At 35.6% G+C, this 70,985-nt stretch overlaps 6 protein-coding genes across 11 annotated transcripts; 3 read left to right on the forward strand and 3 right to left on the reverse strand.

Moving 5' to 3' along the window:
• Nucleotides 1-4,551: 4,551 nt before the first annotated feature.
• LOC144564249 (Zincin-like metalloproteases family protein) lies at nt 4,552-12,933 on the reverse strand. Of its 2 annotated transcripts, none has more exons than XM_078313830.1 (20): nt 12,656-12,933; nt 12,450-12,571; nt 12,219-12,382; nt 11,606-11,696; nt 11,084-11,263; nt 10,562-10,639; nt 10,192-10,272; nt 10,005-10,097; nt 9,501-9,581; nt 9,249-9,417; nt 8,446-8,566; nt 8,294-8,366; nt 7,528-7,635; nt 7,003-7,100; nt 6,881-6,926; nt 6,585-6,681; nt 5,971-6,044; nt 5,797-5,901; nt 5,567-5,647; nt 4,552-5,000 (listed from the first exon to the last, which is right to left on the reverse strand). In XM_078313830.1, the coding sequence occupies exons 1-20, from the start codon at nt 12,777-12,779 to the stop codon at nt 4,890-4,892; spliced, it is 2,097 nt and encodes a 698-aa protein (XP_078169956.1). In that variant the 5' UTR covers nt 12,780-12,933; the 3' UTR covers nt 4,552-4,889. The 2 variants fall into 2 exon arrangements, with proteins under 2 accessions (XP_078169956.1, XP_078169957.1); XM_078313831.1 differs by having other exon boundaries at nt 11,606-11,703.
• A 4,210-nt stretch (nt 12,934-17,143) lies between these two features.
• LOC144564471 (uncharacterized) lies at nt 17,144-27,553 on the forward strand. Of its 2 annotated transcripts, XM_078314066.1 has the most exons (15): nt 17,146-17,553; nt 18,111-19,591; nt 20,024-20,539; nt 20,927-20,998; nt 21,285-21,356; nt 21,620-21,654; nt 22,447-22,534; nt 23,052-23,192; nt 23,376-23,564; nt 24,759-24,835; nt 25,347-25,419; nt 25,729-25,833; nt 26,146-26,260; nt 26,619-26,703; nt 27,179-27,553. In XM_078314066.1, the coding sequence occupies exons 1-15, from the start codon at nt 17,226-17,228 to the stop codon at nt 27,357-27,359; spliced, it is 3,558 nt and encodes a 1,185-aa protein (XP_078170192.1). In that variant the 5' UTR covers nt 17,146-17,225; the 3' UTR covers nt 27,360-27,553. The 2 variants fall into 2 exon arrangements, with proteins under 2 accessions (XP_078170193.1, XP_078170192.1); XM_078314067.1 differs by lacking the exon at nt 25,729-25,833 and having other exon boundaries at nt 17,144-17,553.
• Nucleotides 27,554-39,628: 12,075 nt separating this feature from the next.
• Nucleotides 39,629-46,865, forward strand: LOC144564190 (putative ABC transporter C family member 15). The gene is made up of 10 exons (XM_078313737.1): nt 39,629-40,215; nt 40,329-41,758; nt 42,739-42,825; nt 43,032-43,640; nt 43,856-44,020; nt 44,152-44,446; nt 44,554-45,071; nt 45,290-45,353; nt 45,672-45,911; nt 46,484-46,865. Exons 1-10 carry the CDS (start codon nt 39,888-39,890, stop codon nt 46,609-46,611), a joined length of 3,864 nt encoding a protein of 1,287 aa, XP_078169863.1. The 5' UTR covers nt 39,629-39,887; the 3' UTR covers nt 46,612-46,865.
• A 492-nt stretch (nt 46,866-47,357) lies between these two features.
• LOC144564191 (uncharacterized) lies at nt 47,358-49,193 on the reverse strand. 2 transcript variants are annotated; one of them, XM_078313739.1, is made up of 2 exons: nt 48,650-49,193; nt 47,358-47,502 (listed from the first exon to the last, which is right to left on the reverse strand). In XM_078313739.1, exons 1-2 carry the CDS (start codon nt 49,136-49,138, stop codon nt 47,485-47,487), a joined length of 507 nt encoding a protein of 168 aa, XP_078169865.1. In that variant the 5' UTR covers nt 49,139-49,193; the 3' UTR covers nt 47,358-47,484. The 2 variants fall into 2 exon arrangements, with proteins under 2 accessions (XP_078169865.1, XP_078169864.1); XM_078313738.1 differs by lacking the exon at nt 47,358-47,502 and adding an exon at nt 47,759-47,976 and having other exon boundaries at nt 48,650-49,187.
• Nucleotides 49,194-57,357: 8,164 nt separating this feature from the next.
• On the forward strand, nt 57,358-58,932 carry LOC144564088 (thioredoxin F, chloroplastic-like). Its single transcript, XM_078313605.1, has 4 exons — nt 57,358-57,771; nt 57,929-58,028; nt 58,135-58,197; nt 58,670-58,932. Exons 1-4 carry the CDS (start codon nt 57,434-57,436, stop codon nt 58,739-58,741), a joined length of 573 nt encoding a protein of 190 aa, XP_078169731.1. The 5' UTR covers nt 57,358-57,433; the 3' UTR covers nt 58,742-58,932.
• A 1,043-nt stretch (nt 58,933-59,975) lies between these two features.
• On the reverse strand, nt 59,976-66,642 carry LOC144564089 (NADH dehydrogenase ubiquinone complex I, assembly factor-like protein (DUF185)). Of its 3 annotated transcripts, none has more exons than XM_078313606.1 (13): nt 66,379-66,641; nt 66,139-66,250; nt 65,583-65,665; nt 65,423-65,488; nt 65,206-65,306; nt 64,567-64,685; nt 64,237-64,277; nt 63,607-63,695; nt 62,447-62,615; nt 61,765-61,881; nt 61,092-61,136; nt 60,850-60,981; nt 59,976-60,444 (listed from the first exon to the last, which is right to left on the reverse strand). In XM_078313606.1, the coding sequence occupies exons 1-13, from the start codon at nt 66,475-66,477 to the stop codon at nt 60,310-60,312; spliced, it is 1,308 nt and encodes a 435-aa protein (XP_078169732.1). In that variant the 5' UTR covers nt 66,478-66,641; the 3' UTR covers nt 59,976-60,309. The 3 variants fall into 3 exon arrangements, 1 of the variants encoding a protein (XP_078169732.1); XR_013514549.1 differs by having other exon boundaries at nt 60,306-60,444; nt 61,092-61,132; nt 66,379-66,642; XR_013514550.1 differs by lacking the exon at nt 59,976-60,444 and having other exon boundaries at nt 60,877-60,981; nt 61,092-61,294; nt 66,379-66,642.
• Nucleotides 66,643-70,985: the final 4,343 nt, after the last annotated feature.

A 70,985-nucleotide genomic window follows, 5' to 3' on the forward strand; every position in this document is an offset into this window, starting at 1 on the left:
CACGGAAAAAAAAAAAAAAAAAAAAATTTCCCGGACGGGTTTAAGCATCCCGTCCCGAGTCTGTAAAACAAAAACAAAAAATAAAATAAAATAAAATCTGGACGGGTTAAGTAACCCCGTCCAGAATTTGAAAGATTATATTTATATTATATTATATTATTATATTATATTATATTATATTATTATATTATATTATATTATTATATTATATTATATTATGATTTTATATATATTATATTTTTTTTGTTTTTTATATTATATTATTATATTAATATACTTATATATATATATATTATATTATGAATAGAACTAGTTTAGTTGTGCTTAAGTTTACCAAAGTGTTTGGTGAGCTTAACTCCAAAACTTATTAAATCGGTTTCAAATGACGAATCCAAACCGTTAGAACCTGCCTATCTTGCGAGTGATGCATCTACATGTGAAAATTTTAAACGTTCAAATTAATTTAGTATAAAGTCAAGCGGTAAGAAAACGTTCAAAAAATAAATGCACTAAAATTAATTTATTAATCTTTTAATCTTGACCGATTGACTTTATACTAAATTAATTTGAAAGTTTAAAATTTTCACATGTAGATGCATCACTCGCAAGATAGGCAGGTTCTAACTGTTTGGATTCGTCATTTGAAAACGATTTAATAAGTTTTGGAGTTAAGCTCACCAAACACTTTGGTGAACTTAAGCACAACTAAACTAGTTCTATTCATAATATAATATATATATATATAAGTATATTAATATAATAATATAATATAAAAACAAAAAAAATATAATATATATAAAATCATAATATAATATAATATAAGAGTATGGCTAACGCGCTTCCTCTAGCATATGGACCGAAATGCTTCCGGTGGAAATTTGAAATTTCAAAATCCAAAAAGTCGATCTGAACCGTTCATCTCCTTCTCCATATTAATATCTATTTGGAGACCAAATTTTACATTTTTTTGAATTTTTTTACTATTTATTAAGCCACTTTGAAAATCGCTGATCCAACGGTGGCTTACCAAACAGTAAAAATCAGAAGCTACCGTTGGATCAGCGATTTTCAAAATGGCTTAATAAATAGTAAAAAATTTCAGAAAAATGTAAAATTTGGTCTCCAAGCAGATATTAATATGGAGAAGAAGATGAACGGTTCAGATCGACTTTTTGGATTTTGAAATTTCAAATTTCCACCGGAAGCATTTCGGCCCATATGCTAGAGGAAGCGCGTTAGCCATACTCTATAATATAATATAATATAATATAATAATATAATATAATATAATAATATAATATAATATAATAATACAATATAATATAATATAATATAATATAATAATATAATATAATATAAATATAATCTTTCAAATTCTGGACGGGTTACTTAACCCGTCCAGATTTTTTTTTTTTTTTTTTTTTTTTTTTAACAGACTCGGGACGGGATGCTTAAACCCGTCCGGGAATTTTTTTTTTTCTGTGATGTTAGTTAACGGCTAATCCGATTAACCGGGACGGGTCAATTGGACCCGTCCGGTGGGACGGGTTTACAGAACCTGGTCTACTTAGTTTTCGAAAAAACTCAAAAGTAGTGTTCTTTTTAAATATTTAATTTATTTTATTTCTATTAATAAAAAATTCGGGAGTATCAAATCTGACCTAGATCAGTACACAGAGAGACGTGCTACTTCGTGCCCTCCAGGTCAAGATTTTGATGTGCTTGGTTGGTGGAAAACAGAAGGTCAAGAATATCCATTTCTGTCTAAAGTTGCTCAAGATGTGCTGGCTGTACCGGTCTCGACGGTTGCTTCAGAGTCGGCTTTCAGCACCGGTGGTCGTGTCATTAATGCTTATAGAAGCAAGCTAGACTCAGAAGCTGTTGAAGCGTTAGTGTGCGTACAAGACTGGGTCAGAGGTGATAAAAAAGGTATTGTTTTCTTAATTATATCATTTTTCTATTAACTTGATAAAAATGCCTTAAATTCAAAACTAAAATCATATATAGTAATGTTGAGGCTCCACTGTTGTTCTGTCGAGACTTTATTATTTTTCTATTTTTCTAACTTAGTTTATTGTTGTTCTGTTGAGGCTCTAGTAACTAAGTGCAGAAAAACTGATAGCACACTCATGTTTGTGCTATGCATATCCTAACTGATAATACACTTAGATGTGAGCTTGGGTACCACTATAATGTAATTATTTTATTTCTTTAGGTTACTGGTAAACTGATACGTACGTGGGTTGGGACATGCTTATTTCATACATGAAATATGTTGTTTTGTTTTACTTTTATACTTGGATAGATGCTTAGAGCTAAAATAAGTATCTTTGTTCTGTAAAAAATGTACTTCAATTTCTTTGGATTACTTTTACACTTTCTGAATTCAGTTTCTTAATTCATATGTTATAGGTATTAAGTTCATGTTATTTGGATAAGAGACACCAATATGGATTCTTAATTTTAAAAATTATATATTAATTTCAGGTCGTGCAGCATCAGTTTTTGATTTTATTGAGGAAACAGAAGAAGATGGATCTTGCTTTGAAGATGGTGATAGTGATTGATGTGTTAAGAGAATATCTTTTATTTTAGAATTATATATGTTTAGCAAGAATATCTTTTGTGTTGGTATATTTTGATTAAAATTATGGTTATGTTGGTGAATTTTAGTTAACTAGATATATATTTTGTAATAGCGTAACAAGTTAATTAGACATATTTTAAATTAGAAATCCGAATTATATCCGTATCCATATTTGTATCCGAAAATATCCGATCCGTATCCGTATCCAATTAATATCCAATCCGTATCCGTATCCGATTAATATCCGATCCGTATCCGTATCCGAAAAAAAATACGGATACGGATATGGGTTGAGCACTATCCGATCCGTATCCGACCCGTTTGCACCCCTATTGGTGGATCAATTTTTAGGTAGACAAGCTCGGTCCCCTCTCGCTTGCAATTCTTTTTTTCTTTTAGAAACAAAAAAATAACAAATTGTCAGAAAACATATTGATTTTTATTTTCCTCCGAATATAACAAAAACAGAGACAGTGTTCAGTTCAAATCGGATATAAATCGGATAGTGGTAAAACTATATATGTATTTGTTTTTATTTTTCAAATACGGATTATATATTAGACATATACAAATACAGATCGTATATCCGTAGATATATACAATTTTTTTTTTATATTAATATAGATTAGAGTGAGTCTATGGTACTATGCATATTACTATTTGGCACCGTGCTACAGTTCTATATTCGAGTTTTCAAATACTAACGGTCGATCCGAACCGTTCATCTTGTTCTCCATATTAATGTGTTTGGAGACCAAATTTTACATTTTTTGAAAATTTTTTACTATTTTTTTAGATTTATTGAAAATCACTGTTTTTGGATGGTCCAGAATTTTCAGATCAAGTGATTTTCTAAATATCTAAAAAAAATAGTAAAAAAATTTAAAAAAATGTAAAATTTGGTCTCCAAACACATATTAATATGGAGAACAAGATGAACGGTTCGGATCGACCGTTAGAATTTGAAAACTCGAATATAGAGCCGTAGCACAGTAACAACCTGTGATATGCATAGTACCATAGACTCACTCTATAGATTAATCTATATAGTATATATCTACTATTCAGATACGAATAATTAAAATTTAAAATTATATCCATATTTGTATTTGTATCTGCATGTATATTTAGATATAAGATATCTAATCTTTGGATCCAAATCCAGATACGAACGGATAATCCCCACTCCATTTGCCCGATTTTTTTATTTATAGGAAAATAAATAAATTAATATCGAAATAGGAGTAGGATTTTGTAAAATTTTGAAATATAGGAAGAACGTGATAGTTTATCACGTCCAGCGCTGGACGTTATAAACTATCACGTCCAGAATTAACCTTAACTCTCCGCACTTGCACTTAGTAATTAACTAAAAAAAAATACTGAACGTGATTGTTAATCACGTCCAAAAAATGCATTGGTTTTCCTCCAATTTGAATTTCCATGCATAGTGGCTGGACGTGATACTCTATCAGGTCCAATAATTATTTTTTTAATTAATTAATAAGTGCTGTGTTTATGGTTTAGATTAGCTAGATGTGATAAACCATTACGTTGTTCCTATATTTTGAGATTTCACGACATCCTACCTCTATTTTGATATTTATTTATTTTTTCTATTAATAAAAAAATCAGTCCATTTGCACCCCTACATGGAATGATCAAAACTTTGATTCAGTCCCCCTTTCACAACGTCAACCCACCTTGTTCTTCGCAGCAGATTTGAATCAAGGGTGACCAAACCAAAGTTTCGATCAACCATGTTTGGACCGGAGAGGGAGCGCAGTACCTGTGTGGTCTAGTATGGGGCACTATGAAAAGGCAAGGGGAACGGGAACCAAATTTTCAGTCACCTCATATCTGAACAGAAATTTTGATTCGGTCCTTGTTATTTTTTGAGAGAAAAAAAAAACGATCAATCTGTTTACAGATCCATTTTCCTAGTATTATCTGCAATTGTATGCAGTAGTGCAATACTAAATGAATCTAGGTTTATATCTACCAGTTCTCGAGAGACGAGAGGAATCACCTTGACCAAAACCTGCCTGAATCAAAAGATCCAAAAGAGTAGCTTGGTCGATCAAGTATAGTCTGAAAACAAAATGTACGGTCTACAGGTCCCAGATAAATGCACAACTTTGGAGGGAAGGTGAACCACAATCTTGCAATGTCAAACATAAACATCCCATTGTTGTTTAAACAAAGACACCATTAGTTGAAAATTATGGCTTCATTGATTAGGAAGCCAGATCCTGCAATCCTAAACCTAAAATCTCTAACAAATGAAACGAAGGAACCAAAATCAGACGGAACTTCTGCTCTTGCTCTCAATAAAAGGTTTAATAGAGGGCTCCTGTCCAAGGTACTCTGAAATTATTTCTAGGGTATCTTTAGTACTTCCTGGAGCCAATACCTGCAATGCCACTTCTATTATTCCATATGATTTACACATCCTAATGCATGCCTAAACATTGTGTTTAGGTGCGGTGGTCTTTGGTGGTCGGGATGTTTGAGGTGACAAAGTTTGTTGGCCAAGTCTGGACAGTGGCAGCTAATTCTTCTAGTGATTTAGTTTTGTAAAAAAAAGCACATGTTATCCAAACACTAACTTATCATAATAATCCTTTCAGAATAAGATATATCAATGCATAACCATGCCAAACAAAGAAAATATCATAATTTCCTGCAAAAATGAGAAATATCTACTGCACCTGCTTTAGCATTTGCTCCATAGTCCATTTAACATTTATTAGAGTGACAAATCTAATTTGGCTAATTTTGAAAAAGTGGGAAAGATAACTCCCAATTTATCAAATTTTCAGTACACAAGAAATTTCTCATTTTGCAGGGGCATGTAAGCTATCTTGACATTCTTTACGCACAGACTGACGTGCTTACCTTGTCACCTTTTCTTTATTTTTGCTTCTTTAGGTTTTATTAATTAATTGTTATTATTCAATTATTCAATTAATGACATACCTTCTTCCTAAATTGCAATCCAGCATGATGATTTAACAAGTCATCTTCAAATTTTGATGCAAAAATATTGGCTGCTAAGACCTAAACAATGAAGCAAAAGATATTTGCATCATTTTTTGAAACAAGACTTGCTACAAATATATCAATGAAGGATTACGTATCAAAATTGGTGGATCTAGCAAAAAGAAGGTTTGTTTATTCTGGCAATAAGTACTGCAACAAATCCATACCTGACTCCATATGTAACTGTAACAAACTGATTCATAGCCAACAGCTAGTCTTGGGAAGCACGAGGCAGGGTTTGTGTCTTCTAATAAAGGTATCCCCATCATCACCTAAAATAAAAAAATAAACACAGGTCTTTAACTTTGTATTTACCAAAATTAAAACAGGCGAGGCTTTACCTTTGGATGCATATCATTCACCAGCTCTATTATGTCAACATCCTCCCTTGAGTGTACTGTCTGGTCAAGAAGGCCTGTTAACAGAAACAGACAACTGCTAAACTAAGTTGCATTATATATATTTAAAAAAAAAACTTGTCTAAGATATGCAGGGTGATAAAGGTGGATCTGACCCTGATCCAACCAGAGAACCAAGGGCCACCGACTAGAAACCAACACAGCCGAATCTAAATCAACTGGCAACAAGACCACATGCAACAAATCAACTGGCAACAAAACCACATGCAATCAGGTGTGAAGTTGAGCCAACCTGACCTGACCTAAAATTAAGCAACCTTTAGCCAGACTGTCCTGAAATCTTTCCCGAAATCCCAACTTGAACCATACCGATAAAAGTTAGCCAATCTGATCCGTTAAGAAACAATGTATCAGAAATTTCAGGACAATAACCTTAAACCATAACACCCCAGATCATTTGCCATCCCTCTTGATCTGGCGTAAAACTGTATTAAATGCTGTTTCAATAGAGAAAGATGCAAAAAATGTGCAAACAAATCCATTGCCTAACAAGTTACTTTGGAGGAATAGAACATCAAAATCACTCAAAAACTTACAAAGAAGAATTTCTTGTTTAATCTTCAAGCCAGAAAACATATCTCGCCTTATTTTCAGAGATTTGCACATTTCACTTGTGATAGATTTTGTAATGTCCTACAATAATAAGATGAAAAAGAGAAATGCCAATAAAAGAAATATTGAAAGCAAACATGTTACTTTAGGCTCATTGTTTTTTTACATTTCTTACCAAAGCTGCATACATAGTTGTGCAATTTATGATTTAACATTAATAGCTCTTCTGGTTATATGAGATTTTACTTATAATAAGGGTTTCTCAAAATGATAAACTTACCTGATGGAATCCAGACAACATTTTCAAAGAGACACTCTCATAACACCTAGAGAATGTAAATGCATGTTCCAGTAAGAGATTCAATTTTGTGAAATGGAACTAGAAAAACGTAACAGGCATACCAATTTTCAAGAAGAAGACCAGGAACTTCCACAAAATCACCATCTGAGCAAAGCCCCGAAAACTTAGAAAAGGTGGCAATGTTACATATGTGATGTACCTATCAAATTTAACTAGATGCTCATGTGCTTTTCAAGAATAAAATGGAATTCAACAAGAGAGCTCAATTAGAAAAAATAAAAAATGACTAATATAACTTAAAGCAACCAAGCTTGTTGGATACTAAAAATTGTCAGGTTCAAAACCAGCATGTACCAGCCAAAGTTGTACACATACTGAGTAGACTACTGATCTTGAATCCTCCCTAAATGGGTCCTGGACAGGTTCTTTTGGTGTTAATTGCAAGATTCAGGGTAATTAGGATCTTTGATAGTCATATATTCTAATTCTAACTAAAATTCTAATTTGGTAACCCTTTTCCTCATCTTTGATAGTCATATATTGACTGAAGTTTGATAATTCTAAGGGCCTGACGACAGCATAATCCTCAATATAAGGTATTATAAAACAAAGAAAATTTAACTTACCACATGGCTAAACTCATGAAAGAGGGTGACAACCTCGGTGAATCTTAGTAGAGCTGTATTTCCATCCTTTTCATTAGGACACTGTGATAATAATAGTGCAACTGCAACCTAGCCAGGAAATTAGAAAACTAAGTCCTTGACCAGAACCACATGGAAAATTGTTTGAAAATGTATACTGGTTAATAAAAAAAATGATTAATTGGGTTCTCGTTTTTTTATCTTGAAGTTCCAAGATTCCCATTTTGGTCACTTAAGCATGCAAAATTGATACCTTCTTGGACCCTAACTTTTGTCATTAGATAAAAGAAAAATCAAAATCCTTGTCAACACTCACCCAGATCATTAATTTCTCAAAGACAAACAACAAGCCTAAATAATACAAATTGGATTTCAAGTGACAAAAATTGGAACTTCAAACAGAATAGGAGATGATTGATATTTTGGTCACTCGTGTATATTTGGTCCAGTATGCAGTATAAAGTCAATTAAGCTGGCTGTGTGTCATCATCTGATGCAGTACAGATATGCAGAACTGATAAGTCACTAAATAAGTAAGGGACATTTTTTGATGTAGGTCAGATTCATTTCATAAATAAAAGAAGTGCAAAATAATTGTGTCCCATGTGATGTTTTTTGTTAAACAAGTATTAAAAGGATAAAGCAGTGGATCTTGTTACATTAATCTATATATGCATTTGTGAATCACTAACCAGCAACAGAGACACATTTTCCTTTTTAATTTTATAGTTTAAAATGAGAATACTACCTTCCTTGTACCATCTGAAGTTGAACAGCCATTTTGGAGAGGCACAACACAGGTGTGGGCATATTTGCCTTCCCTGTTTATCGAATAAAGTAAAATCAAATAACTAAAATCAGAGGGAAAAAACAGCTAATAAAGAAAAAAAGACTGCTAACCTGGAAAATATATCAAGATAAAAGTAACCCAAGAGTTCACTAGCAGTACCATCATGAACAGAGAACAGCTGAACAGTGTCATGCCAGACCTCAGCATCTGTTATTTGTTCGAATCTAAGGCCTGAACTCATCACATAAGAACACTAGTGATGTTAGATATATCAATTAAATTGAAAATATTACCAGTATATACAAGACATGCTGGTCACAACTGGACCTAACAGAACAGCACCACGACTTCAGGCTTTAGGGTTATCAGGTCATGAAAATAAGGGCATTGGCTCAGGAATGAGTTCTAGGTATTTATTAAGAGTTTTACAAAAGGCCAGCTGGTTGGATTAGATAGTTGAAAATGTTAAATTCAACAACAACTATTGAAGTCAGAAATCAGCTGCTGTTTGAAGAAATCAAATAAACCATGCACCAAAACTAACGTGGCAATGGACAGGTTGAGATTCAGTCATGCCAGCAATGTCTTATGTAAAAAAAGAATCAGAATCAGAGTCAGCTCAGACACCAGATCACCGATAAACTATTGGATTGTGGGGCTAATCCAATGGCATGGCATTTTTAAGTTGTCAAATAGATTAGTTTTAATAAGAAACTGAATATTTAAGCTTTTATTACTTCTGAATGAGAGATATTGGCCTAATCAGGAGTCTACAATTAATCTTACAAGAGGTATTGACAACCTTGATCAGGAAAGGCCAGCAATTGCCATCAATTGCCCAAAACCATAAACTTAAGGAATATAACTTCCCAGCAATTGCTTATATAAAGAATCTTTTAAGAAAAGTTTCTACCAAAAAGATCCTGGTATATCTTCAAGATTCCTGATAAAACAATATTGACAGGGAAATAATGCTTGACTTCTCCAAAATCAAAATCAAAAGCAAGGTGTTCTTCTTCAGCCCTCTTCATGTAATACGGCAAATCTTGCATGCCAAGCGGGACGTCACCCTCTTCCTTTCTCTAGCTTTAGAAAAAGAACATAATAATAAGGGAGGAGAGAGAGAAATTGAAGAATTTAAATATTTCTAGTTCTCGTCTTTAACCTTCAGATCTTTGAGCAGATTGAGCTCTCTCTCTGCGAGCTCAGTAAGATTGGATGAGACCTCTTCCAAAAATTGGAATACCTGATATTGTTCATAAAGCATATATGACCTATAGATACCTGATAGTGTTAACAAACTGGCAATGAACTTGAGTGTTTTCCAAAGTCTTGATTGTACAAAAATCAAGCATGCTAATTTAGATTTGACACCCATGTTGCAAGGACTGCTTTATGGAAAATTTGATAGACAAATATAAACTCAATTTTTATCTATTTAAACTATAACTTTACAGATGGATGGTACATGCAAATAAGCTGAAGAATACAGGGGCAAGTAGCAATTATAGCAAACCACAAACCCTAGTATACTTGGTAATTCTTGGAAAACAAAAAACAAAGGAAATGCGCCCTTGACTAGAAACTCCAAGAAAACATTTACATTTGCCAGTGACCTTGCAATTCTTAATTAGGAGTGGCATAAGCCAAACAAGAAATAAGCATGAACCTTTGCCGATGACCTTGCCATTCTCAACTCTGTGGCAAAATCTGCATAGTTTGGGTACCCAAGTAACTGTGCAAACTTAATGCGCAACTGTACCTGCAATGAGATTATTACAAAGTATGGTTGATAAGTGATAAGATTAGATAGTTATGAAGTGAACCGGGCAGCATCAAGTTCATTAAACAATTACCATTTTTTTTAAGATGTGAAGGTTTTCTTTCCCACCTCTCTGTCCATAAGCAGTAGCGATCAACTTCCTAGTAGACCCAACCTTGAAGAACAAACCAAAATCATGATAGTTGGTAAAAAAAAAAACTGCATCCTGGTACCCAGATCCTAATTTCTGAAAAACTAAATTAATATATAAGACATTAACAAGGACAAAAAGGCTTGATTCCCATTATAACCATCTCCAATAAATCTATTAGATACTCAAGTGACTAGCACCTACTGATCAATGAAAGGTCACCAAGGTACAAATTACAATAAGTTGACTATTTGCATTTGAGAAAAAGCAGCATTCATTTTCAGGCATAAATGTACAAGTATCATCCTTGCACCTTGCAATGCTCGAGTATTGGTGTAACATGATAATTTGTCAAGAGAATCTTCCTTTTGCCATCTATGTTTTCCAAGTCCTGAAAAATATACGAATTGAGAATCTCAAAGACCCATAATAGCAATAAATGGGATTCCCATAGTAGCATTACATAAAAGTAACATGTTCCTTGTTGAAACCCTTTACTAATTATGTACAACCATTCTTTGTTTTTCTCCTTGCCTTCGTTCTTTTTGTGTGCATGTGTGATCTCTTCAAATATTTTTTTTGAAGTACACTTGAAATAATTATTACAAGGATTAAGGAAATTTTTAACTATCCCCAAACACACCCTCTTGGGAATAAACCCTTATTAAGGCATCCAAAAATAATGTTTTCCTAGAAAAAAAATGAGAACAGGGTAATATAATTTTCTTCAAAAAGTTCAACCCTCTACATTTTTAGGTACCCAAGGCAAGGGGAAATGCAAAGCTCAGAAATTATCTCGGCTTGGATAGAGATGTGGATGTGTTTTAAAGCCAACCTTGATGAATTCATGGGGCATGCCTGCCAACTCTTGCTCACTTAAGAGCAGGTATTTAGGACCACTGCTGAGATTTTCAATGTATCTGAGACTTAGCTCATCAAGTTGAGATTTTATCCTCTCCATTTCAATTCTCTTGCTCGGTGAAAGTCTTGTACCATGCCGCTCCATTTCTTTAACCTGTCACTGAACATTGATGAATTTATCGGGAAGAAAATTTTCAAGAAAAAATTAAAGCCAAAAGTAAATCATTAGTGCTCCTTTGTTAATCACTTTTAAGAATACTAGCACTGATAGTAGCCTAATATACACAATAATAATTGTAAAATAAAGATCAAATTCAGCATATAAAATTTGATTCCTCGGCTCAGGATAATCAGTATCATGCTACAAAGCTTTCAATGCTGATTAGATTATATGTGTTGAATCATTACATCTTCTACAAATAATCAATGTCTATCATCTACTTGCTTTTGCCCAATAACAGTGAGAAGCCAGTGAAAGTAAAGAGATATTCCATACCATATTCTGGATGTATCGTTTTGCTGCTAGTTTTATCCTTCCCCCCTTATCTAGTAATGTCTTAATGACTCGATAAACATCCTCGCGCTTTCTGATACCTTGCAAGATACATTAAGCACTTATAACACAAATGCATCACAATTTATGTGAAGGAACTGAAGGTATAACCTGATAAGCTTTCCTGTTTGAGTTAAGTCACACCTAAACAGCTAAACCCGATCCAATGCAATTTTAGATTGGACTAAAGAAAGTAAATAAGGTTTTGTGCAATCGAGTAGTCAAAGGAAGAGAAGTATACATATTGTCCTAATTGTCAATGACAGATAATAACAATTCAGTTTGTTTAATTGCTTCATGGCATAAACCCTTGATTGTATTTCGCAATACCCATTTTTCCCATTTTCATTTTAATTAAGATATCAGAATAAAGAAAAATTCTTAGACCCTCTATTTTCCATATTTGCCAAATTAATTGAAATCAAGATTTCTATGAATTATGGAACAATTTGAAATAGATTTCTCTAATTGCAACCCCAAAACACACTGATATTTTTAATTGTGCCACTTCATGTCTACAATAGAGAAACTTGATAGGAAGAAATGAAGAATGCACCTGGACAGCAGAAAGTGGGCATCTAACCGCTTCTCAGCTTCCAAACTGGCATTTCTAGCTTCAACTGATGCAGATACCATCCATTGAAAAACACATGATTGAATTAAAGGAAACTGTTGCGCTTCCAAGTCAGCCAAAGGAGACACCACATTATCGTAGCAAACCTACACAACACAACCTTCCAAAATAAGACCCTTCTCAAAGTAATTTCCCTTAAACTCATGACTGTACCTTTTCAAGGGGAATTGAGGCCACGCGATCATAAGTTTCCTTTGATTTTGCAATGATACAATCAGCCAATTTGGAGATCTCTGACGCAGAAAGGTCGACTAGCACACTTGAGCCAGGTAGGCCTGCCACCGAATTCGGATTAAGAAATGCTAATTAAAGTATATGTACCGAAAGTAAGAACTAACTTTACGTGATAGTTGAAGTACCTTTCTTCTTAGTGTTCTTCCGGTGGGTATTAATGGCGGAGAGGAGAAGATTTAGTCCAACGGCTACAAGCGCCGCTGCTCCAGTAAAAGCAAGGATTCTCCTCTCTTTCTTCTCCTTGGGCATTTCTTCCTACTGTTCTTTTTCCTTGTTTTTTTTTTTGGTCGGGAGAAGAGAAAGAGACGGGAAGAGGGAGGGGTGGGTGGCGATGGCGGATTTGTAAAGGAAATCCGAGAGGGACGCTGCGCAACGGCTGTGATTGGCTGGGGAACTTTTCGACGGTCACTGTCGCATTTGTAGGATTTTATTTGGGATTAGGAATTGACGGAGCGGGAGAAATTTCATCAGCGCGCCCAAACATTTGGAATTCGTATCACCTAAGGTAACAGACTATTTATATTTAGATCCACACCGTTAAATTGGAATGAACGCGAATATTAAACGGTGTGGATCTAAATATAAATAGTCTGTTAAATTTCACCTCGGCCCGGAATCGGATAGGGGACCGTACAAATCTAAACAGAAGTATTCTGTTACCTTAGAGGAAATGGATTCAAACATTTGTCCACTGTGATCCTGGCCTCTTTTGGTCGTGCAGGTAATCACGTGACTGGACTTGGAGAGTTAAGACCCTACAACTCGGGTCAGTGTTCTCTGTTCCAGATTTTTTTTTTTTTTTTTTTTGAGGGGTTTCCAGATTATCTAACACCGTATATATAATCCGATTTTTTATTAATAAAATATCGAAAAAGGATATAGGTTTTGGTTTTTGTCGAAAAATAAGTAGAACGGGTCCGCTTATCCCGTCCCAACGGACGGTACTATTTTCCCGTCCGGATTACATCCCCTAATTACCGACTCTTAACCTCAGTGCTAAAAAAAAAAAAAAAAAACAGCCGGACGGTACAAGCAGACCCATCCGGGGTAAGTAAAAAAAAAAAAAAAGCCGGACGATGTACTCAAACTCGTCCGGGGTAAGTAAAAGAAAAAAGAAAAAAAGAAAAATCTGGACGGGTGTACTCAAACCCGTCCGGAGTTTAAAAAAAATGCGGACGAGACGGGTTTATGTATACCGTCCAGATGCCCTACTTACACAACAAGCGAAGAAGCAGCTTCAGACAGACAGAAGGCAAAGAAAGCTCATCCGAAAGCAGAGACAGAAGGCTCAGACAGACAGAGATAGAGGTGACTGTTGTCGATAGCGAAGTCAGATTTCAAACAGGTAACTCCTTAATTATATTTTTTGTTGTGTCATTTAGTAACTATTGTAGAATAATTTAATTAATACCAATCGTATTCATTAGTTACAAATATATTTCAATAGATAAATTTTGTAGGATATCACTAAAATGTTATCAAATTTAATTTGTTTTTACGTAGTTATTGAACTTTATATTTGTTCAATTAAATGATTTTGTTATTTTCTGCTGTATCATTTAGTAACTATTGTAAAATAATTTAATTAATGTTAGTTTTTAGTATTGTAATAATAATAATAATAATAATATGTGATTTATTCATTATTGTGTAGGTTAATTTATAAAAATAATTAATCATGTTGATGCTGAGGATTTATTTTGGTGGTGAAATACGACACGTCATAAAGGAGTAGAGTATAGTATTAGTCATCGATTCTCATTGAGTATGACTGATAAATACGGTCGGTATGATGTGAAAGGTGAAATTTATTGCCAACTTGGATATTCTGAGAATGAGTATAACCTAAAAGCACATGCACGGGTTAATGTTGGTACAACAGTCCAACGTTATTATGAGAAAATAGAAATCGTGTGCAATCAGAGTTGGAGAGGTTTTATACCCAAAGCATGTGCGCCCAAACCCAGTATACTTTTCTCGATTTATACATCGAGTTGGTTCCAATCACCGGTGAAATGTAATCGCAGTTATTCGTTGATAGTATGGTACGGGAAACATATCCATAACCTCAACAGACCCAATACAGTAATAACTATGCGAGTCCCAGTTTCTTTGAACCCTATCAGACACAGCAAACACCGAGGCAAGACCCTCGACAAATCCAACACAGTGATAACTATGTGGGTCCCAATTTGTTCTAACCCTATCAGACACAACAAACACCGAGACAAGACCTTTATCTGCATTCTTATCCCAATGTGAACGAGTTGTCACCGACCAGATATAATGCTGGGGGACGGGATTCCTTAACTCGTCCAAATTTTTTTTTACGCTGGACGGGTTAGATTATATTGTCCGGGTTTTTTTTTTCCTTTCCTCTCTGCTGAGTTTGGTTAGCGTTGTTGTTAACTAAAATTAACCCGGAGGGGATAATTAGACCCGTCCCGCTGGACGGGATAACTAAACCCGTTTTACTTATTTCTCGACAAAACTCAAAAGCTATCCCCTATTTCAATATTTTATTTATTTATTTTCTATTAATAAAAAATTCGGTATATATAACAGAGACTGACAGGTTGACCGATTATTTTATTCGTAGCATTAAAAAAGATAAAATTCTAGAGGTAGCATATCCGGGGAGGCTCGTACCGGCCCATACGAAAATTAACGATTGTTAGTATCGTATCTATACATTGCAATGAAAATATTATTAAATTGAATAGAATATAATTTTTTATTGATATTTCACTCATAATTAAGAAAAAATATATAAATATAAATAAAAAACACAAATGAAAAAAAAGAAAGAGATAAAAGAAGTATTGATTGTCTTCTTTTTCTATCAACAGACAAGGAATGTGGAAATTTTTTTTTTGCTTGCGGTGTAGTAGCATTTTTTCTATAAAGTTTGAGTCAGATTCAAATTATATTTTGAATTTTTTATGAATATATATAAAGTTATAGATAATTAATGACATGCTACAGTATAAAAGTACTAATTAAGAACACAACTATATGCAACTGAGTTGTATGAAGCGGCGAGATAGAATTTATAATAAATTACAACAATTATTTGCTATTTAAAAGTAGAGAATATTTTTTTGTAAATATTATTTATCGGATCAATAGGGAATTTGAAATCGGATCCAATAAAATATTAATGCGAATATAATAAATTAAGTGGACCCTCCTTCGTGACTTACCTAATTTGATCTAATAAAATACCAAAATTATTTTTTGCAGATTCATTAATAAATTCGGATTGAACAATCAGACTATGGATATACAATTCATTTTTAACGTTCAAACAAAATTGATAACATTTAATTATTTATAGATTTCTCACAGCAAAGCTATAGAAATATACAAGATAAATAAGGAATGAAAGAAATAAAGAAACATAATTATATCGTTAAATTGGAGAGAGAGAAATAAGAAATAAATGAAATAAGAAAAAATATTATATTACTAAATTTCATACTTAATTTGATTTTAATTGTAATGCATCGTGCGGCGAGTATGTTTTTAATTAAATTTAGACTTCTACACATTATTCAGGTGTATTCAATTAAAAGAAGACAAATTATGTAATTGAAGAGCTGAGATTAAAATTTCATGTTTCAATCGTAGCTGCTGACGGATCGAACACTCAATGTTCTTAATAATGAAATAGAGAAATGAAGATTATTGTTCTGGAGAAACGCATCGGCTCACACGTCCATTATAAATCATTCCGTTCATAACATTTTTTTTTTTTTTTTTCAGTTTTTACACTATTATAAACACGTCGGCCACATGTTTTTTTTCCACTCATTTTTTCCAGCGCTTTAAAAATATTATTCGTTACGGATAGAAGTAATCAATAAAGTTAGTTAACTAGCAAAAAAGGTTAATAAATATCTAACATTTTCACAACACCTTCTACTGTCTACCATTATTTTTTCGAAGAAAGCCATTTATTTTGGTAAGCTTCAGCTCAACTAGCAATCTGCAGTTCCATACTCAATTCTCCTCCCTACGTTCAAACCTTATGCCCGGTTTGATCGTCCACAGTGGACAGGTTGAATCATCCCGTCCAAAGTGGAAACCATGCATCTCATCCGTTGTTAGTCGTTGAGAAGTGCACTGTTCATTCTATTTGTCGACACTTTTTGCAAATGGTGCAAGTGATGTTTTTCAAATACCGTTAATAGACAAATCAAACAAAGACATGCTGGCGGGTTCAAAACTCGAATAAAAATATCTCTTATAAATATTAAATAATTAGGTGGCTTGATATCCAATTTTTACTTAAAAAAATTGAACATATTGATCCACATAATTATCATGTGATCAATCATTATAGTTCTAGAGTTAAAACATAACGAGACCCATATGTCAGCAACACGAAACAAGAACCATTGTAGATTGTGCAGCAGAGGATTTGGACATGTTCATACGGTCATACCTATGAATTGATCTCAGAATAATCAGATCATGTTAGGCCGATGAGATTTCGGTTTCGGCCCAAATACACTTTTTTCAGGCCTACATGAGTAATAATGGCTTGACTTGACCAAACAAGACCAACTCTGAGAGCTCGAAAATCGAAAACCAAGTACTCTCGCCTTCCCTCCAAAAAGGAAAGAGACGAGGAAAACCCTAACCCTCACCCTCACATTGACTGTTCTGCCAGGCGGTCCGATCCGATCCGAAATGGATTTCAACACAATCGACGGGGAGACATTGGGTCGGAGGAGAGACCGCCGCGTGAGCTTCGCCGAGACGACTGCCGTCCGTTTTTTCGATCGGGATGATTCGTCGGGCACGCCTCCCAAGAGCGACAGTAGCTCAAGGCTGTCGCCTCACTCCGACTCCGGCTGTGATGATTCGTCCAGGGACTCCAGGGAGGATGGCGACGACCTCGACGATGACGACCAGGAATATGAAGACGGATTGGCTGTGCCTCCTGTCAGGTTTATAAGGGGCATGATTGATTCCTCCCCCGGCAGTGCTTCTGCTGCCTCTGTTGCGTCTAATGATGGTTCATCTCTTCTTAATAACCTTTTTATCTTCTCCCCAATCTCCATCCCCAATTTTCTCCCTACTCAACACAACACACGCACACACAATTATTCTCTTCTAAAAGTTGTTGTTCTTAATTCAGCTACCGTTGCTATTTCAATTTTGGAAAGAAAGTCTTGCCATTCAGCACAATGCTGCCTGTGTGCGCCAGTTCATTATATTGGTCACACTGCTGTTTCCCATATTTCATAAATTAAGTATATTATGTTCTTTTTTTTTTACTAAGAAAGTACATTACAATTTTGTTTAATTTTGGAATGAGAAATCAAAGTATGGAAAGAGTTTAAGAATGATGGAGTTAGAAGTCGAGGGTAATGTAATATTTTTTGTCATTGCTTAAATAATGGGGAGCAGTGACGTGTTCCATGTAAGAACTGTTCTGCACGAGTACTCAATAACTAGCCAACAAAAGAGAAAGGGACTATGGAATTGTGGAGATAACAATTAGATTCTCAGATAAAAATAAGAGAAATTATGCTTATTTTGTTCTCGGTACCTTTTTTGTGTTTTGGCCAGATGACAACTTCTTTGGACCTGTCTCCAGGAGCTTCATGGACTCAGGGGGGGCATCAGACTCAGGAATGTCAGAAGATATTAACAATGTGACCAATGATATAACTCTCGATTCAACTGCTTTTTCGCTTCACTTCCGTAACATTGGTGGGGATGACCGCTCTGCAAACTCGGCCGGTAGCCTCCTCATGACACCAAGTGGGGACAACAAAACTCCCTTTGTCAGAGGCAGCATCAATGAACTGTCTGGAGCAAATGACCATTCTGCAAACTTGGCCGATAGCCTCCTCATTACACCTAGCGTGGACAACAAACCTCCCTTTGTCAGAGGCAGCATCGATGAATTGTCTGGAGCAAATGACACGGCTGGCAAGTTGAGGTTCTCTGCTGGTATGTCTAGTGCCGGCCTCGGTGATTTCAGCTCGGTAGCCAATTACTCAAGCGAGTATGACTATGGGGGGCTATCAGCTACTCTGAATGACATTTTACGTAAGGTTGATGACTCCATGAACCCCATTTCTCCGGTTTCTTGTCCAATTGATGTTCAGATGGATCCAAAAGGTGATGGTGCTAGGCTTCTAGCAGCAGAGGTCTGTCATCCAACTGATGCTTCAGTTGAACAGAATGCTGATGGTGCTAAGCCTCCAACAGGGAAAGATCCTCATTCAATTGATTTCTCAATTTATAAGGATGGTGATGCAGGAAAACCTCTATCAGAGGAGGTTGCCCGTCCAATTGATGTTTCAATTGATAAGAACGGTGATGGTGCTAGGTCTCTAATGGGGGAGGTTTCACATCCAATTGATGTTTCAATTGACGAGAACGGTGATAGTGCCAAGCCTCCAGCAGGGGATGTTTCTCATCCAGTTGATGTCTCAATGGATCAAAATGGTGATGGTGCTAAACCTCTAACAGGGGAGGATTCTCATCCAGTTCATTTTTCAATTGATGAGAATTATAATGGTGCTAAGTCTCTAATAGAGGGGATTTCTGGTCCAGTTGATGTTTTAATGAATCAAAATGGTGATGGTGTGAAGATTTTAAAAGGGATGGATCCTCATCCAATTGATGGATCTATTGACGAGAACAGTGATCGTGCCAAGCTTGTAACAGGAGAGGTTTCTCTTCCAGTTGATGTGTCCATGGTTGAAACTGGTGCTAAGCTTGTACAAAGGGAGGAGTTTCATCCAATTGATGTATTTATTGATAAGAATAGTGATGTTTCCAAGCTTGTAATGGGAGAGGTTTCTTTTCCAGTTGATGTGCCCAAGGTTCAAAATGTTTATGGTGCTAAGCTTCCTCAAATGGAGGATTCTCATCCAACTGATGTTTCAATTGATAGAAACGATAATGATGCTAAGCTTGTAACAGGGGAGGTTTCGCATGCAATTGATGCTTCAATGGAAAAGAATGTTAATTCTAATGAATTCCAGATGTTCGGTACATGTGCATTTGATGACAAACCAGCTAATGAGAAAGATGAGGTAAGGGGTCTCAGGGTTCTCTTCTCCCATTTATTCATTGCAATTCTTAATTATAACCAATAGAGTAAGCCCACTAATAGTGTTTTAGTATGTGGTTTTAATTAGATAAGTGACACATTTGGGTTTGTTGTCATGCCATACGAGTTGGTAGAAATATTATTAGTGGTTTAGAGAAGCTTCTACAGACCTCCCTTACTGATTACAGAGGCTAAGAAATGCAGCCTTGGACCTCAGCGTATAGTGTATACAGTTAGGTCGCTCAGGTTGAGTGCTGCATGTACTGATTGGTACCAGATCCACACCAGTCTGTTCCCCTCTCAGCTGTCACCATTTCAACATGAAACACAACCCTGAGCTTACCAAACAATTTCATGATTTTGAAAATCTGATTGTTGGTGGTTGGATTTGAAATCTTTCAAACTGTCTTTGCAGGACCATTCGGAGGACATGCACGTGGATTTTTGTTCCAATACCATTCCACAAGTAGAATCTGCCATTGCTTTGTCATCTCCACTTACGACTGTTCAACATCCTGAACGTAAACTCCCCATGGTCACCCCAAAAGTGGCATTAGTTAATGAAGAAACTTCACCTCATACCAAAATGGCTCCGCTTGGTGAAACACGTCAGTCGCCTTATATTATGTCAGAGCTCTTTAAACAAAGCGAAAGAATTTCTGCTATCGAGGAATCCATTCTTAGAGAGTTCCCGAAGGGGAGCATAGCCTCAACCCGTTTGGATTTTGAGAATGAGAATCTGCCACCTTCTCACCCCCCTGTTGAAAAAGTCATCTCTAACCAACAGTTTGATTTGGAGGAGAGAAAGAGGAAATTGCAACAATTTCTTGGGAGTATAGAAGATCACCCAGCAAAGCGTGCCAAGCCATTAGCTTATGAGAGCCAGGAGCATGATGGACACCCTCAAAATTGCAGTCTTGATTGGAGCAAGGTAAACTAGTGGTGGTAGTGCCAACTGATTCAGTTAGATGTTATTGTAAAATAATAAAAGTTGACCTACTCTGTGGGTTTAACTGGTGGCATGCTAAAGTTTGTTGAACTCTGATGATTTTGAATTCTATTAAAGTAAATTGAAGGTATGTTTGGGAAAATTGGGTCTTCGTTTTATTTTTTCAAAAACAAGCCAAGAATTAAGTGTAGACGGGCCAAGCGTGGTGGCCAGCTCCAACATAAATAAACCTGTATAATTTCCTTTTTATAATCTAGACTTATTTTGCTGTGGTCAAACATTTAAATATCCCACAAAATGAACTGCATGTAGAGAAGATCCATGACTCTTGTAAAGTTGAAGTGACTTTAGTTGTCCTTTGCTTTGCAGTTGGCTGAGGACATGTCAGAGATCACAAGGTTGTCACTTTCACCATCTATTCAGAAGCTTACTGTACAGGAGGTATGTTAATTTTCATTATGCTTTCCTCCAAGAATGAGATTTCTATATTCTTCAGGTTGTCTTTTGTGATTTTTGTCATGTAACTTCATTATCAAAGGTTTTAAATTGTCCTTGTTGTTTTTTCTCATTAAGTTTGCATTTAGTTGGGTTTTCTAATTTGGTAAATGTTTATATTTTTCTTCTCTTGTATTTCTGTCACTTATATTCTTTCTCTGAACTCTGAAATACATTAAATCCACTGCTGGCTGTATATAATGCATTTTCCCCTCTCATTTTTCAATTAAAGCTTGATTTGTTGAGTGGTATGATGGAGAAGCTTCAGTTGTCTAGAAAGTACGAGAGGCTTTCTGCTTTCCTGGTATGTTTGTGTTAATTCTATCTAATATTTGTCTGAATTAGGCCTTTTAAACTAGACCAGAGTTCCTATGTTGCATCTTAAATTAAATCGAGAAAAAGTTTTGAACCCACTTCTGGTATTGGTTGGATCGGGTGATTGGTCTACAGTATCGTTACTTTTTATATCATCAGTATTTATTCCACAGTGTTTTTTTGTTTTGTTTTAGTTGAACATTCGACTATTTCTTCAATTAATGTCTTGTTTTGAATCCTCTGATTTTCTAGATAAACTGTGATTCTGCTGATCAACGGCAACAAAGGTACCCTCAAGTTTTTTTACTATAAGTTGGCAATGACATAAATGCTTGAGAAATAAATTACCAGAGGTTTCTTCTAGGTGGAATTTCATCTGTTGCCCTGTAAAATCTCAAAATATCATGTATATTCCTGAAAAATGTGAAGGCATCCAGGGACACCTTAAAACCTAATAAACTATCTCATATCCCACTATTCAAGTAAAATATAAAACGTATCCGCTCCATTACTTTGCCAGCAAACTCAATAAGTTAAATTAAATTTTTTTTTTCTTACTGATTGAGGACCAAAGTTTAACTCCAAAAGAAAGAAAGAAAAACCGTGTAACCTTTCAGATAACAAACTAATCACATATTGATGGAATAGTAGCAGCAGGGACATCTCTGATTGTTGGCTGGTTTTATTGAGGTATTAATATATACATGAAATTTGGAGGTTTTGCAGTCCTTGGAAATTTATCCTCTTTCTAAATATTCTCTTGGTACTTGTAGTTGCTGATTGAAGCAATAAAAAATGCTGTTAGTATCAATTGTCAGTAGTCCGTTCCATTACACCTAGATACCACATGATTTCACACGAGGGTACGTAGTTAATCTATATTGCAGACACATATAACACTAGTTAGATATAAAAAACTTGCATATCATTAAAAACTTTGTTGGGTACTTGTAACTTTTTATAACAACATAATATTCAATTAATAGGGAAATGAATATGTTTATTTCGATGGAAATTATACGAGGAAGTTGTTTCTCGTTGAGGTGACAGATGGAATGTACTGACATATTGACTTGTAGGCTTGCTGATGCAAGATCATTGCATGATAAGCTTCTATATGAGAAGGCAAAGTTGGAATTGAAACGCTTGAAACTCAACAAACTATGTGTATGTATACTTGTTTGCCCACCTCCATTTGGATGAATGGAATGATACATTTATAGTCTATTTCTTTCTCTTTGCAAAAGCCTCCCCATTAAACCCCTACTTGCTGTAAGCATCCATGATTTTGGTATTTGTAGAAAGCTTAACGACAAAACAAGTGAATAACATTACTTGATGCTTAATCTTTCATTGTACTTGATAGTAAGAACTAATTTGCAATGGACCGAAAATTGAGCAGGTGGGAATTTTGAGTACAAAGGGTCCCTAGTCACCTGTGGAATGAGACATAAATTTAAGTTAAGTAATGTGCCTTTCCAAACTTAGAATATTATTGGAAGGGGAAAGTTTGTCTCAAGAAAACTCCCCATAGTCAGGTTTAACTAAAAAGGTTGTTCATCTAAAGATTGTTGTCGGCAAATGCCAAAATCTCAGGTGCATTGTGCAATTATAGAACGATGGAGTTTAGTTTGTGTTTAGAAAAATTTCTTTTCTAACTCAAGTTTACATTATTCTTTTGTAGAGTAAAGCAGAGTTGGCGCGCAAACGGGTTCAGGAGTGCCATCTTTTGAAATCAAGGATTTCAGATCTTTGTTGTTCAAGTTCAAAGGAGGCATATAAAGAACATGATTGCTTTCCAACAAATTCAATCTCTCTTACTCAGGTACGCCATCTTAAGCATGTAGCTGAGAAATGCTATGTTGAACTAACATAATCCTTTTGTGCCCTAACTGGTTTTCTATATTCATAAATTTGCAATGTGGATATGTGTGTGCATGCGTGTCTAATTGCTGTTGTATGCTATGGTAGTTAGAGATCATCTTTAAAAATAGTTATTGTTTTGTAGGATGAACAAGACAGATTAATTTCAAAGAGGCAGGCTTTGAAAGCAATTCAACAAAAAATTATAAATCTGGGTGCTGCTTTTCGTGTTTCCTGTAAGATTGTAGATCTCAGCTGTGATGATATAATCAACATTGCAAAGGAGCATCTAAAATTGAAAAATACACACAGCATTGTGCAAGGAGATGTGAAGGTAATATTGATATTTTGAAAATCTTAATAGTTTAAAGCATCATTAATTGGGGACGCTTATACATGTAATAGCTGTGAAACCACAGAAAATAATGCCTTCCCCTGTGGAAGGAGAAATATCATATATATATACCAGTGTTGTAAATAACAGTATGTGCTCGTCGGACGGATAGGGTACCGCCAAGCTATTAATCGGGAATAATCGGTCGATTAATTGGAAAAATATATGACGGTTTGATCACCGCCAATGACTAATCGGCCTAAACGGCCGTTTTTTACAACACTGATATATACTAGTAAAACATGGAAATATTGGGTATACTATTGTTCACTGTATGTTTACATCAGCAGATGAAAAACATGTGAACTATTTTTTTTTTTTAAAGGTTAGTGGCTTTAATGCCTACTAACAATTTCATTGATAAAAGAACGTGTTTACAACAAGTCAAGTGACTCTAATTCCTAGATCTACTTCTTTATTCTCACGAAATTCTCGAAATTACTCAAAATTACTCTAATTACCCTTAATCACCCTCTAAAATCCTAGAGCTACTCTTTTAATCCTACTTATATACACTCATAATCACCCTAATACCTTAATCCCCATTCGCTTGACGACCGGATCCACTCTTTCGACCGCTGCCGCGCTCCGATTAAGATGAGGACTCTACGCTCCGAGCTCCGATGATACCGTGCTCTAGGCTCTGGTCCCTCCCCTCACTCTCATTTTCCTCTTCGCTCTAGGAGGTAGAGCCAAGCGAGAGAGAGAGGGGAGGGTTTGATGTAGAGGGTAAGGTCTAGAAGGGATGGGAAGGACAAATTGGAGTGTGTGCAGTGGTAGTGGTGGGTGTGGAAGGGTGGGATGGGGGTGGGGGGGACGGCGGCTGTCTAGGTTTGGGTTTTTGAAATGGCTATGCTATCGCTCGAAGGAGTGCTCTTGTGGGTCTACCAACATGTGATCTATTTATTTTTCTTTTGTTCCTTTGCTCTGTTTTTGGTTAGTTTTACAGTTTAGTCCAAAGCTGGTGAGGACTGAGGTTTAATCAAGGAAAGGTTGCAAGGTTGAGGGTCACTTTTTGTTTTAGTTCAAAGATTTGTCTTTTTGATGGGTCTGTTGATGATGCTTATTTAGAGTTTTTGTAAACTGCAATCCTTACTTTTTATCTAACCATGCTTGTAATTCATATTCTCCTAGCTTTGGAAGCTGCATGACATAGTCAAACAGGACAAGTGGTGGGAAATTGTACTCGACTATAATTTACTTTTCCAGAGGTAGTATATCTGTTAGTCCTTGCACACTTATTTTGTTCCTATTTGGTCATGCTTTGTTTTGTTTTGTTTTGCTTGTGAAATTGCATTACATGTGTTTATTCTTAAGGTTTTTTGCAAGTTTCACCATCAAATTCTCTGTGCAAAGCTGTCCATGGTTATCGTAATTTCAATGACCCAAAACTAAATGGATCTCTTAATGTAGTTCTTGAAAAAAAAAAAAAACCATGACTTCTTTCACATTATCTCATTTATGGAACTCATGTCTTAATTGCTTGGCAAATTTTTTTAAAATAAAGAAATTAAGCAACTTCTTGTTTCAAAAGTTAATGAGGGTGAAATTTGTCCAACAAGCGTTTCTAAGTTATTTACAGTATTTGTTGAATTATTTGTTATCCACTTTGAAATTTATGTTTCTTGCAAAAATCAAAGGTTTGGAGGTTTTTCTGCAAGTTTCCTGAACTTATATGCTTATTTTTTGCATTAGCTTTTATTGTCAATTGTTTATTTGCAGGTTTACATTAGGTATCAGCAAGTCAGGCGGTATATTGGTGAACACCACATTGAACAAGGCTAAAATACTACAGGTTGCCAAAATCTTTTACATTTTACATATGCAGGCTAAATTTCTGGCTAGCCTCGCCATTTACTGATTATCAACTAAAATAGTGCTAATTTTAATCAATTTACTGATTATGAAATATTATATTGGCCCCGCTAAATTATTCTGGCTTCGTCATTGTTTGTATGCATGACTTATTATTATGCTATGGAGGGTCTTGTGTGATCTGTTGTACAGTGTGTTTATATCCGAGGGGTACACATGAAAAAATTCATGTACAGAGTGTTTATATCCTATCCTCTTTCTGTCTTATATTAGATTTGTTGTTTTCCAGGCTTTTAGGGACATGAATGCATATTCTACGATCGAGTTTGTTTTTAAAGCTAAATTAACTGGCCGTAATATTGATAGTTTGGAACTTCTTCATCAAGAGACACTGGTAAGAAATGGTTGAATATCTCTCTTTTTTTTTTCCCTTGCTTTGTATATTGCACAGTGGATATAGCTTTTTTTTCTTATCACGGTATTAACTTGTTAAGTGCCGCCTTGTTGTGCTTATTTAAAATGAGCACCCCAACTGGTTCTGCTTCATGATAGGTTCTATTTTGCAGAAAATAGGGAGTGGGGTATAGAGGATGCTTTTGCATATTTTGTGGGGGTGTGATATTGAGTACGGTTGAAAATGTCCTCTCCTTGAATTTTGTCAGCTTTGCTAACTAGATTTACCAAATGCAAACCTATGTTATACCAGGAGACGAGCTTGCTTTTAGGCAATGTGATTCATGTGCTTCATGAAGTCCAAGCAGCTAAAAGGGAGCTTTTCAATCTGATCTCTGCAAATTTCAATTGCAAGCTCAGCAATACAAGTTTGTTTTCTATTTTCATCCTCTCTTTTTTTCTATTGGCTTGCAGGTTTCATGTATTTCCCTTTGTGGTCACAACAATTTAGTTATGGCTAACATAAAATTACAACTGTTAAGATTCTTTTAAAATGATTAAAAATTCTGATTAGGCATCCTGTATGAGCTTGACTTTAGGGGAGTATTGCATTTTCTATATTATATTGGAAAGCTATCTTATAAAAAAAAACAGCCGATTAAAAATAGAAATAGAAAATAATATCTGTCGGCAAAAGAAAAATTGTGTTAAGAGTCGTATTTTTATTAAACTAGAGCTAAAACTAATATGAAGAGATACAATATAACTTGATTTTCCTTTGTGCAGATATGCTGGAGTTGCAGTTGTGCTTCGTGAACTTTAAGAGGGGGAGAAAGGTGGTTCTTTCTCTCGACCTGTCCGACCTTAGATTGTGAGTTACCTTTCATGAGATGCTTTTGTGTAATAATGTTATATTGCAAACTACTCCCAATCATTCTTTGAATTTGTAAAAGCATGAAAAGCTTCTCACATTTTATAAGATAATTGTAAATAGCACTGGATGTTTATTGTATTGAAATGGATGTATGCAGCATACATCTAACCAACCCGTCATTACTTTTTTAAGACCAAACTGAAGCAGAGTTAAGAGTCTAGTTCCAAGTTTTCTATCCACATAAGCCAACTTTTAGGTACTCGGTTGACCTTGTATAAAGATATCAAGGATAGTCTAGTTTGAACCATTTGCTTTATTCAAGCTGGACCATACCTTTCTGTTAATCCATAGCTAAAGAATGATGGGTTGTTACTTGTTAGTAGCAGGTGCAATAATGTTGGATGCTATCAATGAATCCATTGTAGTATTAGTTGGTGGTTTTAACATTTTGGTTTATTATTATTGTGAGCAGTGCGATGTATCCATCTGTGTCGTCTGAGTTGCACATTGAGATAGACGCAACTATGACTACATTTGATGAGGTGCTTTTAAAGGAAATTAAGGCTCTAGTTCAAAGGCTTCCAACTGGTCGTTTGATGGTTTTGAGGCTCTGCCGAGAAGTTTCTCAATATGTTCATTCTTCCTACAAGTAGCAATCTTTCTTTTTCTTCTGTCTTAAATTGAATGTGAACACTAAACAGAATACTGACATGTACGAGTCTCAGCTTTCCTCATTTCTAATGTCCTGTATAATTCAAAGTAAACTAATTTCATCAGTGCGTAGACTTAGAGCTAGTGTCATTCTTTTCAATCTGTATGTTTTATTCAGTCATAAAAGGGTTTCATCTGTTTGAGGCATGCTAACGGGAGATGAAAGAGCAATCCCCAACATCTGGCTTGCCCATCAATGGGCCCAACCACATGGATCTGCTAGTTTGTTTTTCATGATTGTTTTCAAAGTAAATTTCGCTGGAGGTGACTAAACTTTCTCACAAATTAGTCACTCAAGTTTAATTTGTTCATTTTTAGTCACTTAACTTTTTAATCTACATTACTCTGCCATCCTCTAGATTGTAGATTGTATTTAGTTAGGATTTTATCTCGTCTAAGTAACCAAACAAAAACCTTAACCTTAATCTTAAGTGGTATTTTAGCCATTCAAAGAGTATTGTAAGTATTGGTTGTAACACCTCTAAAAGAAAGCCATTTATATAGAGATTTAGAAGAAGTCCATCTCCGAATGATTCTGATAGGTGAAGAGTTTAAAGAATGAGAAGGGAAAAGGCCTAATAATTGGATTCATTCAGATAATATAATACTCATAAATTGCCTATTAAATTGCAAGTTAAAAGGGAAATTAGTAAACACCTCTGCTACAGTAATATTAGGATTAGAAGAGATTCTAAAAAGTTTAGAAAAAACATAATATAAAGAGCAATTTTCAATACCATGCTATTTATCTAACTAAAAAGGAGTAGAAACACCATTGTCAACAATTCGACTAATTCTCATATCAAAGATTTGCACTAAATCTAATATAATATAGTAGTTCAAAATGAAGAAAAATCCGGTATTAGCTAAATCATTTACATCATATTTTGCAACAAGGATAGATTTCCTTTGATTAGAGCAATTTCCAATACCATGCCAAAATGTAGTGCAGTGTGAAGTATGTAAAATTTGATTGAACATATATTCTTTGATTAGAATTTAAATTTGAGAAATGAATGGTTTTATTGGTTATATTATAAGAAAGAAAGTAGGGGGTTCTGGGTTCTCCCGTGTCCTCCCGTGGTCTCCCATTGATACCATGTGTCCTCCAGTGGTCTCCTTTTGGGAGATTCTGGGACCACGGCCTTGTGCACTCTTGCTCTGGAGATAACTGGAAAAGTGTTGGATTTAGATAACGTGGTAACCGCATGTCAATTCTGTGTCGACATAGTGTTGCTGCCTTACGCCATTCTCGCTCATGTGTTTGTTCCTTTCTAGTTCTACCTTATTTTTGGCGCTCTTATGAGTGAGTCAATACTAGGCTACTAGCTCCCAAACTTTTATCTAGTAGTATATGTAAAGCTCAGTACTAATGTTTTTATTCTTCCTCCATGCATGCGCCTCTCAGTCAGTGGTAATTAGATCCGAATTTTTTATTAATAGAAATAAAATAAATTAAATATCGAAAAAGAGGAATACCTTTGAGTTTTTGCGAAAAGTAGGTAGACCGGGTTTTGTAAACCCGTCCCACCGGACGGGTCTAATTATCCCGTCCGGGTTATTTTCCGTTAATCACTACGTTAATCCACTTCACCGTAAAAAAAAGAAAAAGAAACCCGGACGGTTTGCTTTATCCCGTCCCGTCCCGGCGCCAAAAAAAAAAAGAAAAAGTCCGGACGGTTTGCTCGAACCCGTTCCGGCGCAAAAATAAAAAATACCCGGACGCTATGCTTAAACCCGTCCGGGGATTCTTTTATACTCCAGCCGTCGTTTTAATCTTCCCCACGCAGAAGTCTCGCTCACTTTCACTTAAATAGCAGAAGACGAAGATAACGTTCAGACAGAGACAGAAGCTCATCAGACTCAGACAGAGAGAGGTGATTGTTGTTGATAGCGAAATTAAATTTCAAACAGGTAACATTAAAATTATATTTTATGCTGTGTTATTCAGTATTTTTTGTAAAATAATTTAATTAATATTAGTTTTTATTAATGTAATAATAATAATATATAATTTATTCATCCATTGTACCATGTAATCTTCGAGCTTCTGCAGTTCGTTGCGGAAGTAACTAACTCCACTCCGATTGTGACCTTGGCGATAATCATGGAGACAACACCACTTATCTCCGAATGCTGGACACTCTAGCTCATTTGGATTGGCCCAATTTGGACTCCAATCATTTAAGGGACGAGGACAGCCGGTCGGTAAACGAGACCAACACCAATGTTGTAGAAGCACAGTTGGCCCTGACATAAGCTTTGTTTTACGCTGAACCGCAACACAAAGGCTTCTGTAGAGATAAGCTAGAACAGCTCCACCCCAGTTGTACTGTTCCGGGGAATCAAGATCTTGTAGAAATTGCAAATACATTGCCGGAACCGAATCTCCCGACGAATCAGCAAAAAACATAGACCCGAAAAAATCGAGTACATACGCCCTTGTGTACTGGCGTATCTGCTCCTCTGTCGGCTCACCCGGGTGCGTATTTGGCATTGCAGCAAATCGAATAGGCAACTCCTTCAAACTTATAGCATACCCAGAAGTCGTTCGAACCTCTTGCGTGTCGTTTGGCCCCGATCTCTTTTTCTTTTTAAGCACTGCACTTGCGGTCCCATTTCCAAGAAGTTGATCCACTAAGATAGACCAAGTACGGTATGAAGCACCTGTCACCGGTAACCCTACGATCGGCAGCGCCCAGAGACAAGAAACATCCTGCAGCGTAATTGTCATCTCTCCCACGGGAAGATGAAAACTGTGGGTCTCTGGTCTCCATCGCTCCACGAGACCAGCGAGGAGTGCTGGATCAATTTTTATGTGAGCCATTTGAGAAACCTGATACAAACCGAGTCTAAGCAAGAATGGTTTGCAAAGGTCGTTGTACTTAATCCCAGTCCAGATACCTCGAGGGTCCACTCCTACATCTCTGTAATCCTGTCAATGTTATACAATTTAATTAAAGTAAAATGTTGTAATTCAAATAGTTATATCATTCTATAAAAAAAACAAAATTATATGATTCATGGAGTAACTTACATCATCATGGATTCGTGAGACCTTATGTTGGTCATGCGGCATCCATAATAAATTGCTAAAATTATTTGCTGACCATGCCGATTCAAAACCAAAATCATCATGTGCAGCTGCAGCATGTGAAGGGCCACCCTGATCACGACTGGTTGACATTTTGCATGCATGATATTTAAAAAAAAAAATAACAATCTAAATTTACTAACCACTAATATTATTAAATAAATTACTAAATTAAGAATAGAACTGAACCGAACCGAACCAAACCGAACTTGGCAAACCACTAATAAAAATTAAGAATATTATTAAACAAATTACTAAAATTACTAACCACTAATAAAAATTAATGACATTCTGCATGCATGATATTCTTGAAACCGAACCGAACTTGGCAAACCAAAGTTATCATTCAGTTTTAAAAATAGAACCGAACCGACCCGAATTAGCATTGCAACCAAACCGAACCAAAGTTTTATTTCGGTTTGCTCGGTTTGTTCGATTTAATTTAGGTTTTAATTTTTTTTCAAATCGAACCGAACCGAAGTTATAATTCGATTTTGAAAAACCAACCGAATTGATCTAATAAACTGAAATAACCGAACTAATTCGGTCCAAAACCGAACCGTTTGAACACTCCTAATTAATTCTTTTAAAATGCAATTAACAAATTAATTAAGTTTACTATAATCAATAGTTTGATAACAAATCAAATTAGAAATTAACACATTTCTATACTAATTTAATTTAATTATATTTAAAACAAACCTGAAATAATCAATGACAGAGACGGTTTGCGGGGGAAAATTTTACAAAAGATCCGGACGGGTTGCGTTAGTCCGTCCCATGCGCTGATCTGTTGCCTACGGAGCGGAGCGAGTGGTCGTCCCAGAGAAGAGAAGCAGAAGCCGCGGAAGAAGAAAGAATGGGAGTAAAAAAGAGAGTGGGGGACGGGTTAAGAGGACCCGTCCAGGTTTTTTTTTTTTTTTTTTTTACGGGTTGGGACGGGATTCTTAAACCCGTCCAGAGTTTTTTTTTTTTTTTACGCAGCGGGACGGGACGCTTAAACCCGTCCAGGATTTTTTTTTTTTTCCGTGATGGTGGTTAAGGCGTAAGATGATTAACCGGAACGGGGCATTTGGATCCGTCCGGTGGGACGGGTTGTTACGACCCGATCTACCTAGTTTTGGCAAAAAAATTAAAGTAATATTCTTTTTAAATATTTATTTTATTTTATTTCTATTAATAAAAAAATTCGGGTAACTAGATAGCTACATGAGCTAATTAGCTATGAAGACTTGGGGGATGACACTTACATATGTCATTTTTTATTGTTAGTACTTAAATTTAAGGATAAAGATGATTAAGTTGCTTGCTTTGTTTTATTCTTCTTATTTTATGACAACTTATATTATAAATTAAATTAATCTCTCTAGAAAAATAAGATGTTGAAAAGTAAACATCTATCTATAATAACGGACCTTACAAACAGAGTAAAATGTGATGTAAGTTAATATGTCTGAAAAAATAAAATAGCTTATTCTGCATTAATTCACTTCTTATGATATCTTACTTCATATTACTCTATTTAATATTTATTTTAGTTTTCATTTAAAAGCTTAAGTTTAAGTGTCTATTTAATATTTATTTTAGTTTTCATTTAAAAGCTTAAGTTTAAGTGTGGAGTAAGAAGTACTCACACTTCTTACTTCTCACCCAAACATAACTTAAAATCTCTAATTCTCATGACTTAATGTCATTGTATGGCATAAATACATAATAAGCCAAATGATATTTTTTATTGACAGGTAATATCACGCAATTATCATATTTAGGGTAAATTTCTCCATAGGTCACTAAAATTTGTACTTTGTCATGAATTGGTCACTTAACTTTTCATTTGTTCCAAATTGGTCATTTCATAATTTTTCCATCCAAAATGCTAACATAATATTCTCATTATGTTAGTATTTTGGACGGAATATGCTCATTCCGTTAGTATTTTGGACGGAATAAGCATATTCCATTAGCATCTTGGATGGAATGGGCATATTCCGTTAGCAATTTGGACAGAAAAATTATAGAGTGACTGATTTGGAATAAATGAAAAGTTGAGTGACTTGATTGAGACAAATCAAAGTTGAGTGACCAATTCGTGACAAAATACAAAGTTTAGTGACCTCCGGTGAAATTTACCCTCATATTTAATAAAAGTTAGTCGTAGTCAAATGTATAAGAAAATACAATAATAATTTTTTTATTTAGTATAACTATTTTTTAAAAACATTGTAATTTTCGATTAGCGTTTTTGTCTAATCCATCCTACTATATTCGGAACCCATTAAAATGAAAATGCTTGGTAAGAACTTGCTTTTGATATAGTGGCAAAGGCATATGGCTCCTATGTGGGAGGTCATGGGTTCGAAACCTACAAATGAGAAAATCTTCTATAATATATATAGGAGTTTGAAAATGTGTTGGATGGCTTGATCTCCAACCCATGATTTAAAAAAAAAAAAAATGCATGGTGAACCTTAAGAGAAAATTTTGCCGCCGACAATTCAAATATACATACGATATAAAATAAAGTGTGAGTCATGTACAAATTATCTAATAAGTATTCGTTGTTTGAGCCGGTGCTTTCATCTAGTAGATGCAACCATTATTTAGTTTATCCGCTTCGTGGATCTAGTCATCGCTCTTCGCATCGTCCTTCTGGGAGTTTTTATTCTCCAATACCAACGGTTCGCTTTTTCTTACCCTCTCTTGAGCTCTTCTTCCCCCCTTTGGCAATGGAAGAGTGGGTGAAACGAGTTGTACATATAGTTACTTTATATATATATATTAGAATAAATGTTCAGTTAGGAAATAAATGTCAGTTTTTGTGATGATGATGATGATATGCGATGTTTTGTGCTGCTTTCAGCCTCATCTTCTTCTTTTTCTGTTTCAAGGTTACTGTCCTAGACTGGTTGATTTAGTTTCCAATTTGGTTTGATTTAGTGCCTGCTTAGCTGATGGGTGACTGTTCTCAAGGGTGGACCTAGGATTTTCATCCGGGGGGGGGGGGGCAAAAAAAATATCGAATCGAATTTAAATAGCTTATCGGATTTAAACCCATTAACTAATTGGGTACTTGATAAAAAAATAATATTTTGACTTATATTTTCCAATAGCCTGAATTATAATTTCTGATCCTATAACTTATAATTAATATTAACAATCATAATTCAAAAAATTTATTTTGATTTTAACACTAAATTTAATCCGAATTACAAATCAAACATCCATAGGGGGGCAAAGTCAATCGGTACCAATGGATCACCATTAAAACTCAAAATCCAGGGAGAGGCGGCTGCCCCCCCCCCCCCCCCCCCCCCCCCCCTGTGCTATAGTAGATCCACCCCTAACCGTCCTGGTCTGGTCAATTCAGTTCCCGGTTGGGTTTAGAGTCAGTGCCTTCTCGGCTATGATATGCATACAGAGGGCACTATCGCTAGGCTCTCATCACTCTAATCAAGCAAGGATGATCAATTTGTGTCCACATGATGCACATACCCTTGTACGTTTTTTATTTTGTTTAGCTGTATGTTTTTCACAAACACTAGTTGTCTAATCTTATGAAACAACTATTTTGTAACTTTTTTTATCAATCAAACTGCTTATGACTTTTCAACCAAAAACAAAAATCGTGTTATATTTCAAATTAATTTTCACATTGTTTACATTTTTTAAATTGTTGCGCACTATAATAGTATTTCCTATTGGCTAGCAAACTGGAAGAAGTGTCCCTTCGAAAAGCCAAATCATTTCCCCGTAAAAAATATAAATTAAGAAAATTAATCTTCAAATAAATTCTGATGCCCGTTACTTTGTTAACATTGAGATATATTCTCTATCCTCCATCACTATCTATTCTTCTTTTGTTGGATCGTATTTAATAAATCTATAAAGTGAAACATAGGGAAATAACACATTGGCGTATTAATTTATTGGATCATATTTGATGGATATATAAAGTGAAAAAAGGAAAAAAAATACACATTAACGAAATCAAATGAAATCCAACGAATCAAGTGATCTCAGTGAATTTTCGCAAGTAGATTCAAATACCTTCATTTTTTGTTGTTTCTTCATGTCTTTATTTTATAAATATTAATAATTTAACATTTGAAACTCAAACATTAAAATAAAACTATTCAATTTGATCTATATTATTTTTTTCTATACACATATTAAATATTATGTCATTTCGACATTGTATTTATGGTATCGAGAACTTGCAAAAATATATCGATACGAATAAATTCATTACAACTTATTAATCTATATAAAAACAAAACAAAAAAATGATATTTTTTTAAGTGCGCATATATAAAATAATATAAATTATATAAGTTAAAAAAATATTATTATAAAAGCGTGATAGACATAAAAAAATGAGATATTTAAATCATCCACTGTCCACCTTGCAAAACACTTCAAATTGTATAAATTTTAAACTTCTCTAAGAAATTCTTAAAAGGCCTTCTTTTATCTCTATCTAACATCGTCTAAGATTGTATTTAAAAGACACAAAAAGGTTTCACATAAATCATCACCGCGTACTTTAAACTAAAACAACTCGTGTATAATATAATTATCACCATCTCAGGAAGAGGAAAGTAATCTAATTCGTATTTCATAAACTTCAGCTTCAGCAGCACATAACATGCATTAACCTATACATGGAAATCAGTAACATGCATTGTATTAAACTATTAATTAATTTGTGCATCTGCATATGCTATCTATTTTATGGCCATTTTATTTGTAGTTTAATAAATATAAAATTTTATTTTAATAAAATTGTTTTCAAAATGTCATGTTAGCATAAATATTAATTCCTATTTGTTCATTTATCTCAAAAATTGAGATGTACGAGATTTTTTTTTTAATCTTTGAAACACTAAAACCAATCAAAATTAATTACATAAATACATTACTTTAAAATTAGCTTCTATTATTTTTTGTTTTAATTTAATCTAATTCCATAAATATATTTAGATGCTCTACAAATCAGATGGGACGAAAACCTCCAACCTTTTATAAATAAATAAAGGGTCAGTAATGCATGAGCATGAAGATGATCCTGATCCCAAATAAAGCTGAAGAACGTGAAAAAGCAAACAAACGACAAGGAATAAAAAAAAGTCTTTGTCCTTTTTAAATTATAAAATTCAAACCTACAAAAATAAAAAGAATGACTCGTTTCTATTAAATATAGCAAGATCAAATTTATTGATTCTTATTCGTTAATTTTTCTTTCCTTTTAAACACTCCACATAGAATTTGCAAAAAAAGAAAAAAAAAGTTATGGATCGAATTTAGTGAGTCTGATTCATAAAATAGTTGATTTTCTGTGATACAAAATTCTTTGTATCTACTAATACAAAGAGTTTGGTGCCGCAGAAAATCAATTAGAAAATGCATGGATCGAGACCGTAATTTCAATTCATAAAGTGATTGATTTTCTGCGGCACAAAACCCTCTGTATTCGTAGAGTTTTATGGATCAGAATCATTGAGTCCGATCCATAAATTTTTCTTTTTCCTTTGCTGCAGTCCAAAAGAAAAATCAATGGACCAACTCAATAAATTGGATCTAAATTTGATAGAAACAAGACACCCTTTCTATTTCTGTACTTCCGAATTTCATAATTTTTATGAATAATTTTCTTTTTCTCCAAATGTGTTGCAAATTTTAAAAGAAATTCTTTAAAATAAGTGTTACCTTATAATTACTTAATTAAGATCGAGATATATTTAAAACTTGATAATTTTAGTAATATTTGTAAATTAGAAAAAAAAATATTATACATATCTTGTGCACCTTATAATTAAGTAAGTTATTTTATTGAACTTAAATATTGATTAATATTTCATTAAATGGTTCAATATAATATTGGTAAAGTTTAAAAAGTTAATAAACGATATATAAAAATGAAATTATAATCTGACCATATCTCATTTCCATAACATAGATATAATTATATTACATTAAAAAAATTGTCAACCCAGCTTTATTTTCTTTTAAAGCGGCAAAGCGGTTTTTCATTTTGACCCCTATCCTATTAATTAAATAAAATTCTAAAAAAAAAGAAAAAATCCTCCGTCTCTCTCTCGTCTCTCTTTCATGGTCCCAAAAAATCGATTGAATCAAACACGGTGCAAATCAAGAGATCTCAATTCGTCACCACGCAAATCCCTACAGCCTAGAGGAGATAAAACCATTGCTCATTACTGACACTGTGTAAGTCATACTGTCTTTTCTCTTTTGGTGCTCTGTTTTTTTATCTCAATTCGTGAAGTACCCACGTGGCCTTCGTGAGGCCATGGACGGTAAAAGCTGTCAACTTTCACCAACTAATTTAAATTCAACAAAAGTTACAAAATGCATCGGTATCTGCTACTTTCCTACGTGGAGGGGACAGACAGCTTGACAGGGACGGCCCTTGCTTTTGTGAAAGAAATTTTGAAATTTTTTTCCAAAGGAATGACACTTTTCTATGAAAAAAAAAAAAAAAAAAAATTTTTGAATACCACGGTGGAGTCAGTTTCGTCACGGAATGACACAGTATGTGTTACTATTTCGTGCCGTGACTTGTTTCTTGTGTGTCGTAATTATTTCTCGACATTCTGGTCATGGCACGGTACGCGAAAGATCCGATCACGATACGGCACGTAATCACACGAGCCACGTATAATTAGGACCGTTATGTATTAATCAAATGATGAATCTTGAATAAATTAACTTAAATTATGAAAAAATAATTAAACGTGAAAAATGTGACCAGTTACATTTGGACACGACACGTGAGTTACAGCGTAACTCGCGTGCCGTGACCACCCTTGATATCTTGGTCACAGCACGGCACGACATGTTTTTTTTTAACTCTAGTTACTAACTAGGTTAGCTATTACCAAAAACCATATTTTTACTAAACCTACTGGCATATTATTTACTAGGCAGTAATAAAATAAGAAAATGTACTGAGAGAGAGGTAAATAAAAGGTTGGAAAAAAAAAAAAACATTTTAGTACATTTTAGTACATAAGCGAGGAGCCTGTATTTTAGTAGTAGCATCTTATCGTAATATATTTACCATCTATTAAATTACTATTTATTTCTGCGGCTGTGGAGCAGCGGTATATCAGAGGATATAAGAATAAATTTGTGTTACTTTAGAAAATACGAATCGAGTCACGACGTTGTGACTTGGGTTACTTATATATTATATTAGTAATGTTTTGAATTAATATTAGGTTACGTACTGTGCTGTGGTTAAATTAATTTTTTATATGTTGTATTGCACTTTAATTAAATTTAGAAGAATAATTATGTTAGTCACGCTGTAATTACATGTGACTAGATATATTAGTTTACATTTTGTCAAATTTAACTATTTTTTTTTATAATTTAAGTTAGTTTATTTAAGATTTATTATTCGATAAAGATCTAATGATTCTAATTACATTTGTGAGTCAACGTGACTCACTTGATGTGCCATGACTAGATTTTTCGTGTAACATGAATTGTCGTGTAACACATGTACCGTACGTGTTGTACCGGTGACTTAATTATCCGGTCACGCGCGTCTGTTGTTACTCGCGCCTTTGAAAATAAACCATCCAAATTAATTATCAATGTAATGTTAAATTTAAGAAGGTTTAAATTTTTGGAATCCGTTGGCACACGATTCTTATTGTAAGATTCGAATCGGACGATAAATGGAAAGAAATCCTACGTACGCGCGTACATGACTTTGGTGCATTTTTTGTTACTTGATGCTTGCCATGCATTACGCGCGCATTGTCTCTTGACCACATCAAAAGTTATCACTGTACCTTAATTAATTAATTCCGCCAAAAGCAAATTAATCTTCGTTTCATATAAAACATGCATGCATGCATTTCCAAAAGTTCTCTAAAAATGTAGTTCAATTTTTAGTCATATATATTCTGTTATGGTAAATTAAAGTAGATCATGACTAGATGCATATATGAGAAGGAATATATAGTTTTTGTATATTAATTATTTTAAGTCCGGTTTTTTTGTCAGGCTAATTAATTACGTACGTACTTCTGGAAATCATTCACAAATAATGTGACGCCACGTGTATAAATTATGTTTTAAAAAATCTGGACAAGTATGAATTCTGTTTAAAAAATATATATAAAAATCTTATTCATTGTAATGTTTTTTTAGCAGAGTTTACATGCATATATGCATGTCATTAATCGATCAATTGGCAAAGTTTCACTTCATCTATCTCTCTCTAAATTGTGTAACTTCTTGTCTTGAGATTCATTTTTATTGGATTAAATGAGGGAATCAGGGTCGGTCTGACTGATCGATGCTTGGTCGGAGTAGTTCGAGATCAATTCCCACCAATAACTTTAAGATTTGTGTGGATCAAGTGCACATGAATTGATGCAGATTGATCGAACGATTTTAATCGAACATCAGACTAAATTTGCATACTCCACAAAGGCAATTATTTTCTTTAATCATACATTCCAAATTATTTTTATGTTTCCGCATTTTATATCCTTTTGTTTTTTTTAATTTCTATGTATATTTATTTTCTCCCCACGGGGAGGTTTGTTGGGGGTGGTCCTAGCTTGCAAATTAAGTTGCACTTACCTATCATGGATATAATAAATATATATTCCTCATCATATTTCCACGCAGGATTTGCACAAATGACATAAGATGCTTTCAACTGTCTTATCAGAAAGAAAAAAAGATGAACAAATTAAAGTAGAAAAAGAATTTACTGTTCCATTCCCTGCTAAAGTGCTAATGCTATGATTAGTAGTGTAGCATGGTATCCCTTATTAATTAATTGAGCTCAGTCAGCTTTGTGAGGAACCCGAACCTCCTCGGATCCAGGAAAAACGCCAGTCGATCTCCATCATGCATGTAATTATAATTATAAGGGTCGGATCCTCTGCATGCAGCACCCCACTGTTTGTCTGTTTGTCTGTTTGAGTTTCAATCCGGATCGTCCGATCAGAATCAGGACCAAGCCCAAGCCTGTAATTAATGCACATAACTCTTTAAAATTCTTGTCAATGTATAACGTACGAACGGACCAGATTCAATTCAATTCAAACTCAAAGGAATTAAGAAGTGCTTTAGTAGTTTAGGTGATCTCAACACGTAAGGTAGGCAAAAATTAGAGAGAGATCAAAGGGAATTAATTAACTACTTTATTTACCTATTAGTGGCATCTTGTTCTTGTCTCTTGCTATATATTTACCTTTATAACTACCTCAGCACAAAGGCCACGTGTGTACCATTCACTCCTGTTCTACTTCTGTACCAAACATATATCACCCCTGTTCTTGTTTCCTCTTTACAGTTTTATTCCACCATTTCTTGTTCCATTGCTTTCTCCATGGGTTCATCCAAACAAACACCAACACTACTACACCAGCCTCTACTTTCCAAACAGCAAAACCGCGACATCTTCAACCATTTTGAGCACGCAAATTACTGGAGTCGACTCACATTTCGGTGGTTAAATCCAGTTTTCGAAAAGGGAAGCCATCAGAGGCTTGAATTATATCACATTCCATTAGTTCCTACAACCGAAACAGCTGAGAATTCATTTGCACTGCTTCAGGAGTCGCTCAGGAAACAGAAGAAGGAGGCGTCTCCGGTGCTTTCACGAGCAATTATACATGCAATTTGGAAACCATTAATCATAAATGCGTTCTATGCAGGTAAATATCAAATATATTTAGTTTATACTAATTTGTACATTATCTTCATCTTTTTCATGAAACTATATATACTTATTTATACTCAGTCACTTGCAATTGAATTTTGTACCTAGGATTGAATACCGGGTCTTCATATTTTGGTCCCTTCTTGATCACCAACTTTGTCGAACTTCTCTCCGACAGAGACATGAATACCCGAAAAAACTATGGGTACATTCTTGCATGCCTCTTCTTTGTTGCAAAAACAGTTGAGACTCTTTCTCAGAGGCAGTGGTACTTTGGTGCACGTAGAATCGGCATCTTGGTGCGCTCTTCGCTTATAGTGTCAATCTACAATAAGTCTCTTTCACTTAAGAACTCAGGCAGCAGCACCGGCAAAATCATAAATCTTCTTGATGTAGATATAGAGAGAATAGGAGACTTCTTTTGGTACATACATGGAATTTGGCTCCTTCCTTTTCAAATTTTTCTGGCGCTTGCAATTCTTTACCGAAGTCTCGGTGCCGCAGCATCCCTAGCCACACTGCTCACGACCGTTCTTGTCATGATAAGCAACACTCCATTAGCAAATTCACAAGAGAAACTCAATTCAAAGATAATGGAGGCGAAAGATTCACGGATCAAGGCTACAGCCGAGGCGTTAAAATCAATGAGAATCTTGAAACTGCACTCATGGGAGAGTGCATATTTAGATAAACTTCTTAAACTGAGAGATACCGAGAGGAATTATCTTAAGAAGTATCTCTACACTTGCTCGGCAATTGCATTTCTCTTCTGGGCATCTCCTACCCTGGTTTCTGTCGCTGCCTTTGGTGTTTGCATACTGGTACAGAAGCCACTAACCGCTGGTACAGTGTTGTCAGCTCTAGCCACATTTCGAATTCTTCAAGACCCGATATATAATCTTCCCGAATTGGTTTCCATGATGACACAAACCAAGGTGTCAATTGACCGGATTCAAGCGGTCATGAGCGAAAACGATCAGAAAAAACCGAGCTGCACAGCCAATATAATCAAAGATGAAAACATTGCAATAGTGATTGAAGCGGGCGAATACATGTGGGAGGCTGATTCAAGTCTCAACAAAACAACACTCAAAATTGACAAGAAAATAAGCATCATGAGAGGAGAAAAGGTGGCTGTGTGCGGCCCGGTGGGGTCGGGAAAAACAAGTCTCCTCTGCAGCATAATTGGAGAGATTCCGAGAATAACAGGTGTAGCTGGAAGGGTTTACGGGTCACGGGCATATGCCCCGCAATCTGCCTGGATCCAAACCGGCACGATACAGGAGAATATTCTGTTTGGGAAGGAGATGGATAGGGAATTGTATGAGGAGGTGTTAGAAGCATGTGGGTTGGATACTGATGTAAGACAGTGGGGTAAAGGCGATCTGACAGTAGTAGGGGAAAGAGGTGTCAATCTAAGCGGGGGCCAGAAACAGAGAATCCAGTTAGCCCGGGCCCTGTACAACGGTGCTGATGTGTACCTGTTAGATGATCCTTTCAGCGCCGTCGATGCACACACCGGAGCTCACCTTTTCAAGGTATTAATTGCAAATTTTCAATCTAGCTGCTAAAAGACAGAAGCAACCCAAAATATTAAATTGGAAATTAATTAACAACTTTTGGTTTTAATGAGTTTTAATTAGCATGCCTTCAGAATCTTTGCCACTTGACAAAAAGATATTGTACTTCAAAGTTCAAACTGATTCTCTTTCTATTGGTTCCCGTAAATTAGAACATCATAAATTAATTAATACGAACTTCCACTACACTTTTGTTTATTATAACTTAAATTATTTATTAATTCTTTAAGTGAGGGGAATTGGTGCCACCTCACCAACTGAAAGAATCATTGTCATAATAAACAAATATGATCAGGAATTGCCAGATCAATTGTTGTATTGATTTGATGACTTGTAGTTAGTCATTTTTCGTATGAACAAATAAAGATGATTACTTGTTAAATATTCAGAATAGTTTATTTGAAGTGGGCCTCACTTCCCTTTTGTGGTTGCAGAATTCTTTTTGCTAATTTCTCTCCTCCTCTGTTGTGTTGTTATCTAGCATCTCATAAACAATTTTGACATTTTAAACAATTTAAGGTGTGCAGCACTGCTCCACTAGATAGATGGAAATTTAATATATATATATAATAAACAGTCATGGTGATTGATCAATGATCAGTAAGCAAGTCCAGTTCTTTTCTGGTCATTGCTTCATTGATAGGAATAACATTGGAAGTCAAAATTATTATAACAATTAAAGGGGTAGTATTTCGTAAGCAACCCCCCCGGTCAATACTGGTACAATTTTTGCATTATTTTCATAATCAAATCTAAAATTGCAACCCTGATGATATGAGCATTGAGCTGCTCACAAGATCTGTGCATTATTTTGATATTCCCCTTGATAATCTATGAATCTTGCATAAAAAATTACAGTGAAGAGCAATTGCATGGTAATTTTTTGTTTATTAACTATTTAGATTTGTTGAACTCCATTTTAATTATTTGACATGCAGGAGTGTTTAATGGGTCTAATGTCAAGTAAGACTGTTGTTTATGTGACCCATCAACTTGAGTTTTTGAGAGCTGCTGATCTTGTTCTGGTAACAGTTTAATGATTTCTCTGCTTCCTTTTTTCAAATTAGTCCAAATTCAATCCTTCTTCTATAGTTTTTTCACATTATTTTTCTGAGTACTGGAGATTAATTGAAAGGAGCTTATATGGTGGGGAGAATAGTACCATACAGTATACAAGATATACTTTTTAAGTATTTCTATCTGAAAATTTGTAAACTTGGAATTTAAACAGGTAATGAAAGATGGGAGGATTGTTCAATCAGGTAAGTACGAAGATCTCATTTCAGAAGATGAAGGAGAGCTTGCGAAACAAATGGCTGCGCATGAACAATCACTCACCCAATTAGCTCCAACCAAAAATCACAGGCTATCAATAGCAAGGTATTCAAAAAAGAAAATTGAACTCGACCCAATCCAACCGAGTTATCCCATGCCCATTTCGGATCTCGTTGACACCTCATGCGAGGAAGAGAGGGAATCTGGACGCGTCAAATGGAGCGTATACCACACGTTTATCACTTCAGCATATCGAGGTGCTCTTATCCCTGTTATGCTGCTTTGTCATATATTGTTTCAAGCATTACAAATGGGAAGCAACTATTGGATTGCCTTTGCAAGTGAGAGGGAGAGAGTTTCCCATCAGGTGACTAAAGTGAAGCTCATAGGGATTTTTGCACTACTATCTGCTGGGAGCTCTGCTTTTATTTTAGTAAGGGCGGTTCTTCTTGCAACAATTGCCATCGAAACAGCACAACAACTTTTTGTTCGCATGATGAAAAGAGTTTTTCGAGCACCGCTCTTTTTTTTCGATCTAACACCTTCAAGTCGGATCCTCAATAGGGTATGTTGGCTGTATAAATTTATATATATTGCCTCTGTATTTATTTGATTGGTATGTTCATGCAAAACTCTGCATATTTCCAACCTGAGCTGGCTGAACTTGACACAATATATAACTGTCTGAAGTAGACAGTGACACGGTCTTTTTACTCTGAAATAGATGTTAGTACAAATACTGCTGCAACATGTGTGTTTACAAATGTTTAATTGTTGCAGTGTTCGACAGATCAGGGCATTGTGGATACTGACATACCATACAGAGTAGCTGGGTTAGTATTTGCAGTAATCCAACTACTAAGCATAGTCATTCTCATGTCTCAAGTTGCTTGGCCGGTATTCATTGTTTTTGCCATTGCCCTTGCGATCTCAGCTTGGTACCAGGTAAGGCAATAAACTGCAAAAATTGATGCTATTTTGAATGAAAATCTGTCACTATCTTAAAGACAAAAATCTTTGCTCTCCACTTGAGGAATATATATGTGCTTTAACTTTTAATGTTTTGTTTCATCTAGAACTATTACATAAGTACCGCTAGAGAGCTGGCACGGATGGTAGGCATAAGAAAAGCACCGATTCTACACCACTTCTCAGAGTCAATTGCGGGAAGAGCAACAATCCGCTGCTTCAACCAAGAAGAGAGATTCTTCAAGAAGAGCCTCAAGCTAATTGATGACTACTCCCGCATCACTTTTCATAATTCAGCCACGATGGAGTGGCTTAGTGTCCGGACCAATTTTCTATTCAACATTGTCTTCTTCGTCTTATTGGTCATCTTAGTTTCATTACCAAGGAATGCTGTTGATCCTAGTGAGTACAGATTTTTTTTTTTTAAAAAAGGAAAGTAAATCTTGTTTTGGTGTGGATCATATATATTTTTCTTATTTTAAAGGCACTAACGGACATGATTTCAACAGGTCTTGCGGGGTTGGCAGTAACCTATGGTCTGAGTTTAAATGTGTTGCAAGCTTGGGTGATTTGGAACCTTTGTAATGTGGAGAACAAGATGATCTCAGTTGAGAGAATCCTCCAAATCTCCAATACGCCGAGTGAGGCCCCTTTGGTAGTTGACTTCAGACCGAATGAAAATTGGCCAACAAAAGGAACGATCGAGATAAACAATCTACATGTCAAGTACCGGTCTGATCTTCCCACAGTGCTCAAGGGGATCAGTTGTGTTTTCCCAGGAGGAATGAAAGTTGGGGTGGTAGGCAGAACTGGGAGCGGCAAATCTACACTTATACAAGCTCTGTTTAGAGTAATGGAACCATCAAATGGAAGCATAGTTATTGATGGAGTAGATATATCTCTTATTGGCTTGCACGACCTAAGATCAAAATTGAGTATCATACCACAAGACCCCACATTGTTTCAAGGAACCGTGAGAACAAATCTGGATCCACTGCAACAGTACTCTGATGCAGACATTTGGGAGGTAATTTAGGTGCTTGGAATAATTTGCTTATTTCGCAATAATGAAACTGGTATACGGTAACTAGGTTCGTTAAGAACTGACCAGGTTTCCATTTTTATTTTAGAAAAACAAAAACAAATATTGTTAAAAAAAAATGGTTAGCATGTCCGAGTAAGATTTGTTTTACCAGTATTGTTATTTTGAACATCAGTGTGACCATTATTTTTTTTATGATCAAGGTTTTGTGCAAGTGCCACCTAGAGGAGATTGTAAAAAAAGATGATAGGCGGCTAGATGCACCAGGTACCTTGCCTTCATCTTAACTTCTATTTTAACAAAACCAGATTCTATATTAAGTTCTTATATTTTACCCCGTATACCCTCAATCCAAAAGAAATATAATATAGCTCCCTCTTAATAACTAAAATGTGGGCGACTGAAACGTGCAAATCGATCTCATAAGATCTAAAAGAATAGAAAAAAAAAATCTGCTAAGCTTAACGAAACTGAAGAAAACAACCAATCATGAAATTTGGCAAAAAAATCAAATTGAACTGTTATTTTAGAAAAATAAAAATATCAACAGATTTTGTGTGTTTTTTCCTCTCCCAACATCTATAGTGGTAGAAGAAGGGGGAAACTGGAGTTTGGGGCAGAGACAGCTTATCTGTCTTGCAAGGGCACTGCTAATGAAGAGAAAAATACTAGTTTTGGATGAAGCTACTGCTTCAGTCGATACTGCAACTGACATTTTCATACAAAGGACCATACAGCAGGAAACCGGTAACTCCACAGTAGTTACCATTGCTCATCGCATTCCAACAGTCATTGATAGTGACCTTGTTCTGGTTCTTGAAGCAGGTAAGCAAGGTGTTAACAAACACACTAAACTGTTTTTTTTTTTTTTCCTCATATTAATATGATTAATCCTCAATTAACCACTCACTTGGTCTTGTGATAAGAAAAGGAAAACATCAAGCATTAAATACCACAACTAATTATGGGTTACTGATCTTTCAGTTAAGAGTTGACCACTCAAATGCTAACTCATCTTTCCTGTTGAGTTTTGTAAAGTTTTTGTCCAAATATAACATACAATATTAATTGTACATGCCTGCAAATGTAGAAATATCCCATATGTCCCTATAGATGATAGAATAACGATCATGAATCATGATTCACTTCAGTTGTCTTAGATGATCAAGCATTTATGTAGATTGTAAAGATAGGATCCAGGTGTGCCCTCTCGAAAAAAAAATGAATGAAGGGTTGTATACTACACTGGCTTGTAACATTATATTTCCCAAACACTCACATTTACATTACCCATGGTTCAGAAGTATTTTGTATATCCAGCAAGGTTTCCCACTTGCTCTCAAGCTTTTATTATTTAGAAACCAAATTTGACTTTTCCATAACCTGTTAAAATGCAGGGAAAATATTGGAGTTCAACTCTCCCCGTAATCTACTAGGAGATACTTCCTCAGCATTTTCAAAGTTAGTGATGGAGTATTGGGGAAGATCAAAGGTTGATGGTGATCACAAGCCATATCGTAGTTAACATTTTTACTAAAATTGAGCAGATCACTGCTCTTTTACATTGTAGCCAGTGTAGGAATAGACTAATGACTAATTCAATTAATGGAGAACAGATCAGGAGAGGAATAATGCTAGATAGGTGACTGGTATGGGCAGGACCGTGTGAAAAAGAGAGACTGAGTGCCATATAATAAATAAATAGCTAGAAGAAATGTTCATTCCATTTATGTTAAGAAAAACCAAACAAAACAAAATAAGATTCGGTTGAAAAAATAAGATTCTGTTATGGAGCCAGCATTTATTCAGGACGTCATACCATTGAAATATAGCAAATAAGGTCTCATGCAGCCTTGAGTGTATGGTTAATTATTTAAGGTAAGATAAGAATGAGTTCATGCAGTCCTTGGAAAAAAACTACTTTTGCAAATGTTAACAGCGAAACTGGTTCTAAATATTTAAGTCAGTACTGAAGTTACCAGACATGGCACAGCATTCTTTTGGGTACTTCTCAAGAATTTTTTTGTCAGTGTATTGATGCTTGATCGTCATAACCATTTAAACGACAAAACGAATAATAAAACAAACAGAACTCAATTGCAGACAAAACTTTTGGATTGCTTCATGCCTCCTATGGTATTAATACACTAAAAATGATCTTAATAGGTACTCACTGAAACCAACAAATATATGTCATTGTACATTTGTACATCATGCAAATTGTCAAATGGAAAATTGGCAATAGCACATTATACTGTTTTAAGTCTCCGTCTATGGTAAGGACCATACCATAACCTTCCATTTTTCTTTGTAGTCGTGGTTGTACCACAATGTTACCATCCATTTTTCTTTGGCTTTTAGCCTTGCACTTCCTACTTTGACTCCTCTTTTGCTTCAATCAACGGGAAATAAACAACTTTAAAAAAAAGCACAAAAATATCAAATTAGGTCGACACGTTCTGTCACCTGTTGGGAACCGCACTGCTATTGAAAATAATCTTTTGCTCTAATACACAGAAAATTTTGCTCTAAGTGCAAATTTTCTTAAATGGGAATACATACATGATGAAAAATGTCACTGGACCAAAGTTTTCATATGCGACTTTTCACATTTAATTTTGAATCAGAGCTTAAAGAAATATATGCATACAGAACATGCTCCTAAAATGGTATGGATGCACACACAAGATTTACCAAAACTAGTCATTTTACAAGAGTGTGGTTTTATGAAAGAATTGCCTCCCTGTTGTTCTCTATCCTTTTATTTTCCCTCTGAACAGACCGAAAATCACGTAAATAGCACCAAAAATCTAAATGCACAGGCATAAATAAGCGAAATAAATGGAATTTACAGGGTTGAAGCATGCTTGGCATCCCCCAAGTCAAAAGTCTGCAACAGAAATGGTTAAAACTATGTCATTATGTTGATTTGTTTAATTTATTATATGGAAATTGGAGAGCAAGATGGAATTGATTTTACAGCAAGCTTAGTTGTGCTTCGTCTGGAAATTACCAAATTTATAAAAAAAAAATTGTCTTAAAAGACAGATAAACAAGACGATACCAATTACTCCAATAAGCATGCTGCAGCACTAGCCCTTAATGAACCAAAATACAGTTTGGAATTGGAATATTTGAATTTGATATCTTCATATAATAAGATAAGATTTTGGAGTTGGAAGGAATTTGGCTAGAAACGGTGAAAAAGGTAATCGGTAGCGTAACTGCACAACAGAATTTACACACGTTTTGTAATAAAATACTTTTATTGCGGTATAACCAGTGCCATTCTGAAAGCGCCAGACTGATTACGAGAAATACACAAGGCAGAAAATAAAATACTAATAAATATTGCAGTCTTATGACTAGATCTGAATGGAAATACTCATCTAATTCAGTAACAAGATACCTGGAACTAAAATTGTACTGAATTAATGAGCAAATCCTACTTAAATCTCCATGAGGTAAGGTAGCCTGGTTCTAGTGGGAAGATCATGATTTAAAAGTCAAAAACATGAAATTGACTCAAAAGAAAAAGAGAATGAAAGAAATAAGTAACTTACAGAGATAGACGGAGAGGAGTCGGGAGTACAAAGAGGAGGCAACTCGAAGAGGGAAAGAGGGTACCTCTTATAGACTACGCCAACGTCGAAACAGATGAGACCAGAACTGGGCACATCGACTCTGATCTCAAGCACGGGAAACCAGATAAACAACTCCAGAGCAGAGATGCCCGATATAGACGTGATTTCGCCGTACGATAGTGTCCCAGTGATGGTTCTGTTGTAATGTATGTCGCTATAAAATGTGGCGGTGCAGGGGGGTTCGATGGTAGCTTCGAAACGTCCGGTGGAGGAGTTCACCGTAAAGGATTCGATGCCACGTGGCAGGAGACCCCTCGGGAGGCCGTGCGATTGGAGCGCATCGTAGACGCTAGTGGCGGCGCCAGCGGTGGTGGTGGTGGTGGTGGCGGCGTGTGTTGTTTGCCCGTGAGAGAAAGAGAGGAGCGCCGCGGCTAGTAGGAGAAGTGAGGCGTATGTAGTGAGGAGCATTTTTTTTATCTCAAGACTGAGAATCGGGGATGCAGAGAGAGAGTACGCTTTCAGCGCTTGGCTTGAGCGAATGATTAGAGATGAGATGCCACTTGCCAGTTGAGTTATCTCAAACTTTGCGTGACTTAATGGAAAATCCCAACCGTTTAAATACGTTCTGCACGAATCTCAAAGCACACATAATACTGACCCCTTCCATCACCCCCGAATAGGCACCGGACACGTCGGTCACGCAAAAGTTGAGATATGATACGCACTCACTTGCCAGTTGCCAGAGAGTAAACAGAAAGGAGGACTGAAGCGAGTTGGGATCTGCTAAAGTAACCCAATTTTTTAGTTTAAATCCGGACCGTTAGATTAAAGGGACCCATGCGTTCTATCTGGGCCAAATTGAGCCCGAATTCGAATGGGACGATTATTCTGGGAGGATAGATCATAGATGCCATTGGCATTGCCCATATATATGCAGAAATCAGAATGATGCCAATTTTTCCCTGCTGTCTGCACTCTGCACTAGCCGACGGAAGTGATGACATATTGTTTGTATGTAATTAATCTGTATAATATATCCAATTAATTATTCTTTTTTATTTAAGATTATTGTTTTATTTTGATTTGACATCAAAACCATTGATACATTAAACATTTCCTCAGGAATTCTAATAAAAAATAGAAAGAAAAATTAATGCTCATTGGCGGCGTTGAGAGTCCCTTACGAAAAGAGGAATCTTACACTTTTCTTTGCTTGGTAGTTGGTACCAATACTCTCCGTATTAGAATTGCCATTATAAATTATTATATTTAGAAAGTTTTTAGTAAGAAAACAGAAGTCAAGTACATGGTCGGTATTTACCTTTTTCATTTTTTTTTATTAAGGTCAGTAATTTTAAGGGAGCACCTAGCTATCCCCATGTAACAATATCTCATTTCATCTCCAGTCATTAACTACTTGAATAACTACTAACTATTTAGGGGGACCACTTACTATTTGAGAAACACCTAATATTTGAAATATTTTACAACTGGCGTGTGCAAGTATTCATATATAATGCATCAAGTATTCATTTATAACACATTAAGTATTCATTCCTAAGATATTAAGTATTTAAAAAAAAAAATTGGACACATTTTTAGAGTTGATTTTTTTTCTCCGTTCAATCTAATTAATATTTTTGACAATCGGTGAGAAATTTTACAAATATAAAATCACGGATATTTTCTACATAATTTTATCTTTCAAATGAGATTCGTGATGACAAACTTTTGAGTTGTCCGTTGCACAAGTATTCATACCTCATTGAGAAAGTATTCATCCTTGTCGTGTAAGTACAAATATAAAAACTGGACACATCACTCATCCATCTTTTACACGTTTTTAGAGGTGATTTTTTTTCTCCGTTCAATCTAATCAATATTTCTGACGAATGGTGAGAAATTTAGCAAATCTAAAACCACGAATGATTTCTACATAAATTTTATCTTTCAAATGAGATCTATGATGACATACTTTCAAATTGTCCATTACACAAGTATTCATACATTATTGAGAAAATATTCATCCTCGTAGTGCAAGTGCAAATATAAAAACTTGACACATCACTCATCCATCTTTTATACATTTTTAGAGGTGGTTTTGTTTCTCCGTTCAATCTAACCAATATTTCTGATGATCTGTGAGGAATTTTGCAAATCTAAAACCACGAATATTTTCTACACAATTTTTATCTTTCAAATAAGATCCATGATGACATACTTTCGAGTTGTCTGTTGCACAAGTATTCATATCTCGTCACGGAAGTATTGATACCTCATCGAGAAAGTATTCATCCTCGTCGTGCAAGTATAAATATGTAAACTGGACACATCACTCATCAATCTTTTACACGTTTTTAGAGGTGGTTTTTTCTTCTCCGTTCAATCTAAACAATATTTCTGACGATATGTGAGGAATTTTACAAATCTAAAACCACGAGTGTTTTCTACACAATTTTATCTTTTAAATGAGATCCATGATGATATATTTTTGAGTTGTCTGTTGTACAAGTATTCATCCCTAAGATATCAAGTATTCATACATACACGTTAAAGTATTCATTCGTATACCTCTATTTTTTTTTCAAAACAAAATTATTGAAGTAATGATAACAATATTTCATTAAAGTAATGATAACAATATTATTAAGAAAAAAATAAATTTAATAGAAACTATTCACACTTGTGCATTGATGTGTGAATATTTACATTGTAGAGTATTTTATTTCAACATATTGTTAGATAAATGTATTTTGTTACAAAATTTTTTTAGAATTGATGATATTAATGTGTAATATGGAAAGTATTCATATATCTACATTGAAGTATTCATTCATAAGATATCAAGTATTCATACATACACATTGAAAAATGCATATCCAATATATCAAGTATTCATAACAAAAATATCAAGTATTCATACCTCTATTTTTTTCAAAAATAAAAATTTCTGTCATTTCTTAGTGAAGCCTAATTCACCATTAATGAAGCTTTGTTCTTTGGAAATAACTCGCTATTTGAAAGTTTAGTCTTTGCTAGACGAGCAGTACAATCTTCGATCAAACAAGTATATCAAGTATTCATATCAAACAAATAAAGTATTTACACTGCACAAATTAAACATGTACACCTAATACAACAGAAAGTATATTTTGTCTTATGCCTATTACATCAGGTATTCATATCAAAACTGTCAAGTATTCACACATCAAATATAAAATATGTGTACCTTATAAAACAAAAATACACTAATTTTGAATTCCAAAAAAATACATGAGCAATACAGGTGGCATCAAGACCACATGGAAAATGATGTCTCAAGTTAGTGGCATTATTTTGAACAAATGTGACAAGATGTCTGGTGTTCAACCCGAAAGGTATACATAGAGTTTCAGTACAATGATTAATTGTACCTTTTAAAACCTTGAGTTACTCTCGATTAAGACTGCAAGTGCACAGTCCTGTTTGTATAGTAAAATCAGGTATCGATCCACAGGGACGGTTCTTTTCTAAACTCTTACTCGACTTAGTTAGGTACTAGAAGTGTAAAAGGTTGGGTTTGGTTTGTTTATATTTCCTAATTTCAAGTGACGATTCAATTAACAGTAAATGAAAGCAATTAAAGGTTTTGGTTTTGAACAATGATAAAAGGCGTTCCCAGGGTTTCAGGTTTCATCCCAAACTTTGCCCTCTCTGGACCTGTCATACGACTCGCATCATCTCTGATGCGACCCGTATGACGCGACTCGCATCATCTCTGATGCGGGTCGCTTGGCCCTCGAGCTGAGCTGACATGTGTTCGTATCTAAGTTGATTTCTTGAGCGAGACTTCAACCTGTAGCTCTCACCTACTGGTATCTAACCTAAATTGATTGTCTGGTTTGCCAGAGGTATCCACAACCTTTCGATAATGGAAAGTTCACCTCTCGGCTACTATTGATCTTAGATCTACCTCAAATACTCAATCACAATTGCAAGAAACATCAAGGTCAAAGTACTAGAAGAGATGCTATAGACATCTAACAGTAGACAATCAAGAATCAATCAAGCAATCAAAATCAAACAATCAAATGGATACTCAAACAAAGAATCACACAAGTTCAAACTTAGATCAAAACAACATGCAATTCAAAGACAAAGTTTAGAGACTACATCCTAACCCTAAGAACTAAAGATCTACTCAAACATGGTAAAAGAAAGCATAAAAGAGGGAGAGAATAGGCAGATTATGATGAAGCTCGAAGATCCGAGGTGGATTGGAGAGGATCTTGCAATCTTCTCTTCTTCTCCAAGCAATCTCCACTCTCTCTCTTCTCTCTTGATCTCTGCTCTCTAAGTGATCTGGAATGTGAGGGGGAAAAGCTCCCTTGATTCTGGCACAGGACCTGCTTTTATAGGCAACGGGTCTGACTTGGGGCTTATCGGGTTCAATTTGAATTGGGCGGCAACTTGTGACGCGACTCGCTTTAGGTGAATGCGACTCGCATCATCTGGTCTTCAAGTGAGGAGTGAGGGTCGCATCGCAGGTCGCTCTGGGCTTTGATGCGACCCGCATCATGGGTGATGCGACCCGCATCATGGGTGATGCGACCCGCATCATGGGTGATGCGACCCGCATCATGGGTGATGCGACTCGCATCAAATCTTCCTGAAGTCTGCCATTTGCCTGATTTTGCCCGATTTCGCCTGATTCCTGCAAAGTAAGAACCAAAACATAGCAGTACCACATTCTATGGATATTCAATGTAAAAGGCACTATCTGTTGGTTCAAAACATAGATTTTTGTATGGAAACAAGTCGAAATAATAGGTCTAATAAGGTGATATCATCTGGGTTCAATTTCAGCTCATTTCCTCAAAGCAATCACCAGGTCCTCATTCGGCTCCTCTGAATTGCACTTGATACATATAATTCATATCACTAAATTCCTTGATGACCATACCTATTGTTAACAAATAAGATAATAATAGGTGAGGGGTTTAACCATAAGCATCATATCAGGTGAAAATTTCTGGTACATATGAACCCCTACCAATTTTTACCAATATTATTTCCACAACGTGTGGTAGTTGTACCAATTAAATTTATTTACAGCTCAAGGATGAATAGGGACTCCGTATTTCTGACATAAATTGTATAACAATCTGCATCACTAGGAACAATTTCATAATTGTACTTGTACAAATTGTTTTCAAATTATATTACAAATATCAATAGTAACGCAAAGTGCGAAAAATGGAAGTATGAACAGCCAATATGAAAATCGTCTAAATTGAACACTAAATAATTCATCCATAACTAAATATCAAATTACATGAATCTAAAGTGTACAACACCGCTAATCAAAGGATGAGCTACAAATTGTTTTTTCTAAAAGAAGCGTGAAATTCATATTCTCATCGGATTCAAATCTTGAAATTCAAATGAAATTGCTTTCACAGAATATCTCCTCTTCTATGTCAAATAATTTCAAACTTATCAGGCTATAGTGTCTTAGGGTTACCATTAATTATAATAAAATGAGATATAAGTACCTAAAACTCTAAGTAATCCTTGTAATAAAAAATAAGAATTTGAACTTAACATTAGCTATTAACGAGCAGCTATATTCAAACCAAACCTATGTGGCTTCATGCGTGATGCTCTTACTACGTCTCAATCGGCGAGAGTTGCAGTGCCGAATAAAATTGGCGATCAATTGCTATTGATTTCGAGCACTTTCTTCTTCTCTGATTTAAGGAAGGCCCGTGTGGTTATGGATTTCCCTTGCAAACAAAATGACCATTCCTACCCTTGCCTTATGAGATTGGTCCCAGGAACCATTTACCAGTATCAATATCTTTTAAATATGTTTAGTAAACCAGACTGGGGCAATTTTAACAATTATGATAAGAAAATTTAAGAATCACTACCTTTTTGCTTGACAATAGGGCTCTTGTGATACTATTTTTGTCATATATTTCGGATCCCTTGCGTTACCTCGGAGGGGTCGTTATCTCGCCAAATTGGCACAGTAAAAAGACATATTAGTTACTTATATTAATTCACCAAATGGAGAATGAGGTCAAGAACCCTAAGTGAAAGTAAAATCCATACCTGATGAGAAATCAGAGGAGGAATATTAAGCCATCCGAACTAAATCTCTGATCACGAGATATCTAATCTGTTGAGAGGTAAAATTAAGTGAGCTTGGTTCGAGTTTTCAAGTAATTGAAGAAGAACTTTTGCCTAATTGTCTGATCGGAGGAGATGGAGGGTTAAATTTACCTAATCGCCTGATCAGAGGCGGAGGAGGAAGAACTTTAGTCTAATCACCTAATCGCTTGATCGGAGGCGAGGTGACAGAAATGATTTGAGTTGAAATTAGGTGAGAGAGAGAGATTCTGAAAAGAGGATCTGACTTTGTGAAGAAAGGCTCCGCCATTGAAGTTTTTTTCTTCTTTCTGGAAGAGGTAAGACGAGGGAGGTACTAGCCAATTTTAGAAAGAGGTAAGAGCCAATTTTAGAAATTAATTAAAGTCGTTAAACTTTGACAGTTAGAAAGGTTAATTCATTTCTTTTTTTTTTTGAAAAGCATGGTAGTAGCTACCAGCATAAAAAAATAAAAAATAAATAAATAGTCCCTATAGTCCCATGCAGCTCAAGCACGCAGACAAATCATTCTCTATATCTCAACGTGCTGCTAATTCATTTCAGGGGATGAAATGGGGAATGGTAAGAGGGGATATTATAATTACTCTAATTTTAAATACCAACTAACAAATTTCATTGATAAAAAAACGTAATTACAATGAGTCAAATGATTTCTAAATTAACTCTTTTATTCTCATAAAATCTTCTAAACTAATTTAGTATTCTAATTCTCATCTCGCTCCACAACCGGATTTGTTTCTTTCACCGCCGCCGCACTCCGACGACAATTGGATCTATTTACCACTGCACTCCAATTGAGATGTTGATCACCACAATACTTTAATTGTCATCTCGCTCCACGATCGAATCTGCTTCTTCGACCGCCGTCGCACTCTGATAACGGCAGTATCTACTCACTATCGCTCTCTAATCGAGATAAGGACTCTATGCTCTAAATTCTCAGCTCTGATCGGCTCCGGTTCCTCCCCTTCTCTCATTCTCCTCTTTGCTCGAGAAGGTAAAACTGAAAAGAGAGGGGATGTATTGTGTGGGAGATAAATACTACAACAAGTTGTAAATTTTTATCTAACTTAAAATCCACAGGACTTATTTTTTGGACTTCGAAATATAAATTTGTGTTATAGAAAACAAATGAATTAGTCTTTATAAGATATAGAATTCTTATAATTTTCAAAAATGAGATAAATATTTTTTTTCAATTGAACAACCAATGGTTATATTCAATTAGACTGTGTTCCAGACGGAATACGCAGAGGGAGGGGAAGGCAAATTCACTGTGCAAAGGTGAGAGCTCGTTAGACCGGATCTGACCGAGCGAGTTCACTTGCTTCAGAATGATAGAATCAAGAAGGGAGCGAAAGGGAGAAAATATTGTTCATAGGTGATTGAAGGTGAGCTTCGTGTTCAATTTTGGCGAAGTTGTTCGCATCCAAATTGAGACGTACATATTACTGTTCGGAGGGGAGCTTCCAATCCCGTCTTCTCTCTTCTCCTCCCTTTAATGAGATTTTACCCTGTATTTGTAGAACACAACCTTAAAGGTGACCAATAACCAAAACAATAGTTCGGTCCCATTCATTTTCAAAATTTACCACATCAGTAGTTAAAAAAAAAATAAAAAAAATAAAAGGACATGTCGCAAATTAATAATTCGATCCCAATAAGTTTCGATCTCATTAATAAGATTTAAAAAAAAAAAAAAAAAGCTTCTTATCGTTCACACAATTGTTTAGATTCTCGATTTTCCAAAGTAGGAAAGGACAAAGACCCTCTTTCTTTACCCATTTTTTTCCTTTGTTGCAACAACATAAACAAACGTTGTTCGCTTAAATCTTACTCTACATGTTCACTAAAATCTAGGAAAGCAACAAAACATGCAAATAAGTACAACTCCATTATGAAGAAATTAAACTCCACAGGTTATAAAGTGATATGTATGAGCATCCAAAATCTGACTAAAATCTAGCAAGTCAATACATCTCTCTCCTTCACACGTGTGTTCATTCCTCCCCATCATCTGCCATCGGAACAAAATATCTGACCCTCTTAAGAATTGCCGCTTTCAGCCAGATTATTATTCCGAATAAGATAAAAAGATTACCATTTTTTTTCTTTTTCTTTTTAAATAAATTGTTTCGACGGTGAACTGGAATATTCCCAGAATGTGTTCTGAATTCATTGATAGTACACTACTAGAGTTCTTTTCGAATTTGTGGAAACGTGAAAACTGAATAATATATTGCAACATGAGAAGGACCAATGTAAAAAATTAATAAATACAGGGTCTCGTCTCGTGTACAATGCCGGGGAAATTATGATCCTCAGATAGAATTTGTGGCCCTCGAGCGCTGAGCACCAACCCACCAAGGCACCAAGGCATCGGTCACCGTAGAGCACTGAAGCACTGTGGAATGTCAATAATACCCTCGTTCCTTCAACACTGCAAAAATGACGCCACCACAAACTCTAAAATACCCAAGGGATAGATCCGTCATTTGCACTTTTATTCCAGGGAAATATCAAATATCAATCACCTCTTTTTAACAGCAAAGCAAGACCAGATCTCTGCACTCCCTACACGCAGTTTACTTTACTTCTTCTCTTTCTCCAATGGCGCTTAGGATCTCTCTCTCCTCTTCCCCATCTCTCCATCCTACTCCCTCGGGGAGGAATTATTCTCCCACGTCATCCCTGGTACCAACCCGGTGCGTTGATTGGTCCAGTAACAAGAGAAGAGTAGCGAGCGCAATCTCCAAGGAGATAAGGAAGGAATCCATTGTGACGGTGAGGTGTAGCTTAGAGGCCACACAGGAGGAGGCAGCAGCAGCAGCAGTGGCTGTGGCTGTGGCTGTAGAGGGTCAGGTTACTGAGGTATCCAAGGATACATTCTGGCCAATTGTCAATGCTGCTGGAGATAAGGTTGTTGTTCTTGATATGTACACCCAATGGTAATACTATTTTTTCTTCACCCTTTTTTAAAAGGTTACAAATTATCAGTACTTGAGCTAACTTTAATGTGCATTTGTTAAATTGCGGTAAATTTCAATTTCCTCCAATTTATTCTTCTAATAGCAATAAATAAATTATATGAAAATATATATATAGGTGTGGTCCGTGTAAGATTATAGCACCAAAATACCAAGAGTTGTCGGAGAAGTACCTTGATGTTGTGTTCCTCAAACTTGACTGTAATCAGGATAACAAGGTATTTTTTATTTATTTATTTATTCGTTTTCTCTTTTAAATTATTTAATTTGACCGAATTCGGTTATATAATTGCCTAATTTATAATATGCTTCTTTCTCTTGCAGCCTCTTGCAAAAGAGTTAGGTATCAGAGTTGTACCAACGTTCAAAATTCTCAAGGAGGGAAAGGTAATAAAGGAGGTTACAGGGGCAAAATTTGATGATTTGAAATTCGCAATTGATACCGCAAAATCGACTTGATATACCTACATTGTTTCATCAAATCAATCCATAACGATGTTCTCTTTTTAAAAAGTTAGTTGATGTAAGGCGCTTAATAAGAATAATCATTTCTGAAGGGTTCTTATTGTAAATGAAATTTAGTTGATGTTCTCTCCTAGCTTTCCCTTCTTTGTACCTTGTTACTCTATTTAATCCAGCAGTACTCTCATTGTAACTGCAGCCCATTCGAATGCAATCCTCTATATTCATTATTCAGCCCAAGTTACGAGTTTCTAGCATACTGCTTTGACTGACGCTGACAGACCTGACCTTGCACGCTCAGTCTAATTTCCGGATGTGTTTAGATTCCTCCAACTCGTAACACTTCTTTGAACTCACAAACACTTATTGTTCTATGTATATTCTAACTGCCTTTCAGGTAATAAAGGAGGTTAGAGGGGCCAAATTTGATGATTTGGTAGTTGCAGTTGACACCGCAAAATCGAGTTAGATATACCGGACATTCTTTCATCAAATCAATTCATAATGATGTTCTCTTATGAATTTTAGTGGATGTAACACGCTTAATTACAATACTCATTTCTGAAGGGTTCTTATTGTAAATAAATTCATGCTTGTGCTCTATTTTCCCGTTTCTTCTAGTTGCGGCATGCATAATGATATACAGTTATTGTTGTTTCAGCTGCCACTGTGTTAGATGTCTATATTGTGCTAGCCTAAGTGCAGTACCACTCTGTTAAAACCCAATATTGCCTGGTACCTACTTGAATCTGAACCAAAAGAATTGGTACTGATATGAGAAATACCATGGATAGGAGAATTACATGTAACCAAAAGAATTGCAGAGGTAAGCAATTATAAAATTTCCGCAAGAAGAGAATCATCTGTAATGCCAAATGTACGTACAACCATGATCTTTGGGCCTCTCTGAAACCCAGTTACATGCATGTACTGCAGCCCAGCCCAGCCCAGTAACATCCTTACACCCTGGGCCCACAAGAGGCTACCTTAATCTCATGTTTTTTCATTCATTTGAGAGAAGAATTACGAATCAAATATTTTTATATTATGCTCTCCATGTCTTGATTATGTCACATGACATGACATGACATGACATGGGTTAACAAATCTCCTCACGTGATACTTGCGTGTAGTATAGAAAAGCAAACTCAAGTTAACTAACATAATATTCTATAAGAAGATACAGATCTAAAAGTATTCTGGACAAGTTTAGAACTAATGAGTAAAGAATATGAAAGAAATGAACTCAAAACGGATAGAAATACATGTTCCAATCCGTCTCGGACTGAGCAGTTTGCAGATTGACCTCTATAAACTAATTTGGTCATAACTTTCTCATTACAAATTCAATTGATATGATTTTTAACTTTCTCATTACAAAAACTAAAACTTTTTTTTTTTTTTTTTTGCATTTTTTAGATTGAAAGTCTATAATGGTAAAAATAAAAAAGATGGCTTGTAATGAACTGTTATCCAGTAAGTCCGCCAAGAGCCATCTAGACGATAATTTATAGAGTTCTTGTGTTAATTTTAAGAGTTTAATTATGCTATTACAAGTTATATTTATTATTAATTTAGGATATCTAAAGCAGTTGATCATATTTAGTAGTGGATCATTAATTTTAAACAGTGATGTTGTAGCGGCAAGTGGTAGTAATCATTAATTTTAAAAAGTGATGTAAGAGCGGTAACTGGTAGTGGTCTTAGTAAAGTCTTTCCTATATATGTGTTTTATATCAATTGTAAGCAATCCAAACATAATACAATTGAGTTTAGTTTACTTATTACTCACAAGTACCAAAATTATTCGTCTAACTCCACCATCATCTTCCATAACTCCAATCCATTCCAGTGGCCATCCATCAACTGTTAGCATCCAACTCGTCCATCAAACCACTTTAAAGATCACCAAACTTCACCAAACCCTATATCTCGTTGGCCCCTACATTACTGTCAAGCGCATTAAAAACCATCAAAAAGGCCGACTGTTTAGAACAGAACCATTTTGGGTCACAACATGAACAGACAGATGAGATGCTACTTGATGTTATGAGTAGGAACGCTAAGATAGAACTTTGTATTTCTGAAATCATCAAGAAGGGGATTGTATCCATCCTTTGTCCTTGTTTTCAAAGGCAATCCAAATTCTTCCATAAAAGCAGCTGACTCAAGCTGCATTAAGGAATAACTATACATCATCTATTCTCTTTCTGTTTATTTTCACTTCTGTTGCTACATATTATAGAGGTCAATTCCATCAAGAAATAGGTACAGTGAACTGTACTGTATGGTTGTATACTGGTACCAACTAGTCTGAAGTGGTACAAAGATATGAGCTGCTGGGGATAATCTAGTATGTTTACTATGTGAAAGGCCTGGCATAAAATAGACAAAGAATACAGTCAGGTCTTTACTATGAGAGGCTTTCAACTGGCTGGCATCACACCAGTTATACCTGGAACCAGTCAAGTCTCAGAAATGGTCATCACTGGTTTCATGGTAGGGAAAGAAAAAAGGTATGGTTGACATTATTTAATACAAGGTATCTAGAAATAATGATAATAATAATGATGTTACAGTGATTGTTCGTCTTTTCTTGAGAGGCTTAAAGGCACCGGGCTTTGTTATATGATTCGAAAAACCAGAGCATGCATGGTCAATCCGCTCTAAAAGCCAAAAGTCTGTTGGGAAGAATATATCTGCGTCTCCCTGCTTATTCAGCAAACCCAACCATAATTTTATACAGTGAATAAAATATATATATATATATTTAGGCCACAACATCGAATCAATTTTATCTGGTGAAATATATATCGTACCTTTGCATCAAGGTAGCTATGGTGATCAACAGTTTTCCCATCTTTCTACAATGAGAAAGGCTTAGATTAAACTATGCATTATTGTGTACCTTAGTCAAATCGAGCTAGCCTATTGTTAGCACTGCCTTCACTCATAGTTGGATTGATTATACATCAATCAAGATATTGTGTACCCTTAGTCTCAATTTAGCACCAAAACTGAACTTCAAACCAACCAAAAAAAATAAACAGAAAACAAAAAGGGACTTCAAGTAATTGATAAATGGTGATCAGATGGCATCAGAAGTCTGGTTTCCCAATCCTTTCTCACAGCATTGTTTCAGGGTAACACTTGATTATTAAAAAACCAACTAATAGTACATAAAGGAATAAGGCAATTCAGTTCACAAAGAAATATATGGGATTAAAGACACAAAATTTAGGGAGCCTTTTATTTTCAAATTCTCATTATTAGGTCATTGGAATAAATTCCAACCATGGAATATGAAATGAGTTGGAGTCAGGCTTTCCAGTCCTCTCTTTAAGATATAGTCAATTCATAAACCATTTTTTAAGAACATTGCTCTCGAGAGAGAATTATGTTTTGCACAGGATACCAGGCCCCTTCCCCAAATAAACACTCAAGAGGCATGAAAAGTGAGAGAAAAACAATGAGATTAGGCAATTGAGGTACCTTAGAAGACACCAAAGGAGCTCTGTCCCCAGCAATTGTGACATCAGGCAGATAGCTGAAGTCAGATGCAATAAGGCTCATATTTGGTAAGGCTGAATGCAGTGTCTCCAATAATCTCTGCAATTTTAATTTCATTACTCATAATCCTGCATGCTATATAGGTAAGACAAAAAAGGAAATTCGCAGATAAAAACAAATGGTTTCTCATTTGTGCTAACATGTCTTAAATTTTCTCCTGAGACGCTAGAAATCCAATAAAAAAAAATTCCATTGACATTTTGCTCCTAACTCCAGTGAAGTATTTTTTTTTTTCATTCAGACACAACACACAGTCAAACAAAGTTAATTTTTATGTCAGGTTTGTAGTGAAGGCTAATTGTGTTGTAGTGATTCTTGGGGTAATTTAATACCTGTCTGCTTGCCCAACCTTGGTTTTGATCAGGTTAGTAATTCCAAATAACCAAATGAATTTGGGTGCTCTTCGCAAATATAAGCTTGGTTAGGAGGTACATGTGGATGCTATATACACATAGATAGAAGTGTTGCACATACCAGACATCAGTGGAAAAATAAGCCAATGAAATCACAATATAAAAAATAAAGCATACATTATTTGCGCCCCCCCCCCCAGAAAAAAAAAAAAAAACAGAAGCACCTATACAAAAGTTAAAAGTGCACAAACCAAACAACCAGTAGGTAACCAGGCTTGTCTGGGCTTGGGAAAGATTCTTGATACAATTTTTGAAATGATCCTTCCTCTCGCCTGATTGTCAATATCTGATCCAATAATGTCCATGCACCTAGAAATTAAAGGATCTTGTATTGGTTTGTGGACCTCTGACACCTGTGAACTTTCTCCAGGAATAGCACGATTAGAAAACAAGATAATTAATAATATAAATATTTTATGAACTTTTTGTATCAAATAGGATATTAATTAAGTTAAGATATGGCGCCGTGCATGGTTCATACTAGTAAAGCCTAAATCAGTATTGCAAACCAATAAAGCAACACTTTCAATGCACTTTATCTTTAGGAGGTTCTGGTTCAATAACATTTTGATACCACAATTTGTCACACATCTGTTTTGCATATATTTTTAATATCCTAAATATAAATGATGCATCCAGACTACTTCATAAGCAATGTGTTCACATTTTAAATAACTTCCATGGGTCATGAGGTACAAAGATCCATGGGCAAAAATATAAAAGAATAAACAGACTTAAATCTGCAACTTCTAATGTGCACACATAGCTTGAGGAAGTAATAATGTCGAAGGTAGGTTGTAGCAACTTGTAGCACAAAAAAGTTATGGCATTAAAGCCTTCTTGATCTATACCACCTAAAATTAGCAATATCTTAGAAGCCCCCATAAATCTGCATAGGAAATGCATTGCATGTACTTTCCTCTCCTATTATAATTTATTTAATTTACAAAAGAAACAAACTCCAAACTATCTCAATCCTATGTTTTGTATAGAGGAGAAGTGACAAAATGGAAGTCTGAACATGCTTTAAAAAGAGTTGAGAACCGAGGAATATAGAGGCTACTCTGCACATTTGGTACAATTACGTAGGACAATTTATATACTTTTGGATGGTATGAACCATAGTTCTCATTCTGCAGGGGTCCACATACGATTGCCCCAATAATCCATTGATTTAAAGAACATTGTGACATTTTGGCATTTCATATATTTTGGGGGTTTATGCATGACAGTAGTCATTTTGCAGGTTTAGGCAAGCTAATTTGGCATTTCCTAGGGTACATATGGAACAGCCCACAAAAAAAATTATTATCCAAAGAGCATATGATCACAAGAACTCAAAGAGACTAACTCGTTGTTAACTTTTTGAAGCCAAACCTCCATCCATGGAGACGCCTGGTTTGACGAATAGACTAGGTCATGTGGCAAATTATCAAGCACCTGAAGTTTGGTAAAATAATTAGAGGGAAAATAACCCTATATTTTGGATACACAATTCTGACTCAGTACCATTTTGACTTGCCAGCCAGTTGGATCCATCCTAGCAGTTTACTACTTGATTTTAGTTTCTTTCTTTTTTTATGTACAAATACAGGTCCAGCACCAGTAGTTACCAGTACTTCTGTTAAGGAATACAAGAACAATGCACGGCCAAGACCACTCAAAATTCACAATCAACAATGCAACTCATCAGGTCAACCTAACAGCATAGGTCACTGAGTCAGGTTCATGTTAGCAGTTCTTCACCTGGTGACAGGTTGGACCAACAAGAATTCATTCGAAATCAGGGTATCATGGACTTTACTGTACTATCAAGTCCAGTGCTACTAATATTTTAGCCGATAACCAACCCCAGATTGCCTTTATGGTCCAGACCCAACTACCTTGGTCTTGTTGTTGTGTCATTCAGGTCTAGTACCAGTAGTTACCATTCTACAGATGACAGTACCAAAAGTTGCTAATCTAGCTATAATTCAATTACCTCAAGCATTATTACCCAGCAAGGTTGAGTCTCCTTCTTTCCTATGAAACAGCAACAAAGAGGGGAAAAAATAATAGTTTGTCAACCCAAGAATATTCTCATAACCATCCCCACCCCACCCATCTCCCAGTGACTTTTACCTTTTGGAGTTAAATAAGCAAAATCACCCAATATTCAAATATTCAATTTAAATTTAGGTTGTGGTTGTCAAAATTAAGAGTCTGGGGAGTTGTTATTGGCCTAACAAATACAAGAAGATTTTTTCTTTAATGCATGGATCAAGAAGAATATTTAAAAAACGGATATCCAGATGAAAATGAAATACCATACCCCATCCGTTCCTATCAGTCGCATCACGGCATTCAACATTAAACTTGGACAAATGGCTCCGCACTTCACCAACGGTTTCTCTCTGCTTCTGGGCAAGGGAAGGACTAATCTCTACACACCTATCAAATTTAAAGTTCATTCAGTGACATAAATTTTCTGAAGTGTAGTCTAACTGCCATTTGGGTAACTTCAAGTTTACACCTTTGAAATTTCAAGTATCACAATTAAACCCACCAAAACAAGAAATATCATGCATAACCCTATAAACAAGAAAAAGCATATACTCGCTACATTATTAAGGAATTAAATAATTATTAATAAGGTGTTTCTAAAAAGATAGAGGAGAGTTAATAACTGACACTTGCACTTTTAGACGGTGTATTTGATGTTTCTTGTTTTACAAGGGCCCACCAAGTATAAATATACTTAGGAGGAGCATGCACGAAATTATTACTAACTTCCTTTACTGTAAATCAAATTCTTGGATACAGTAATATTGTACCAAGCTGGAATATCTTTTTTCTCTTCATTCTTCAGTTTGTGTGGATCTTCTCTAAGCATTAATATAAGTACTAAATACGAACAATTTAGAACTTCTGTTTGAATGGGCAAATTACTTCTTGGTTATAGAGAGCTTACATGTATTTCATTGAACTGTATACTTTTGGAGGTGCATTCAACATCATGTAATCTAAAATACCCTTTGCACATGTCCCAGAACCACCTCCTATTTCATAAATCTGATTTAGTAAAAGGTGCAAAGAAATTAGAAACTGAAGTTGAAGACTGCGAAATTTCTTCTGAGATAGCTTTTTAACTTCCAATTATCTTTAATCAAAGCAAAATGACAATGTACCTTCAATGGGACAGAGAGATTAGCTGTACGCATAATTGCTTCTGCTATTGCATAAGCATACCATGGCTGAGAGGGAAATAAAGAGGGGTTGATAAGACCATACAACCATTAGTTGTCACAGCTTTCTTGTTGAAATGATACTGGAAAATGATTGATGTACCTTAAAAAGTTCCACTGGTGTAAACCAAGAAATGTCATGCATCTTGTATAGCTTATCAAGATACTTCATATATGCACTCCTTCCTGCATGCAAAATACAATGGATACATGGCTCGACAGTTACGACAGTTTAAACAGGCAAAAAGAAAAAGAAAGAAAAAGGGAAACGTATGACAGCGCTCCATGTATTTGTTTACTAATATAACAAATTCTCAGAAATTGTACACAGAACTATGGAATACCAGATAACCACACAGTACTATGAGTAGAAAATAATGCATTTCCCAAAATATCAGCTCATACATACGGATGGCCACTTGAAACAGACAGTAAGGCATATGGTGTTTGGCAACCGAATAAGCTTCTGACATACAAATAGGAACATAATGCTTCAAACAGATCATGACTTCCATTAATTATGAAAAGGACCTTATAATAACTTCTGTGTAACTGTTACTAAAACGTGCACGCAAGGTGTTTGACAAAATGCTCCAATGAGATGCACAGTATGCAAAGCCTCAAATTTTGAATTTATTGGACGTGAGATGCAAACAAACCTTGAAGCTGGTTGAAGCGGATGCTACTCTGAAGCACACCAACCGGGCCAGAGCGCTTGGAGAAATAGCCATGCTCTGGATGGTACAGTGCCGAGTGTATAAAATTGCGAACCTACAAATAAATTACCCAAAGGTTATCTGCACGGCTATTATAACTTATTATCCTTTCTTAATCAAAGGTAAAGAGCTATTATCTGGGAGGTGTAGGTGAACAAAGATTTGGAAACAGGAAATGCTTACGAGAATGGGGTTAGCGCCAACAATGTCGGTGCTATAGAAACGCAATGCCAAGCTGCAGAGCTTGGACCTGCAGAGAACTACGGCTGCTCGGAGTACCATTTTTGTTGTTGTAGAAGGAGCAAAGCTACTAGCCCAAGAACCTGAAAAGGGATCGGAGAGAGAAGAGAAGAGTTGTCAATGTCAGAGGCAAGTGTTGCGGAATTCTACTTGAGGTAACAGGATTTTTCTGTTTAGATCCCGACCGTCCGATCAGAGCCTCGTGAATATTAAAGAGGCCCGTACATTCCACCTCGATCCGGATTCTGATCGGACGATCTGGTTTTAAACAGAAGCTGCTAAAGATTAAGGTTCGGCTCAAACTCGGCTCAGCTCAATGAGAGAAGCAAAATGACTCGGTTCTAGCTCGTCTCGGTTTAGATCCCGACTGTCCGATCAGAGCCTCGCGAATACTAAAGAGGCTCGTACATGCCACCTTGATCCGGATTGATTCGGATTATGATTGAACGATCTGGTTCTAAACAGAAGTATCGTGTTACCTAGGGCTGCTAATGATCAAGATTCAGGTCAAATTCGGCTCGGCTCAATGAGAGAAGCAAAATGACTCGGCTCTAGCTCAACTCGATTTTGAAAGAAAAAGTTCTACTCGACTCACCTTGGCTCATACTAAATTTGGAGTGACAATAAATATATTCAAGTCCCTTAAAGACTAAGATTGAACACTTCTTACAAGTAGAACGTATAATTACTATAACTAAAATAAACACATAATAGTTTTTTAAATAACTTCATTCATTTTTAAACTCAACATTTTGTCAACCTTAAAATGTAATGTGCATTTTTTTTCCTCCTCAAATGAATTCTTCACGTACAATGTACACTCTTTAAAATAAAATAAACACTTACTTATTTTAGTTCAAAATAAATATATGATAACTATTACGTATTAAATCAAAATACATTTTGATAACTATCAATTTATTATTTGAATTATTAATAATTGTATTCATGTCTTCGAAAGCTCATAATGAACACTTCTTGAAAGTACAATGTATACTTACTATAACTGAAATAAACACAATAATTTTTGAAATAGCCTCGAAGGCCTGACTCACGAGTCGGCTCGGCTCGGATTCAGTTTGGATTAAGCCATAATATTTTAGTCGAGTCGAGTTGATTTTTTTTGGTTTAGAGTCAGATTCATTATAAAAAATTGAGTTATTCAACTCATTGATAGCTGGTGTTTAATACTCCAAATTAGTCCTCTGATAGCTGGTGTTGCTGCTAGTGTATTAATTATACCTTAACGGGTATATCCGACCATACCCGCCCGTACCCGCCGCCCGGGGTACCCGTGCCCGAGCCCGGGTATGGGTCGGGTACTCGGGACGCGGGTACAGGCAAAAACCAGACCGAACCCGTTTTTTTGGACAAATACCCGACCATACCCTACCCGACCATACCCGTACCCGACTATACCCGTACCCGAGTACCCGTACCTGATACCCGACTGTTCGCTTACAAAAGTAGGCTACAAAGTCTCAGGTATAGCAAGCTATACCAGTTTAAACCTTGAATCTACTCTCGTCTAGGGTTGCAAGTGCACAACCCTATCCGTGTAGTAAAATAAGGTATCGATCCTCAGGGACGGTTTAATTCGATTCTAAATCACCACTTATCCAAGCTAGGTACTAGAAGTTTGAAGAATTGGGTTTGATTTGTTTCAATTTCTAAATTTCAAAAGACAATTCAATTAAAGGTAAATGAAAGTGATTAAAAGGTTTGGTTTTGAATCAATTATAAAAGGCGTTCTTAGGGTTTCAGACTTCATCTCCAAACTTTCCCTTCTCTGGACCTATCATGCGACTCGCATCATCTCTGATGCGACCCGTGTGATGCGACTCGCATCATCTCTGATGCGGGTCGCATGGCCCTCGAGCAGAGCTGACATGAGTTCGTATCTAAGTTGATTTCTTGTGCGAGGCTTCGACCTGTGGCTCTCGCCTACTGGTATCTAACCTAGATTGATTGTCTGGTTAACTAGAAGTATCTACAACCTCTCGATAATAGAAATTTCACCTCTCGGTTACTATTGATCTTAGATCTACTTCAAGTGCTCAATTACAATTACAAGATACATCAAGGCCAAATTACTAGAAGAGATGCTATAGACATCTAACAGTAGACAATCAAGAATCAATCAAGAAATCACAATCAAGCAAACAATGAATACTCAAACAACAATCACACAAGTTCAACATTAGATCAAAACATCATTCAACTCAAAGACAAGGTTTGGAGACTACATCTTAACCCTAAGAAACAGGGATCTACTCAAGCATAACAAAAGTAAACATGAAAGAGAGAGAGAATAGGCAGATCATGATGAAGCTCAAAGATCCAAGGTGGATTGGAGAGGATCTTGCAATCTTCTCTTCTTCTCCAAGCGATCTTCAATCTCTTTCTTCTCTCTTGATCTTTTCTCTCTCCTTGAGGCTTTGAATCTTTAAATTTCGGAACTCCCTCTCTGGTAGCAGGGGTGGCCTATTTATCGGCTTTTTAAAACGAGTGCTTCAATTCTGGGCCTTTGCTGTCTGCTCTGGAAACTCGCGATGCGACCTGCATCAGGTCTGATGCAACCTGCATCGACTCTGATGAGGGTCGCATCGGCTCTGATGAGGGTCGCATCGGCTCTGATGAGGGTCGCATCGGATGTGATGAGGGTCGCATCAGATGTCTCAGATTTCAGTAACTTCCCTGATTTTGCCCGTTTTCGCCTGATTCCTGCAAAGTAAGAACCAAAACATAGCAGTACCACATTCTATGGATATTCAATGTAAAAGGTGTTGGGGTTTCGGGGTGGTATAACCAAAACCCCTTTTAGGCTTAAGTTGCGGAATGACCGTAGAACAAAAATTTCTACGGCCAACTTAAGCTCAGGATTAAACGGGGTATGTCAGGAAACTTTCCAAGGCGGTCCACCTTCAGTATTCCTTTGGCATCAAAACCCAATTTAATCCTTTTACAGATCTACTCCATGATTGATTTCTAAAACTTTAATCTACTTACAAATTAAATAAATTAATATAACATATTTATACCTTGTTTCCAAATCACAGTTGGAATGCAGACCGAGCGAGTAGAGCCTCACCAGGGAAGGAATCGACTCGGAGTATCACACGTGTGATACCTCTATCGGTTATCCACCAGGACTAACCGGAGAGCGGTTTATTTCTTCTGCCAGAAATACCGTAAACCGCGGAATTATGCAAAAACACTATTCACGGGGAAAAGACGAAAACCCGTAAACACGAATTTTCGGTTGCTCAGTTTCATCAATATGCAAAACTGACATACCGCTAAATTCGATAAAACACTATTCATCGATCCCGTAAATATTCTCCACAACAACCCGCAAGATTATACGTCAACTACGTATAACTTTCTTTTCTCAACCGAAACACTATTTGGGAGAAACCGAGAAAGAGAGAAAATACCGATTCGTTTCTGCACGAAAAGATACATGTGAATGTGCATATGTATATATGTGAATATATCTTTCTCTCTCTACCCCTCCACCCCTATTTATAGTGTTTAGATTCGGTTGCAAAAGACCAAAATGCCCTCCAAGTTCGGCCTATTTACAAGATATGCCATTGACACCTCATCCTTTTATATGTGAAATGACCAAAATACCCCTTCCACACCCTTCCACATTCTTCTCCATGCTTCTACACATGCAAGGTGGCATAGGTGTGAAATGACCATTTTGCCCTTGTGGATAGGATTGATGACATGTCATCTGGATAGGATCAATGACGTGTCATGCGGATAAGCACGAATCTGAAAAGACCCGAATGCCCTCGGCCCGAACACAAATAATATTCGTATAATTATTCTGAACAATTATATATATATTTTTCTTTCGGCTATTTGTTTCGGTATCGATGACGTGTCATCTGGATAGGATCGATGACGTGTCATGCGGATAAGGACGAATCTGAAAAGACTCGAATGCCCTCGGCCCGAACACAAATAATATTCGTATAATTATTCTGAATAATTATATATATTTTTCTTGCGGTTATTTGTTGTTTCGATAATTTATACAATGTATCCTGCACATTTATAAATTAACCGGTTAACTTTTATACAACGTGTCATACACGTTTATAAATTAACCAATGTTTTTGCTTGTTATTTTTACATAACATTTATAATTTAATTATAACACGTATAATTAATTATAACCATCTTAATATTAATTATAATCAATTTATAATTAATCAGTAAGATTCTCCGAGTAGCTCCTATATGGTGTGACCCAATAGGATCTGTGTTATGTTGGTAAACAGAGTTAAAACTGTTTTAACTTCTGTTAGTCATGGGTGGCATCTGGCAACACATCATGACCATCCAATTACACAGATGATGCTGTACTGTACAATATCACGATCCAGTAAACAATTTACTTGTGTCTGTTCTTCTGTCTCATAGCTATCAGATTAGTTTCAAGGTAGATGTGTGTCATCCTTGCTAACTTAATCTTTTCTTGATCTTGAGCAGATTATCAAATATAATTACTCTTGTAATTATACCGCTAGCAGATA

The sequence above is a fragment of the Carex rostrata genome, chromosome 13 (genome assembly GCF_964058835.1).
Source record: "Carex rostrata chromosome 13, lpCarRost1.2, whole genome shotgun sequence".
Lineage (NCBI taxonomy): Eukaryota > Viridiplantae > Streptophyta > Magnoliopsida > Poales > Cyperaceae > Carex > Carex rostrata.

Excerpts from the sequence above, each read along its gene's own strand:
- LOC144564249 (XM_078313830.1), bottom strand. The coding sequence starts at position 12,779 with ATGCCCAAGGAGAAGAAAGAGAGGAGAATCCTTGCTTTTACTGGAGCA. Across the intron at positions 9,418-9,500 it reads ATCTGCTCAAAGATCTGAAG|AGAAAGGAAGAGGGTGACGT; the intron begins GTTAAAGACGAG and ends TTCTAAAGCTAG. Across the intron at positions 8,367-8,445 it reads TATCTTGATATATTTTCCAG|GGAAGGCAAATATGCCCACA; the intron begins GTTAGCAGTCTT and ends TTCGATAAACAG.
- LOC144564471 (XM_078314066.1), top strand. The coding sequence starts at position 17,226 with ATGGATTTCAACACAATCGACGGGGAGACATTGGGTCGGAGGAGAGAC. Across the intron at positions 21,655-22,446 it reads GCTGATCAACGGCAACAAAG|GCTTGCTGATGCAAGATCAT; the intron begins GTACCCTCAAGT and ends ATTGACTTGTAG. Across the intron at positions 26,704-27,178 it reads GACCTGTCCGACCTTAGATT|TGCGATGTATCCATCTGTGT; the intron begins GTGAGTTACCTT and ends TATTGTGAGCAG.
- LOC144564190 (XM_078313737.1), top strand. The coding sequence starts at position 39,888 with ATGGGTTCATCCAAACAAACACCAACACTACTACACCAGCCTCTACTT. Across the intron at positions 40,216-40,328 it reads CATAAATGCGTTCTATGCAG|GATTGAATACCGGGTCTTCA; the intron begins GTAAATATCAAA and ends TTTTGTACCTAG. Across the intron at positions 45,912-46,483 it reads TGTTCTGGTTCTTGAAGCAG|GGAAAATATTGGAGTTCAAC; the intron begins GTAAGCAAGGTG and ends GTTAAAATGCAG.
- LOC144564191 (XM_078313738.1), bottom strand. The coding sequence starts at position 49,138 with ATGCTCCTCACTACATACGCCTCACTTCTCCTACTAGCCGCGGCGCTC. Across the intron at positions 47,977-48,649 it reads ACTCCTCTCCGTCTATCTCT|ACTTTTGACTTGGGGGATGC; the intron begins GTAAGTTACTTA and ends TTTCTGTTGCAG.
- LOC144564088 (XM_078313605.1), top strand. The coding sequence starts at position 57,434 with ATGGCGCTTAGGATCTCTCTCTCCTCTTCCCCATCTCTCCATCCTACT. Across the intron at positions 57,772-57,928 it reads CTTGATATGTACACCCAATG|GTGTGGTCCGTGTAAGATTA; the intron begins GTAATACTATTT and ends ATATATATATAG. Across the intron at positions 58,029-58,134 it reads ACTGTAATCAGGATAACAAG|CCTCTTGCAAAAGAGTTAGG; the intron begins GTATTTTTTATT and ends TTTCTCTTGCAG.
- LOC144564089 (XM_078313606.1), bottom strand. The coding sequence starts at position 66,477 with ATGGTACTCCGAGCAGCCGTAGTTCTCTGCAGGTCCAAGCTCTGCAGC. Across the intron at positions 65,489-65,582 it reads CACCAGTGGAACTTTTTAAG|CCATGGTATGCTTATGCAAT; the intron begins GTACATCAATCA and ends TTTCCCTCTCAG. Across the intron at positions 64,278-64,566 it reads GACTGATAGGAACGGATGGG|GAAAGAAGGAGACTCAACCT; the intron begins GTATGGTATTTC and ends GCTGTTTCATAG.